This window comes from Ipomoea nil, unplaced genomic scaffold (assembly GCF_001879475.1).
Source record: "Ipomoea nil cultivar Tokyo-kokei standard unplaced genomic scaffold, Asagao_1.1 scaffold0684, whole genome shotgun sequence".
Classification (NCBI taxonomy): Eukaryota; Viridiplantae; Streptophyta; class Magnoliopsida; order Solanales; family Convolvulaceae; genus Ipomoea; species Ipomoea nil.
The window spans coordinates 1219873-1280820 of NW_017617112.1; the positions used below are offsets into that span (position 1 = coordinate 1219873).

General features: G+C 34.8%; 4 protein-coding genes across 6 annotated transcripts in view; 1 reads left to right on the forward strand and 3 right to left on the reverse strand.

The window, feature by feature from the left end:
• Window positions 1–5788, reverse strand: part of LOC109175207 (protein transport protein SEC23) — a 9277-nt gene extending 3489 nt beyond the window's left edge. Inside the window, exons 1-7 of the mRNA XM_019324466.1 lie at window positions 4783–5788; window positions 4506–4679; window positions 3679–3840; window positions 1731–1873; window positions 1116–1191; window positions 780–952; window positions 478–559 (exon numbers count right to left, since the gene is read on the reverse strand). Coding sequence (XP_019180011.1) covers window positions 478–559; window positions 780–952; window positions 1116–1191; window positions 1731–1873; window positions 3679–3840; window positions 4506–4679; window positions 4783–5523 — 1551 coding nt within the window. The 5' untranslated portion in view covers window positions 5524–5788. The remainder of the gene's footprint in view (window positions 1–477; window positions 560–779; window positions 953–1115; window positions 1192–1730; window positions 1874–3678; window positions 3841–4505; window positions 4680–4782) is intronic.
• Window positions 5789–14133: 8345 nt separating this feature from the next.
• Window positions 14134–15989, forward strand: LOC109175129. The gene is made up of 3 exons (XM_019324381.1): window positions 14134–14437; window positions 14497–14954; window positions 15084–15989. The coding sequence occupies exons 1-3, from the start codon at window positions 14134–14136 to the stop codon at window positions 15987–15989; spliced, it is 1668 nt and encodes a 555-aa protein (XP_019179926.1).
• A 23166-nt stretch (window positions 15990–39155) lies between these two features.
• On the reverse strand, window positions 39156–40067 carry LOC109175131 (putative protein FAR1-RELATED SEQUENCE 10). The gene is made up of 2 exons (XM_019324382.1): window positions 40046–40067; window positions 39156–39601 (listed from the first exon to the last, which is right to left on the reverse strand). Exons 1-2 carry the CDS (start codon window positions 40065–40067, stop codon window positions 39156–39158), a joined length of 468 nt encoding a protein of 155 aa, XP_019179927.1.
• An 8891-nt stretch (window positions 40068–48958) lies between these two features.
• LOC109175214 lies at window positions 48959–57829 on the reverse strand. Of its 3 annotated transcripts, none has more exons than XR_002053265.1 (13): window positions 57718–57829; window positions 56152–56414; window positions 55863–55947; window positions 55649–55760; window positions 55100–55249; window positions 54053–54184; window positions 52772–52898; window positions 52655–52693; window positions 52490–52560; window positions 50932–50991; window positions 50089–50153; window positions 49485–49575; window positions 48959–49272 (listed from the first exon to the last, which is right to left on the reverse strand). XR_002053265.1 is itself a non-coding variant. In XM_019324474.1 (13 exons), exons 2-13 carry the CDS (start codon window positions 56281–56283, stop codon window positions 49243–49245), a joined length of 1086 nt encoding a protein of 361 aa, XP_019180019.1. In that variant the 5' UTR covers window positions 56284–56414; window positions 57718–57829; the 3' UTR covers window positions 48959–49242. The 3 variants fall into 3 exon arrangements, 2 of the variants coding, with proteins under 2 accessions (XP_019180019.1, XP_019180018.1); XM_019324474.1 differs by having other exon boundaries at window positions 52490–52564; window positions 55875–55947; XM_019324473.1 differs by having other exon boundaries at window positions 52490–52564.
• Window positions 57830–60948: the final 3119 nt, after the last annotated feature.

Sequence of the window (60948 nt, forward strand, 5' to 3'; positions counted from 1 at the left end):
AGTCGAAGGAAATAGTGCATTTCTCAATATCTCATAAAGGCAATCACAAAAGTATGCATTATCTAAATTCATAAGGGTTCTACACATCTACTGCTTGGTTAAATGGCAGATATCCAAGAGAAAACAGCACTTTGGGAAGAGGGGGATAAAGGTTTCTGCTAGACTGCTACTAGTTAACTGGAAGATACCAAAAAAAAAAAAAAAAAAAAAAAAAAAAAAAAACCAGCATTGAGGAGATAGCAGAGTTCTACTATCTCCAAAGAAAGAAGAGCATTTTGGGGAGAGGGAGATGTCTCAGAATTTTCATTAATTCTTCAGCACTGAAATGAACATTTACCAGTAACTGTTGCCTCATAAAGCATCTAATAACAGACTGGCATATGGATAAAGAAAATGGTTGGAGAGGATTAGGGGAGGGGGATATGAATTTCTTTCATACACAGATGGAAAAAGTAAAGCTAAACTTCAACTCCACACCTCGGAGTTCACTGTAGTATCAACCCATCTTCTACTTATGGTTGTAACTCGTAGTTTTGTTTGGCCATCAGAGCTCTGATAACTGCATTTAATTCATGTCAAGATGCGTTAGTCACCTGCATTCTACAAAACCATTCAGCATATATTGGTAAAGCAGAAAACTGATACATAAACAGAAAGTAGAATATGTCAATCACAGAAAATTTAAACAACTGAAGTCCAAAACTATTTCAACAAAAAATAATTCTCATTAGGCATGCAGGAATTAAAAAGATGGATGAGATTACTAATCAAAATAGTACCTTGTAAGAAATTGTATGCACAATTGCGAATTTGTACCACCAGAAGGGTCTGGTTTTTCACTTGATGAGATATCAAAGAATATAGTGAAGCAAGTAGTTTTGTCGAGACCACAAATCTTCCAAGCTATTGTATTCCCCTCCCCAATCACCGTGTTGGCAATAGCAGGTCCTTTCTGTCAATATTCAGACATTAATATCAACCTGCTTAACGGCAATCATTTTCCTAATAGGTAATTACACTAAAGTTCACTTAAGTTTTGCCTTAGACGAAAAAACATTACTATCTAATTTCCAGTAGCTAGTGAAGGTAAGTTCATAAGCACTAGATAAGCTTACCTTTTCTAAAGTTGTGCATGGCCCAATGATCCCTTGGACTTTAATATCCTTTGAGCAGTTGATCTCAAGTCTACCACTGGATGAAATTGATGTGTTAGAACTTCAAATGGGTTATATATAACAGGAGTACATGAATATTGCTACCAATAAAAAATTGTCATTAGTCCACCGATGATAGCAAATATGTCAAACAAAATATACCCAAATGTGAACTTTAGTCATTTTCTTTAGGAAATACAACGAATTGCTTACCTAATTTTTAGTGTTCACTGTTCAGACTATTTTGCGCTAATTGTCTAATTCACATACTTGAACTGATATCCATGATCTTCCAAATAGATATGGTAAATTTGATTGCCATAACCAAGATGTCAACCGACTCCACATTTCTGTTTATATGAACTCTATACTTTAGTTTAATTCATGGCTTGCCTCTTATATTAAACCCAACATTTCAATCCCTAAATTTCTCAAGAATTTTTTACTAGTTAAGGAAACAAAGAAAAAAACACTTTTAAATCTTTTAACAATATAAACTAGTGCCAATCAAATTTCTGAAATCACTCTTGGTGTTGGAAAATAGAAAAGTTAATTAGATCATGTCAAGATACTCACTTAAATGAGAGACCAAGAGACTTTTCACCATTGTCAAATACACGCTTAAATGAATCCTTGAAAACAGGATGACCAAAACTTTCTGCTAGAACTACCAGTCCTCCAGTTTTTTCAATAGCTACTTTCATCTCAGCAACCCCAACCTATAACTTTAAACAGTGTTAGGCTGGCTGAAATTTTTGGGAGGAATAAAAAATGCATATGAATAGACATAAAGGTAACTTATTTATAAGCATATTGATATATCAGGTGACTTTTTGCATGCAAGTGTGTGTGTACATCAAACAAGGGAGAAAATATGATTCAGGAAAAATAAAATAATAGTGCTAGAATCTACTTAAGCATAGGACTCAAAGCAATTGTAATGAAATGTCAGCGGATTAATTTGTTACCTTCAGAATCGTATAATGAAAATGACATTACATTTATAAAGGGACTTATAGTCAAAACTCAAAACATCAGTTCCATATGTTAGAATTACACTAAAGTTTTTAACACAAATTACCTCGGACTTTAAATTCAACTGGAACTGGTTAACCAAAAACATTAAGGGGGAAAGTTCTGCATGACTTTTTCTATAAATAGATGAATAGATCAACAACCTAGTGGGGGGGGGGGGGGGGGGGGGGGGGTGGTCAGACTTAATAATTGACTAAGTGGTGACCAGTTGCCATGGGTCTACTAATATGGACCATGCTACAGCAATTTTATCACCCATGGTAACATTTCGGCATAAATATGCCAACAATGCAAAGATAGTGACCATGAAAGTTTTTTATTACAGTAGATGTTTGTACTTTGCTTGTCCCTGTACAGGAGCTAGGCAAGCAACTGTTATACTTTTATATGCCTAGAATGCATGGTTAGCATGAATTTCTAGTGTCACCAAAACCTCCACATCAGAACATGGCTTGCTAGGATGACAAAGGAAAGGTCAAAGTAAGCACGATGAGCATTTCCAACCTCCCAAAAACGAATATCACCTCTACTATCAAAAACCAAATAAAGAGAGTGGCAAAAACCATTAAGTGTGTGTGTATAATTTGATAAATAAAGGTAACACAAAAACCAATATTACTCTGTGCATAAAACCAGATCAGGTTCCATGTTGCAGGAGGATGCTACTTTAACATGGAGATATCCCGAGTGAAAACACAACATATAGAAGCCTGCAGCTTAAAGCCAGCTTGAATTTTTAATTTATTTTACTTTTTATTTTTATTTTTTATTTTTTTTTATTTTTGCATACATCGTGTGTTATATCCATCACACTACAAATAATTTTCTTTCCACCTTTCATGAATTCTGTGTTTGACCAATATCATGTCTAATTTAAGCAAAATGGAAAGGTCTTTTTAGGGATTGCTGATGGACTTACAACTTGTCTTGCCAAAAGATTTTAAAAATTAAAATTCATTTCTTATAATAAAATGACTCTAAATGCTACTCTGTATTAAAGATGCTTAATTCTGGGATAGGTGAGTCAAATAATGAAAGAATATAAAAATAAAAGGGCATGGCAATTAAAGGACATAAAAATAAAAACTGAACAACGAATGACCAAGGGAAAAGATTATATTATGACAAATCAATTAAAACTAGGTGTCAGAAGAGCAGTTCACTTGAATGCATTCACAGAATAGTATAAGCTAAAAGAAGGCAAGACTATATCTGTTGACTGTGTACTTGCAGTCTCATAAGCTACTCAAGATTTATGGAAAATAATGAGAATATAAATAATTAACCTAGTAAAAGGGCGCCAAAGGCCTTGTGGTCGAGCGGCATAGCTGTGGCCCCTCAAATGAGAGGTCTCAGGTTCAAACCCCAATGTGGGGCATTGACTCTTTGTGCTTCAGTAGGTTGAGAAAGTATGTATGAACAGATACTATATTGTAATTAAAAAAAAAAAAAAAAAAAAAAGCTAGTAAAAGGGCGGGTCAAGGAAAACCTGATCAAGTGCTGATGCAAAAATGTCCAACACGTGACCCTGACTGACCAGCTGCTTTGAAAGTTCCTGGTAGAAATGGACTGCCTTTTTGTAATACGGTGCTGCATCCTTATCTATATCCTTGTGAGACCGAACTGGATCTGATAAGTCTTTTGATACAATCTAGAAAAATAGAAATGAGGAAGTTACAGAGAATCATAAATAGACAAACTACAACAATAAGCAATTTTTAAAGAGTTTGTACAGATGGCGTTCTCGAGCAGCAAAGGAAGACAGAAGGTAGGTAATCAACTACGGAGTATAAATTTAATCATTGTAAGAAAACAAATGCTCGCAGTCAATGGTGAACAGGAGTCACTATCAATAATAAAGCCATGAAGGAGATGATCAGAAGCTAGAGATGTGTGATCCATACATCAATCGAGTGAGGAATAAAAATTAGAAAACCAATCCAGTTTGTAAGCGAAACTCAGTTTGGATTCATGAAATCACTCTTAAATCTTCTAACACCCATTAAATAGGTCAATTCAATTTATTAAAAATATAATAATAAAAATAAAAACCTGTTTGTTCAAGCACTAAATAATCAATCTTCTTTCACTTTAAATAAGCATTCTTAGCTTTGGCAGTAGCTTTAATACTGTTACCTTTTATAGAAAGTAAGGATTGGATCTATAAAATCTATTCAATCTCAGGCTTTACTTTCTCCTGCCCACTAGAATAAATATTATTGGTGGTATTAACCCCATAGTGATTAGGAGGAAAATGCAACACAGCCAAGTAAACAAACTGCTAAAACAAATTGAAAGAAAGAAAGAAAGGCTCACCGCTCCTGGCCCTTCTGTGCATGGACCTCCCACTAAGGCAACAATTCGAGCACCAGCACCAGCCAAACAAGCACTGAGCAAGCCCGAAGCCACGCTCAAAGCTGCGCCAGTACACCGTAGTGCCCGACTTCCTGGAGGCACTGGCCACATATCTGTAACCAACTCATCTAACAACTACAAAAACAATTAAAACCATTGCAAAAAATCAGAAAGAATAATACAGTCGTAGAATTACAGAGCATAAATATCCTGTATGGGAGAGGGTTTTTTAACATACCGAGTCCAGAGTGTATTCACATTCTGAGGCAGGCAGCAAGAATCTTGTTACGCCGGGAGAGGGGACCCCAATGGGCCCACCACCAGCAGTTCGCCTCCCGCCAGTGCTACCAAGCCCCATCTGCTCCAAAACCTGATCTTTAGACAGTTCCTTTGATCCCTGGAATAGGAAAACCTTAGACATATCCGAAAAGCCGAGCTCGTGGACGTGCACCTGAGTCCCGAACGATATAAACCCCACCATGGCATTATCGGGGAGCAATCCAATCGCGCGTTTCAAAGCGGATTTCGCGAAACCTAACTCCTCCTCCAGCATGCACGTATCAAGCACGAACAGGAAAACCGGGCGGGAGGCGACAGGCGAACTGCCGCTAGGGTTTTGAGGGAGGAGGTACTGAATGGTGCTGAATTGGGGGTAGAGCTCGGCGGGGGCGTTGGTCTCGGAAATGGAGGAGTAGTGGTGGGGGAAGGTGTTGCGCTGGAAGCAGAAGGGACAGATCCAAATGAGCGCCTGGAAGTCGACCCGGGCGTAAGGGTTGAGCACGGCGGCGCACGTCTTGCAGCTGAGCGGCGCGTACTGGAGCGTGAGGAGGTGCGGGTTGGGACGGATCAGGTGGATCGAAGCCGCGATTGGGATGACGCACTTGCTGGCCTCCACCTTGGTGCGCGGCCAGGCGTTCCACGTCATGCGGATTCCGTCGATCCCCTCCACGTCCGTCTGGGCAATCTCCGACGAAGCCATTTACGATGACCGACGACAAATGAATAAATAAATAAATTCCTTTCCTTCCTTTTTGTGGTTTCGTTTGAATGTTGAATGAAATTGAAGTGAATTGGGGCGACACTCCAATGGGAATCGCGCGGGTAGGCGTAGGAGTCAGACGCCGGAAGAATTGAAGGAGAAAAGGAGTCAAGACAGAGAAGGTGATTCCTGGGTCTGGGTAAGAGTACCGGAGATACACAGACCGACCATGAGAGTGCGGGGACGGGTTAACTCGCCCATCACATTTTCAGGTAATACAACTTCTTTTCATTAATGCCATATTAATTAATTAATTAATTAATTAATTACATGAGTTTTTTTTTTTCTTTTTTACTAGTGAAATTAAAAGTAACGTTTTGTTTTAAATTTTCTTAATAATTAAAAAAGGGAAAGAAAATGCTAAGTACCGCAACATCTACTTCTCACAAATCATCAGTATTGCAAAAATCGCGAATCGGCGCCTGACCGCGTCGATGCACGCCGAAATCGACCTCCTCCGCGGCCAGTTGTTTAGGCGGTCTAGGCAGTCGTATCTCGATTTTTTTTTTTCTTACGAGTTACGAATAACCCCCTAAAATTAAAAGAAATAAAAAAAAAATTGGGCGCCTAGCATCTTTTTCAACACTGCAAATCATAGATGTGACAGTTTTTAATATATTTATTTTTATTTTAAATATCAATCTATTAAAACTTACCACATCAAAAAGTTACAAGTTTGTGAGTGATAATGTAGCTACACCTAGCATTGTCCATAAAAGAAAAATATTACATGCAATCCCATTTCTTACTCTCAACTTTTACTTTCTCTCACAAATTCTTGATGTAGACACATTCCCTGGATCCACATGATGAAAATAACCAATCTTTGTTTGTCATGTCATGGAGTAGAAGTGAAGGATTAAAATTTGAGAGTACATGTAGTAGAACTCTCCATAAAAAATGTGATAATATTTTTATAAATATATGAAAGTACGTTGTGCATAACTACAAAATACATTCAATGATATATAAAAGTGCACACTCAAAGAGAAATGTGTTTCACATATCCGTAAGTACACTTTGTATATTGATCATTGCACTTTATAGTGTTGATTGATGCACTTCAAAATTTGAAATGCAGTCAAGAAAATGTTTTTCACATATCACTTAGGGCATTCTCAATAGTGTGAAGATTTTGAAGGGATTTTACATCTGTGATTAGGAAAGAGAAAATGAGAGGAGAGAAAAAAAAACTAAAATTTGAATATATATATATATATATATATATATATATATATATATATATATATATATATATATATATATATATATATTGACAAGATAATAGGGCTGGAACCCGACCCGGATCACAAGTGGACATCCGACCCGGCACCACATGAAAACCAACGGGCAGAACCTCAACGGACAGGATTCCAACAGATGCCTCATTTACTGCCATTGAAGCCAGCATTGAAGCCCCCATTGATGAGAGAGAATTAAAAGCTTAGGCTCCCCATTTATGTCCCATGTTGCTATCGTTAGGACCCTAGTATAAATGGGGCTCTCCTCAGCTAGCAAAGGACACACGGTATTTTCTATACTGAAACTAAGGCAATACAACTATTGTTACTCTCTCACATTAGCGTTATTATAATATTATTATTACCGTCATTGGTGCTTTCATTGAGAGCCTGAGTCCAATACTCAAGCAGGCTACGACACACACAACTCATTCCTCTTTCAACAGCAAGCTTGAAAGAATGGTGTCCCGCAGCTCCCATGGTTCCCGCAACGTGAACAATGGAAATGTCTCAGGTGACCTCCGAGAACAGCTCAACAACGGGAGGCCCGGGGACCTTCGAGACCAACTCAACAATGGAGGGGACCTCCGAGACCAACTCAACAATGGAGGGGTGAACCAAGTCTTGAACCTCCAGGCGACCATTCAGCAAGCAGTGACGGCGGCACTAAATCAGGTGGCAGTGGGACTCCAAGGCCAAGTAGTCCCGCCACGACCTCAGGAAATAGAGGTAGAATCCCCACGGAGGGCGGATGCCCAGGACGCAACCCGTGCAGCGAGGGACGCAGGGCGTCGCACCAGGACAGGGGGTCCAGGAGAGGGCATCCAAAGAAGCGGTCCGGCCAGACGGCAACCTAGACCCTCCCGCTCTGCCCTGGAACGGTTGGGACACGGGGCGCCTGCTCGGCAAAGGCCAGAATCACGTGCCGAGGGGTCCTCCGCTAGAGGCCCTCGCCGACACGAGGAAAGCGAAGCGGAAAGGTCGCCCACAGAAAGGATGGGCGAGTCTCGTGGGCCGGCCCCGCGCCGGCATGGTGGCGAGTCGGCCCTGCGTCGACACTCGGATGAGCGACGCTTCGATGAACCGGCCCAGCGTCGACACTCGGCGGAGCGACGCGTCGATGAGCCGGCTCCGCGTCGGCACTCAGCGGGCGAGCGACGCGTTGATGAGCGGGTTCCACACCGACACTTGGGTGGACGAAACGTCGAGGAACCAGCTCCGCATCGACACTCAGATGGACGGCACGTCGATGAACTAGCCCCACGCTAACACATGGAGGAGCGGCAGCCGGCCCCGCGCCGGCACCCTGACGAGTCGACCCTAGTCGAGAGGCTACAGAGAAGGATCGAGGAGTTAGCAAGAAGGGTGGAGGCACGGGAGCAGTCGCCGGAACCCGAGGTACGGATGGCAGCACCGTTCTCCTCAAGCATCATGGACGTATCTCTGCCGAGGGACTTCAGGTTACCCGCCATCAAGGCGTACACGGGAGCCACTGACCCACGTGTCCACATGACGAGGTACAAGGCTGCTATGGTAATGATCGGGGCAGGGGACGCCATCATGTGCCGAGCGTTCTTGTCCACCCTGGATGGAACGACCCAAGACTGGTTCAACACCATCCCGGACGGGTCGATCCAAAGCTTTGGGGAGTTGTCCAAAAGCTTCCTGACATACTTCTCTGGTAGCATACAGCGTAAGAAACCCTTCTCTCATCTCTGTGTAGTAAAGCAAGATAGAGGCGAGAGTCTCAAAGACTTTCTGATCAAATGGAAAAAGGAAGTCAATAATGTCTATGACTTCGACTCCAAGGCGGCGATCCCGATATTCATCCATGCCTTGAGATCGGGGTATTTTCACAAGCAGCTGAATGCCCACCACCCCCGTTCTTACGAAGATCTGATGAGGACGGCTAGCCGCTATGCCGAAGCGGAAGACGTCGACAGGAAGAAGAAAGATGAGGAGGACGGTAGGAAAAACGGGAAACCTGGGAAAGCTGGTCCGCCCAGCCAGGCACCACGTTCGAACCACCTGGCCGCAAGGAAAGGCCGGGACCACGAACGGCCTCACCTGGTTCCCTTGCGTAACCTAACTCCACTTACCCATCCCGTTAGTGTCTGTAACACCCCCATTTTCCATTAACCAAAATAACTTATAAAAATGAATTTATTTTATTAAAAACCATTTTTAGTTGCGGAAGCTAAACAAAACAAAAGGAAAAAGGGATGCTACCGCCACGTTTAGATAACAACCTATATCCAAACGCACAGGCTAAAAACAACACTACTAAAAACAACCCATAATTCGTTCTATTACAATGCATTAAATACAAGTGTCTAATAATTCACTTCTAGATTTTTCTAAAATAATATAAAACTTCAAAGTTCTAAAAGATGAATCGCTCTCATGCTCCAGATACTCGTGCCTCATTACCTGCAAAATAACTAAAGGGGGAACAAATTCAGCATACAACAGCTGGTAAGGCTTACTCCACCCTGTAAAACATTTTACACATAACACATAACACCTTGGAGCACATAATTCCACATTAACCCCTTAATCATATTATACTTTCAACATTCCCTCATACCACCTCTTCACATTTAATTACCAATTACCCATTTAACCACATAATAAATCTAATTTATAATTTCACATAGCATTTCAGAATGTACCATAACATAAATTAATTTAACATAAAATACCATAACTTCCACGTTTGACCACTTTTTCTCAATATTAGGATTTAATCCTTTATTTACCACCAAGTCAATGAGGAGGAGAAATACAAGGCAAGGACCATTACTTCGGCCCCAGTGACCAAACCCAACCAATCAGAGACCAACCCAGTTGGCTCGAGATCAATCCCTTAAGTATGCATACCCCCATTGAGAGACCAACCCCAATGGGTAGAACGAACTCGATTGTGAGAGACCAACCCCACAAGATCCATAACCAAAAGTGAGAGACCAACCTCACAATAAAAATCCAAGCACAAATCCTCCATGACCAAAGTTAATTAAATGTAAGTTTTATACCAAATAATTTGTTCTCTCCACCATAATCAAATATATATAAGTATATGTATAATATAACACACTTTCACACTTGTCCAAATATACACAATGTATCTGTATATATAGCTATATAAACATAATAAAAACCAAATAAACTTTATTCTTTAATCATTCCTTTATACACAGTATTCACGCACTACTATGTGTATATGTAAACATACTCAATACAACCAATATATTATTTACCTATACATTCCAGAACATATGATTCCATGTACTCAATATCAAGGCACATCAAACAATTTTCATATAGCACACAATATTCACGAAGATCATTAATCACATATCAATCATTCAAAAATAGCAAAATTGTTCTTTGAGGAAAATTATTTTCACATAAACACTTTGGAAAAAAATCAATTTTGATTTGGGGTAAAAGAATTTTGAGTAGACATAAATCTTACCTAAATTCTGAAATCAACACAAAAACCCTTGAATCAAATCCTATAGTCGCTCCTCTGTAAACTCTCCTTCAAATTGATAAGAAGATATGTGAATTGACTATGGTGATTGACGATGTTTTTTTTCCGCTGGTGAAGCCAATTGAGAAAAAAAAAAAAAAAAAAAGAGAAGAGAGTAGGCTGACGAAGAGGGGAAAGGTTTTTCAATCGTTATGTGTTGGACCCGTGTCCAGCGTGCATGCTGGACATGGGTAACAGTGCCGTTAAGCACTGTTATCTCTCTTTTTTTTTTCTTTTTTTTAAAAAAAAAAAAATTCACACCGCTTCGTTATAGGAGTATATGTTCATAATTTTATTACTATATGTTAATAACTGTACATTCATAACTCAATAACTGTACGTTCATAACTCTATAACTGTACATTCATAACTCCATAACTGTACATTCATAACTCCATAATTGTACATTCATAATTTTCGAAACTCTATGTTCACAATTTTAGAGCTCTATGTTCATAATTTTATCACTATATGTTCATAATTGTAAGTTCATAATGTCAGAGCTCTTTGTTCATAATTCGATCAATAACTGTACATTCATAATTCCATAACTGTAGATTCATAATCTCATAACTGTAGATTCATAACTCCATAACTGTAGATTCATAACTCTATAACTGTACATTCATAACTCCATAACTGTACATTCATAATCTTCGAAGCTCTATATTCACAATTTTAAAGCTCCATGGTCATAATTTTATCACTATATGTTCATAATTGTAAGTTCATAATGTTAGAGCTCTGTGTTCATAAATTCATAATTGCATAACTGTACATTCATAACGGCATAACTGTACATTCATAATCCAAAAAAAAATAACGCCGTTAACAGCAAAACACGCGCGAATTATTTTTTTTAAAACTAAATGATGTATTTTTTTTTTTTTGAAAAACGACGTCGTTTTGGGCCCGTGTCCACAATTCATTGTGGACACGGGTCCAGGGTATAATTTGCCAAGGTTTTTGGAGTCGGCTAAGAAGGAATTAGGTTTTCTTTTATTGTTTTTCTTTTTCCCCCGGACGTGTGCGTGTAGTGAATATATATACCTAACATAGTAATAACAATATGCATACTAACTTAAGTGGGCTTGTGCCCTTAGAGATATGTATATAATAATATTATAATTTAGGTTCATAGCAGTGTATATAATATATACGTAATGTATATATAGATTAGTTTATGAAGTTAGGAATTACTTATTATATATAGCTTAGAAATTAGAAATAAGGGAGGGCTATAAAATAATAATAGTAAACTATTCCCAAAAGATTTTTGGGTCAAACAAAAATAATATAATAATAACTTTGAAGGATAGTAATATCAATATAATATTATAAAAAATAATTAGGGTGTCACAGTGTCATCCTAAAACAGGCTGAGGAGATGGGAATAGTCGAGTTCCCACCAGAGTGTATGAAGGTCTCCCCAAAAGGAGACCAAGCAAAGTACTGCAGGTTCCATAGGCAACCCGGGCATGACACGGATGAATGTAACGTGCTGAAGAGGCAAATAGAAGAACTCATACAGCAGGGCTACTTCCGGCATTTTGTCAAGCGATCCAAGCAGCAACAACAGTCGCAACACGATCCATCAAAAAATCCACCAAAGAATGTCTGGAGGAAGGAGGATGGCGCCGAGCCGTCCACCTCGAACGCCAAGAAAAGAGAACATAACCAGATATCTGAGCAGGATGATAGCGAGAAGGAAACCGAGGTGGTGCCCAGACGACAAAAGAAGCACACCATACACTTTATCTATGGTGGACCTGCGGGGGGCGACACACTCACAGAAAGGAAGAAGTGGAGCAGACATCTGTACGTGGGAGAAGTGGTAAGTCTTCCCAAAGGAAAGAAGCAGAGGCGGGAGGCTATCACTTTCTCTGACGAGGACCTCCCCGAGGGTCCCTTACACCATCGTGACGCACTAGTGATTAAGATGGACATCAATGATATGATTGTACATCGTATTTTGGTCGACACGGGGAGCTCGGTCAATGTGATGTACTACGATGTCTTCACCAAGTGGGCTACTTAGAGGCCAGCTCAAAGAGGTACGAACTCCACTCTCTGGGTTTACTGGGGATTCGGTGGAAACAGAAGGGTCGGTGACTCTGCCCGTGGAGGTAGGCACGGGCCCCAACATTCGCAAGCTGGACATGGAGTTCATCGTGGTAAGACTCACTTGTGCGCACAACATCATACTAGGGAGGCCAGCACTGGAGGACCTCAAGGTCATAGTATCGGTGGAACACTTGTGTATGAAGTTCCCTACTCCGAATGGAATAGGAGTCGTCAGAGGGGACCGACGGGCAGCCCGCAGTTGCTACGTGAAGGCATGCAAGAAGATTGACAGTAAGGACCTACGGGTCCACACGATCGCGGATAAAATTTTCAAAAAAGAAGAGGCCTGGCCCCGCGCCAGAAACGGAAGATATAGTTCTGGATCCCTCCAGACCAGACCGAGTGGTGAAGATCGGCACAGGCTTAAGCCCAGCGCTAAGGGCCCAGATAGTGGATGTAATCCGCCGTTCCCACGCAGTGTTCGCATGGGGGCCAGAGGACATGCCGGGCATAGATCGAAGCATCATAACCCACAAGCTCACAGTCGACCCCAACGGAAAACCAGTGCATCAGCGAAAAAGGTATATGTCGGCAGAACGAAGAGAGTTCGTGAAAAAGGAGGTAACCGCTTCACTCCACGTGGGGCACATCAAGGAGATTTACTACCCACAATGGCTGAGCAACGTAGTCTTGGCTCCCAAAGGATCAACGTGGAGGATGTGCGTGGACTACACGGACCTCAATAGGGCATGCCCTATGGACCGTTTCCCACTACCCAATATAGATCAATTGGTGGACGAGACGACAGGATGTGAACTCATGAGCTTCATGGACGCCTTCCGTGGGTACCATCAGATATCCATGCATGAGGAGGACGCCGAAAAGACCGCCTTCACCACTCCCGAGGGGATATTCTACTACTTGGTCATGCCATTCGGAATGAAGAATGCCGGGGCCACATACACTCGCATGGTGGCAAAGCTGTTCAAGACGGTATTGGGACGAAACATGGAAGCATACGTGGACGACATGATTGTCAAAAGTCGCAAGGCCACCTCCCATGTCGAGGATCTCAGCGAGGTATTTTCCATTTTGAAGAAATTTAATTTGCGCTTGAACCCAAAAAAATGCACCTTCGCCGTTGATTGGGGCAAATTTTTGGGCTTCATGGTCACTAGGAACGGCATTGAGCCGAACCCAGAAAAGGTAAGGACTATCCTTGACATGGAACCTACGCGGTCCAGAAAGGAAGTCCAGAGACTCAACGGGCGTCTGGCGGCCTTAGGCCGTTTTCTATCTAAATCGGCTGAACGTTTCCTTCCCTTCTTCCAAATCTTGAAAAAGAACAAAGGGTTCGAGTGGACGCCAGACTGTCAAAAGGCGTTCGAGGAGTTGAAAAAATACTTGTTGTCCCCGCCCCTGCTTGCAAAGCCAGAAGCAGGTGAAGCTCTAATCTTGTACGTGGGCGTGTCGCAGAGTGCGATCAGCTCCGTGCTGGTCAAAGAAGAAGGAGGGACTCAGCGTCCCATCTACTACATGAGTAAAGCCTTACACGACGCGGAGCTCCGGTACAGTGTGTTGGAGAAAACAGTATTTGCCATAGTCACCTCATAAAAAAGGTTGGCCCACTACTTCCAAGCTCACCCCATCCACGTACTCTCACACCAGCCATTGGGGAGCTTCCTCCGGAATACTAACAGCTCTGCCGGGATGGCACGGTGGGCCATGCACCTCAGTCAGTTTGACATAGATTTCAAACCAAGGCCCGCCATCAAAGGCCAAGCTCTTGCAGACTTTATAGTGGAGTGCACAGCTCGGGAAGTGACGGACCAAGTAGAAACTGAAGATGGAGGGTGGTGGACCTTGTCCACAAACGGTTCTTCCAACAGCAAAGGTTGCGGCGGTGGCGTAGTGCTCGTCACTCCGGAGGGATTCCGCGCCTACTATGCCATCCGATTCCACTTCAAGTTATCTAACAATGAGGCGGAGTATGAGGCCCTCCTCATGGGCTGCGGTTGGCGGCGGGACTACGAGCTGAAAATGTCCGAATTCGATGCGATTCCAAACTTGTAGTCAGCCAGGTGTCTGGGGAGTACGAAGCGAGCGAAGGAAGCATGCAGAAATACAGAGACGCGGTGCTGAAAACCTTGTGCGAGTTTGAGGGGTATGAAATACATCAGGTACCAAGGGAACAGAACGCCGACGCCGACATGCTCTCAAAACTAAGTACCGGAGTCCCCAGCCACATTAGGAAGATCGCTCGGCTAGAAGACCTCGAGACTTCAAGTATCGACGTTTCGTGGGTCTTCCCTGTGCAGACTAGGGAGCCATGTTGGATTGATCATATCAAGCGATACAAGGCAGATGACACCTTACCACAAGACGAGGCAGACGCAAAGGAAACAAAGTTACGGGCAGCTAGCTACGTTGTCTCGGGCGATAAGCTATACAAACGCTCCTACAACGGCACGTTACTGAGGTGTCTATATCCAGATGAAGCCAAGTTGGTGATGAAAGACGTCCACGAGGGGGTATGCTCCGCGCACCAAGGAGCGTACACCATTGCACGGCGCATCATGTTACAGGGGTATTTTTGGCCCAAAATGCTGAGGGACTGCGCCGAGTATACAAAGCGATGTCCCAAGTGCCAATAATTCCAGGCACTACCAGGTCGACCTGCGACGAATTACACCCCGGTAAGCACCGCGATTCCTTTTTCAAGATGGGGAATTGACCTGGTAGGGGCCCTTCCCACGGGGACTGGAAGCAGGAAATACATCATTGTGGCCATCGACTATTTCACGAAGTGGGTGGAGGCCGAGCCCCTGGCAAGCATCACCGCAGCAAGGTGCAAAAGGTTCGTCGAGAAAAATATCCTTTATCGTTTCGGTATCCCTCTCCAGGTAATCACAGACAATGGTCGTCAGTTCGAGGCTCGAGAATTTTCAGAATTCTTAGCAGGATGGGGCGTTAAGCACAGCCGGGTGGCGGTATCTTATCCTCAGGCAAACGGGCAAGTGGAGAATGCGAATAGGACCATCCTCGACGGCCTCAAGAAAAAGCTAGAAGTAGCCGACGGAGCCTGGGTGGAGGAACTCGACGGGATCCTCTGGGCCTACCGCACGACACCAAGAAGGGCCACCGGAGAGACACTGTTTGCACTTGCCTATGGATTCGAAGCTCAGGCCCAGGTGGAAGTAATCATACCTAGTAGAAGGGTGGAGGAGTTCGAGTCAGAACAAAATGAACTCCACCAAAGGGTGGATCTGAACTTCTTGGACGAAGAGAGAGAAGCGGCATTCTGCAAGATGGAGAACTACAGTTGTCAGCTAAAGTCCTACCACGACGCAAAAGTCCGACCCCGATATTTCCAAGTCGGCGACCTTGTGTTGCGAAGAAGGGAAGCCAGCCAACCCCTTGAAGGGGGAAAATTCGCAAAGAAATGGGAGGGGCCTTACGCCGTGGAAGAAGTCGTTCGCCCAGGAACATACAAGTTAAAAACGACAGGGGGAAGGATGATCGATCGGGTATGGAACTCGGAACATTTGATCAAGTATTTTCCATAAATATCATGTAGTAGTAATCATTGGAACTAGTACTTGGTAATCGCGGTCCGTCCGCTAAAGTTCTCTAAAATAATATTTTATTTTCATGGTCCGTCCATGTTGTTTAGTAAAGCAAGTTCGTTATCATCTCGCACGAAGCTTTCTGAAACAATATCCTCGTGATCCGCCCATGTTGTTAAAAAAAAAAAAAAAGCACGCGCCTCGGCCAAAGGTTGGCCGAGGCACACGCCTCGACCAACGCAAAAAAAAAACATTTTTATTCCGAAGTAATTGGTTTATTCCAAATATTCCAAAACAAAAGCAAGTTGTTCGAACATAGAGAAGCAAATTGTTCAAACATAGGAAAGCACAGGAAAGCAAATTGTTCAAAGATATAGCTAGAAAGCAAGGGAAAAATCTCAAGTATGACTACGAACTACTCGTTGTCCGTAAGGTCCTCAATCACAATCTGATCAAGTGGAACATTGGGGACGTTGCTAGTGTCGATGCCGTGAAACTCATCCACCAAAGAATCTTCATGAGCGTCAGTAACATCATCAGTGGATTCATTCTGGACATCAGGATCAGGATTCTTCTCTATGACAGGCAAGCCGAGGGATACGGGATCAAAATTTGGAACCTTCTCCCTCAGCACTGGAAAAATCTCCTGTTGCTTCGTATACTGCCCAATGTTAAAAGCCACCTGTGCCTCGGCCTCGACCGCCTCTTGGCCAGCTTCAGTTTTGAGGAATTCCCGGATAGCCTCAGGAGTGCTCATATAATGCATTGCGTCCTCTTTGAACTCGGCTGAATGTTTGTAGGCCTCCACAGCCCGGCCAAGGGCGTCAGCATGGTCAGCACGTGTCCTCTCATGGTCCTCCCGCTCCTTCCCCAGGGCAAGTTTAAGCGCTCCGTGCTCTTTTCTTAGGGCCTCAAGCTCGCTCTCCAGCTTGCTCAGAGCCTCCTCCCGGGCCAACAGCGCTTGGTGCTCCTTCCTTAGCGCCCCAAGCTCGCCTTCCATTTTGCTCAGAGCCCCTTCTCGGATTGACAGCAGGCCCTTCAGGCTCTTGTTGTCCACATTCATAATTTTAACATCCTCAATGAGCGCGTCCGTCACCCGCCGTCGTTGGGCATGAATGATCTGTCCCTCTAACAGGGCCTGAAAGTAACAGACAGAGTAAGATACGCCAAGGCAGGGAAAGAACATAAGTATGAGAAAACTGACCTCAAAAATGTGTCGAAGATAACGCTCTTGCAGCATGTTGACATCCATGGCGACGAGGTGTTCCAAGTCCGCAGGAGGAGAAATACGAGCAGCATACTCAACCGCATCAAGAGTTTTATTTATTAACGATGCTCCCGGTGGCATGTCCGCTCCCAGCCGGATCAAGTTGGTCCGAACACGCGAGCCGGACTCAAGGGAAGTGTCTCCTTGCACCTCGGGGGGTTGAGGGGAAAAGGTAACAGATGTGGGTGTGCGAGTTGATGGAGGCTGCGTCACCCCCTCGGCGACCTTGGATGGAGAAGGCGTAGGTGTGCGAGTTGATGGCTGCGTCACCCCCGCGGCGACCTTGGATGGAGTAGGCGTGCGTGCCGGCGGGGGCGGCATCACCTCCTTGACCGCAGCTTGGCTCTTTTTACCTTTCTCTACCTTGCTTTTCTTGGCGGGGGGATCTTGCGATCGCGACAAGTATCGACCGGTTCTCGAAGACGAAGACATAGTACCTGCAACAAAAGAAGACAAGTTAGAGTTAGTGGTTGATGAATAAAGACTAAGTGATAACAGAAGAATACCCGTGGGTGCAATAGCAGCAGGTTGAGTCCTCACGAAGCCTAAGCCCGCGAGCTTCCACTCGGTAGTGTAATCAACGATCGATAAAAGACCATCCCCTAGTAAATCATCTACATCTCGGCGGAGGGAAGGACTCATGTCAAGGGTAGGAGGGCAACGTAAATGGGATCCCCACGTGACACGAAGGGAGACGGACAACCCACAAGGGTGACAAAGACGTATTTGGGTTTCCAATCCTTGTTAAAAGTAGGACGGTCCTCAAAGAGTTTGAAATACGGCCTGCTCGATACCATGACAAATCCCTTACCTTCCTGAGAAGCCCTACCAACTATGAAAAGAGCCTGGAAAAATCTAGCGTGGGTTCTATCCCTTTGTCCTTACATATAGAAAGAAAGCCCGCAATCACCTGGTGACCATTGGGAACAAGCTGGCCGGGGGCTATCTCGTAGTGGTTCATAAAATCTATCACAAACCTATGAAGGGGAAACCGCAACCCAACCTGTAGCGACAGAAGGTGGACCCCAAAATACTTATCGAGGGGTGGGTCAGAGATATTACCCTGAGGGTTAGGAGGAAGAGTCATAACGTCAAGACTAAGGAGACCTCTAATATCATCCCAATCCCGTGACCCTAGTTGAGGCCGTATGGACAGGACGAGGGACTTATTAAGAACGGAATATGAGGCGTTGTGATAAACATTATTTTTAGTGTTATTTTAAATAATCTTTTTATAGTTAATTTGTAATAATTGATTAATTTATATCTATTTTTATTTATTTTTGCTATAAGTAATTTTTATTAATATTGTTTATCTTTAGGATTATTTTTATTAAATTTGTCTATTATTTGAATTCTGTCAGTCTAATAATTCGAGAATTCCGATAGGAGTAGGGGGGACTGGTGAAAGGATAATAGGGCTGGAACCCGACCTGGATCACAAGTGGGCATCCGACCCGGCACCACATGAAAACCAACGGGCAGAACCTCAACGGACAGAATTCCAACAGATGCCTCATTTACTGCCATTGAAGCCAGCATTGAAGCCCTCATTGATGAGAGAGAATTAAAAGCTTAGGCTCCCCATTTATGTCCCATGTTGTTACCGTTAGGACCCTAGTATAAATGGGGCTCTCCTCAGCTAGCAAAGGACACACGGTATTTTCTATACTGAAACTAAGACAATACAACTATTGTTACTCTCTCACATAGCGTTATTATAATATTATTATTACCGGTAACATTATTACCATATATATATATATATATATATATATATATATATATATATATATATATATATATATACATATTATTTATTTATTTATTTATTTATTTACGCGCCCAGGCGGGCGCTTACAGTGCATGCGCTAGCCTGGGCGCGAGAATTGCACCTCACGTGCGTGAGACGCAACATTCTCTCCCACAATGGAACCCATTATTTTTGCAAAATCTTCACTCTTGCAGGACCCCCCCCCCCCCCCCCTCTCTTTCCTCCACCTCACCCATAATTTCTCAAAATCTGGTCCAAAATTCCCCTTCTGGGATGCTCTTAAGACACTTTTGTTTATTGACCATTACACTTTGTAGTGTTGGGGTGATCAACTATCACAATCTATACTAGTTTACCTCTTTGTAATCTTTTGTTGGCTAGGGACACAATGCGAGTAAGGATGTCAATCGAGCCAGCCCGTTAAGTTTCGGGCTAGTCCTGTAAGGTTGTCAGACTAATCAGTTCGGGCTAATCGATTTTATTTATTTATTTTGTCAGGTTGGCCCTAACTCTAAAGCTCAAGTTGTCGGACTTATCGGGCTGGATGAACCACTAAACTAAAATTGAAATGTGAGAATGAGTACCCACATTTAGAGTTGTCAAAAAACAGGCCCAATCGACTGGGTTGGATCTCTTTAGCTCGGTTTTATTACATGTAAGGGTGTATATTTCTCAGACCCGGCCCATTTAACCCGTAAAGGGGTACTCGAGTTATACAATACACGGGCCAACTTATATAACCTGCCACCCATACCTTCACCCTAAATTTATGTAAATATTTTGTTTAATTTAAACGTGATTTATATTAGAATTTAAAAGTATTGTGAATAGTAATAATTGAACTCTGATCTGAACTTGTTATTTAATATTGAGTTATTGACATAATACGATCAATTATTTTTTAAAATAAAAGGCTAATTCATTAATCATAAGCAGAAATGTTTACAATACAGATCGTTAGAATGACAATGCATTCTTTACAGTTAGACATAGAAACAAATTTCCTATAAATGTTATAGAATACTTGGATCGCAATCTGTTTTACAAATTTGAAGACGAAGTTGTTAGATGAACTCGGTGCTTCTTCACAGATCTGGTCAAACATAGCCAAGCCTGACTCTAGTGACACCATTTTATCATTCCACGTTTAGGAGAACTCGCCAAAGAAACGAGAGGAAAACCCAACAAAGAGACGAGAGGGAAACACTCGCCAAAGAGACGAGAGAAAACAAACTAGTCAAAGGAACAAAAGGATAACGTAGAACCAAAAGAAAAAAACATAAACGAAAAAAAGGGTAGAAAACCTGTTAGATCTGTAGAGGCTCTGAAGCTTTCTAATACGACCAATTATAGTAAAGGTATTTTTAGAACTTTATTGTATAACTATATATTTATTTAAATTATTCAAAAATATTATATAATTATATAATTATACAACACATTATATATATATATATATATATATATATATATATATATATATATATTTATTTATTTATTTATTTATGTATAACTTAGTCATATTATTTTTTATTACAAGTATTAATTAATACGATTAATTGTCACTTTATATAAACATTAATATAATGTTTATTTATTACATAAGCTATGTAAATTTATAAATTATACATTTTATAAATTTTATAACCTAATATTGTAATATTATAATTATAAAGTAAAAATATTACATATAAACTATATTAGTATTAAATAAATCTTAATTATATTTCAAATTAGCACATTTACATTAATAAATATAAACTTATACATTATTCAATCAACTTAAATCTGCATTTCTAAATTTCGGCCAATTAAAAATAATTACTATAATTAGTTAATTACACTATAATATAATAGTTATAGTAAGTTTTTAACTTTTCATTATTTATTTTCATAAAAAAATATATTTTATAATATACTAGTATTTTCACCCGTGCGATGCACGAAATGGATTTGTTGTAATATATTAAGAAGGGAAAATTGTAATTTATGCCCCTCACAAATATGTCAATTATCAATGTCACCCCTGAATTATCAGTGGTGTAAATATTGCCCCTCAATTTTCAAAACATGATATATATTGCCCCTCCCCTAATATGAGGAAGAAGAAAAAATGTTGTCAACAGAAGGAGAACAATCGAAGAAAGAAAAATTGAAGAAAAAAATGTGGTCTTCGAACAAGAAAGACGACGTATAACCACATTTACCTCACTAATAATTCAGGGGAGGGGCAATATATGTCACGTTTTGAAAATTGAGTGGCAACATTTACACCATTAATAATTCAGGGGTAACATTGATAATTGGCATATTTGTGAGGGGCATAAATTACAATTTTCCCTATTAAGAATATTTGAATTGATATATAATTATTTAAATTAGAACATCAAATATTATATAGTGCAATTAAAGATATGATTTGGATCGTTTATGTATTTTGATGTTATCATTGCTTGAATTTGTGCAAATAATTGCTCAAATTAATAGCTAATGTCTAGATGTACGCATGCGGTGCAAAAACTTTGAAGATTTTATTTATCATTGTTTAGTATTTTCATAAATTAGGCAAATATGCTCGTTCTCTAACAACTCAGTTATAGGAATGAATTGATATCCTAATTATATTCATATGTATGGAAGATATATAACAATTTTTCCATTAAAAAAAACATAATATCACCGATTATATTCACACATTATTGAAACTTCTTTGTAGACGAAATTGGTAGTGGCAACACAATCTTGTTCATCCTCGTCTAGATCTAACACCTTCAGTCCATCAGGACGGGCGGGTGAAAATATATAATGGTAGAATATCACACAATTAGTGATCCTTTTATATTTTCAGTCAATTAGTAATATCAGATTCATGTTTCAGCCAATTTTTTTTTCAGTCAATTAGTTAATTAGAATATCAAATGCAGTGATATTTTTACCTGATTTTTATTCCATTTTTAACTGATGATGTATATATTATTATTGAAATATTTCTGTTCCATTTTTAATTTACCTTTACTATTGTTTAAAATATGCAATTACTGTTCATGATGTAGAATATTATTATTGAAATATTTTCGTCCAATTTTTAGTTTCTGTTCCATTCTTAATTGAAATGCAATGATCTCATTTTTTTAGTCAATTATGGATCATTTTTTATTTGTAGTCAATTATTTATATTCATTTCCTTTTATATTTTTAGTCAATTAGTAATATTAAATTAATTTTCAGTCAATTATTCTTTTTATTTTCAGACAATTAGTCAATTAGAATATAGATGCAGTGATACTTTTACCTAACAAAATGAATTAAATACACAAAGACAATTTTCTGTTGTGGAGCCAAACATTGAAAAGAAAATTTTTCTACTTTCCAATTAGAAATCATTTTTCTACTTTCCAAACGAACTTTATACCTGTACAATTAATTTGTTAATTGTCATATTAATCTATACTTCTATCTACAATCTACAATCTACAATCTACAATCTACAATTCATACATACATACACAATTCTAATAAGAGCCAATAATGTTAGGCCCTTAACTGGAACAAAAAAATGTCGGTCCTATTGTTTCTTAAAACGAATGATTCATATTATTTTGATTTTAGTATTTTTTTAATGATTTTCCTTATTTACCCTCTATTATATTATTTTCTTCCCTTAAATAACCTAAATTCCGTTATTATTTTAGTAACGGAATATTCCGTTAACTATTTATTATTTTTAACTTACTCATTAATTTCTATAAAAAAAAGGTCTTAGGTCTGAACCTCATCGCAATTAGAGTTGGCATAATTGTTAAATATATACTACGAATATGTTAAAATGTATTAAAATATATATATATAATATAAAATTTAACATAAACTTTGGTCAAATAATTAGTTCAACTAAATACCTAACATTCAAAGTTAAGCATCAAAGATTATAAATCAATAACTTTAAAAATCATTTGATTTTTATGCATTTAAAAAAAAAAACAAATTTAGGTTAAGTTTTTTTTTTTCCGTTTAATTAATCTTCTTTTGATTATTTAGATCAGCACAAAACTTAATATTTCAATTATACTTTGGCATTATTGGTATGATTTAGGTCGTTATGGTATTAATATTTTTTGTATGTATTTTTATAATGGTATAATGGTACAATTGTACATTACTTTACAAATATTATACTATTATTTTTTTTATCGGACAAAATTTTTCTTACATCATTGTCAGACCTGCGCGACCTAACTACAAAGTTGTTGATCATAAATACAATTACACCTGGAATCTAAAACGGTAGGACCATTTTTCAAAAAATTTGACAATTTTGACATCTCACTAGCTCCAATTGAACAAGTTTACACATCAGAATTTTATCAATGCATTAAAACTTCTAAAGAAATTTGTAAGTTAATTTGTAACTATACATTTTGAATTCTTTATTATCATCCTCTATTGACAAGAATTGTAACAATTGTCATTCACAAACTCTCAAAACAATTTGTCTCAACAACGAATGTAAATTTAAAAAAAAAAAATCAATGATTTTATTATTGTCGATGAAAAGTATGTATGCCACTTTATTACTCTTATTAAATTAAATAAATTAGTAGCTACAACAAAAAATAATACATATGCATTTAATTAATTTAGAATTAGATGTCTATAATGCCTTTATTTTTAAAAAAAATTATTTATTATACAAATTTTAAAAGAAATATAATTTCATTACTTATATTATCTTTATTTTCTACAATTCAAAGATTCATTACCTTCAAATTTATTAATTTATTATATTCACTACATTGTCCATTGTCTTCTTTTTAAATTATCTTGTAATTAAATATCAAAGTTATAATACAAAATATGTTATAAATATTTATTTACCAAATATTTTATACAAATATAATAAATATTAATATTTTGTTTAATACTTTCACATGATAATCTACGACACACATCTCACAACGCATGAAACATGTAGGGAAAAAACTACCACTACCAAATATAATAGGTGCTTGTAAGATAAAGAGTTAATAATACAACTAAAATCCCATCATATACATAACAAGGTAAATTTAAAACTTCCTACACCATAATCTCATTGCAGGATAAATCCATCTATGCTACCACCAGTAACCCAATTGCACATGACACACTACCAATACAAAAAAAAAAAAAAAAAGGACATGTACTGAAGATGAAGACAATGACAATGCTACCCAAAAGAGAATTAAGAAGAATTATATTAGAAAAATTTAAACCAAAAGTAGTATTTATTTAGACTATCGTTTGTAGACTCAGTATTTAGACTAGCGTTATTACAAAGTTGCAAACATTTATTTTAGTGACAATATAATCAATGTCTCATATATTATCTTGCATTTATATATACTTTAAATTACCAATTTAAATAAACAAATTCAATATTTATTTACCTATGCATGAACATCTCAGATATTATATTGCATTGATATACTTTGAAATACTTATTTAAAAATAATCGTTGAGCATTATTTCATTCGCGCAAAGCGCGTAAAAGAACTAGTACTATATATAAAAACAAAATCCTCAACTTTAACTTTCCTGCCCAATTCCTAAAAAACTCGCTTTCTAATAAAATATATTATTTTCTACTTTCCCATTCGTACTATAATTATAGGTTAAAATTCCTATTCTAATATTATAAAATAGTGTAATACAATTCCTATATAATAATTTAATCTATACTATTATTTAAAAAAATCATAATAATAATAATAATATGATTAATACTAATAATAATTAATAAAAAAGTTAACAGTAAAAAATGAAAATAAAAAAATTATCACTCATTCACTGAAAATGGAAAAGAAAACGGAATTTACTAATTAATACAAATAATAATCCGTAAAAAAAATTTAGAAGTAAATAATAATAATAATAATAATAATAATAATAATAATAATAATAATAATAATAATAATAAAGGATTCCTAATTCACTGAAAATTGAATAGGAAACAAAATTCACTGATTAATACTAATAATAATCAGTAAAAAAGTTATTAGTAAAAAAATCATTAATCCATTGATTAATGGAAAAGGAAACGGAATTCACTAATCTATATCTATATCTATATTATATATAAAAACAAAATCCTGAACTTTAATTTCCCCCAATTCTTAAAAAATCTCGCTTTCTAATAAAATATATTGTTTTCTACTTTCCTATTCGTACTATAATTCTAGGTTAAAATTTCTATTCTAATATTATAAAATAGTGTAATACAATTCCTATGTATTAATCTAATCTATACTATTATTAAACATTAAATAATAATAATAATAATAATATGATTAATACTAATAATAATTAATAAAAAGTTAGCAGTAACAAATGAAAAAAAAAATTCTCCCTAATTCACTGAAAATGAAAAAGGAAACGGAATTTACTGATTAATACAAATAATAATCATGAAAAAAAAAAGGTAGAAGTAGAAAAAATAAAAAAAGGATCTCTAATTCACTCAAAATGGAATAGGAAACATAATTCACTAATTAATACTAATAATAATCAGTAAAAAGTTAGTAGTAAAAAATAAAAAAAATATCATTAATCCATTAATTAATGGAAAAGGAAACGGAATTCACAAATCTATATTTATATATAATTAAAAGTAAAATCCTCCTACCTAAATTTTTTTCCCAAAACTTATTAATTATGGTATGTATATATATGTAGTACACAGAATATTGCTGTATAATTAATTATGGTATATATATATACACTAGTATTTCACCCGTGCGATGCACGGACTAAAAATTAGAAATATTGTATTTATGTTAAGTAATTATTAATAATTCTTAGTCTTGTTATAATTGAAGTATAAATATTTTTTGAAAACCGAATGCATTGTAAGATGTAAAATTGGTATTACAGTTATGACATTGAAAATTCAAAAGTATTACAAATTATTGAAAATTTATTTGTAAACTATATTTTGTGTAGTGTTCAAACAAACGGTAGAGTCCCCACATGTTATAAATTTTGAGACCATTTGGAAACTCACTGCTTGTCGGAGTGTTTGCTTGAATTGACATGTCATCATTTTGAGAATTGATGTGATTACCGATATCCATATGCTCATGCAAATAAATTGATTGTCCTTGGATATTTTCATTTTCTAGGCCAAAAAATGCATAATGTGTAAGAAGTATAATATTGGGACCGATTCTAAAACAATTCCTAATTATGGATATAGAGTTCAAAAATAATATAACGTATGCCATATAACTTACTTATATTATTTTTTTCTTACTTAAAAAGATGTATAACAATTTTTTTTTCATACAAATAATGTAGAAATCAATCAAATGGTTGGTTAAAGTAATACTGTAATAGTATAGTATTAATTAAAAAAATTAAATACAAAAATACAAAATAAAATATATGTTTAGGATTTCCTTTTTTTTTTTTTTAAATTCTCAAAAATGACTTGAAATTAAATAAATTAATGTAGATCATAAATGATTTAATCCAAACCCTAGATCTTTCAAAATAGACTCTTCATCTTCTGCAGGTACAATAATCGCGTTCTCCCTCTGCAAATCGCGACGGCGCGACGCATCTACGTTGCTACGATTCTTTCTGATCTCTCCCTTTTTCTTCCGTTTTGTTGGGATTCCTTTTAATATTCTCCCTACATCTTCCATTCTATTGAGTTCTCCGGTGTTAGTTTAGAAGCAATGACTGAATAGAAATAAACAACTCCAAAAAATTCCGACCTACAAAAGCTAAGTTCATTTCTCCATTTCTTATGTTTTTATATTGAATCTGCAATTTAGATCATCATTTTGCAGAATCTGTGTTTATTCTTTTTGTTTTGGACATAGTACTATCTCAATTAGACTTTTTTTTTTCTTTATATCTTTTAAAAAATCAAGTACTCGTGAAATCAATTACCATAATTAGAAGCACTTTTGAAATATGTACGGTTTTATTTTACAAATTACTTTACAAACGCCACCAAATCTGTAATACAATTAAAAAAATATTCAGTGAGATAAAATTCTTACAGTTAACTTTTTTGTTTTCAACGAAAATAAGAAATACAACATTTTTCTAATTACCATATATCAGTTTCATAATTATTTGTTTAAATTTTTTTCATCTCTGCGCAAGTACTGTACATGCACAATCTTTTAATTTAACAACTGATTTAAATTTTTAAATGCTTTTTAAAAAAAATTCAGTAACTGATCTAGTAACTATTTCTCTCAAAAATGTGTATTAGAATGAAAAATTAAATTGTAGTAAATCATAAATATTTAAGTTTTTCCTTTTCAATCAAATTGTAAGTATAAAAAGTAGATTAATCTCATTTTTTTTAAACCAATAATCTATTTTTTTATTTCAGTAAACAATAAACTGATTTATAAAATAAAATGTTTGTTTAATATATAATTTTTTATGTAAATGCGTTTCTTTCCAACCTATTGAATTACCTGCTTCTTTTACATTAAAAGAATTACTTCAAACTGTTTTGATCCTATTGAGTTAAATTCCAAAATCACTCCATTCCATTCACTGTATCTATCTTAGTAAAATGTATGTACCCTAATAAAATTAAAAAAAAAAAAACATTTTATAGAAAATTTTCACAAATAATACAGCTTACAATTAAAAAGATCATGAATAAGATATGTTTACCTCATCATGAATAGACAGTCATTGCTCTAGTTAGATATCCTCCGCATTTGCTAGATGTTCATCTTTAAAATTTCTGTATTTCACATTTTCTCACTAAACTCATTCTTATAGGTTTTCTAGTTTCTACTGTGTAGATGCGATTTTGGCTTGCAAGTATGTATCAAGAATGCATTTTGGAAAGGTTTATGCTCTGCAATGCTCGTTAAGAATGCAAATCTTGTCATCCGAGTGGTCTTTATATAGGCTGCAATATGGAGGATTTCACCTTTTTTAAAAAAAAAAGAAAAGAAAATACAATCGTGATGATTTAGTATGCATGTCTCTTGAAAACTGAAGAGACCAAGTGCATTTATATATCATTTTATTAATTAATTTATTACTCCGTAGTTGGTAGTGCAAAGCTGCAGTATCAGCAATTCAATTCACCATCAATACATTGGAATACGAAAAGTCCTATAAAGAAATACAAATCCCAAAAGATCAGTTAAATGATCTAAACCAAAAAAAAATAAAAAAAATCACCTAATAATTGAAACTACATAGTTTTACATAGGCGGGAAAATGCAGCCATTTGATTGGTCATGGCTATATGGCTTTAATATATAGAAAGATATGAGCTTTATTTATTTATATGCATATTTTTTTTTTTTGAAAGTATTTATATGCATATATAGTTTTGTTGTTTGATAATTATATGAATTTGATATGAAAAAACTTGATATTTCATATGTGCAACTTATTAGTTAATTAATTAGTTAAAATAATAAACTTAAATAAAAGTTTAGCACACAATTTTTAAAATTATTATAATTATTATAATTTTCTAATAAACTACAAACAAAAATCTATATTTTCACTCACCAATATACTAATTTCACACGCGGTGGGTATTATCATATTATGAACTAACATGCATGTAAATTCATCCAATGTCTAAAAACTTCCTGACTTGCTAATCTAAAATAGATGGGTAATAATGCATATTATTTCTATAAAGTACGAAACAAAATGTACATTGTACAATTTATATAAAATATATGCAACTACTTGTATGTTGACAGGAACCAAATATGAAACGATTGCATTCTATTTACATGATTGTAAATCACCAAAACAAAAACAATTTAAATAGTGTACAACTGAAATATATTCATTGTACTAATAACTTAGAGTTGCTTTGAATCCATTAACTACTAAATGCAATTAATGGTATTCAAAAATTAAATTCTATTTAGACATTTTATTGTTTATTCTGGAGGAACCATTTCTTCACTAAACATACACCAACTCCAGAGCCATCACATTCATTCTTTGACAAATCTTTCTTCATCTTCATCGTATAATATTGATAATACACCTCTTTGAGCTAAGATTTTACCTTCCTTGACAGTATGCACCTCGGTCATCTTCCACCACATTTGTGAAGGATCATCATGGAGTCAATGAGGCAGCAAATCAAAAAATTGAACCACATTTGTAAAATAAAGGTAAAATTGGTTCTCATCTATGGTGCTCGGCTTCCATGATTGCACACTTTAAGGTTGACAAAGGAGATAGAGGCAGACACCCAAACAAATAATAATAAAACCTAAAACTAAAAACCAGCAACCCATTTTCAAAAAAAAAACAAAACAAAACAAAAAAACAAAAATAGCAACCCATCACAGAAAATATGAAATTATAAACTACATAAAACCAAGTTTTAGGATAAATATCATATAAATGGCCGTAGGGCTTCAAAACAGATGGAATAGCATTGTGATTTTCTATGAAACTACACATCAAAAGAAAAATTCTTATAGCAAACATTGTTAATATACATATAATATACATATAAACATGAATCTTAAAAAAAGTAGTGAAATAAAAATAGACTACCTTTCTTGAAGATGACTTTCCAGATTACCTAAAAAACAAAAAACAAAAAAACTCATCTAAATTATCTTTCTTGATGACGAGTCTATTGTAGATTCAAGATGATCATACCTGAACAAACCAATGCAGTTAGAGAAGAACTTCTATCATATTTATCCATGGCCATACGCTGCAGCCAAATCCCCAACTTAGAACCTATTTGTTTTCATCTTGGTAATGTTGAAAATGTATCTCCCTTGCTCTCATTTGTTATGCTTCAATTTAAAAAAAAAAATTACTTCCTTTAAACTTTTATGTATTTTCAATCTGCACAATCATTGAGTGTTCATCCTTGCCGTCTTGGACCACCACCCCTTGCCATCCGAAACAGCCTTTCTATCACCGCATCTTCTCACACCACTGCCAGAGGAGACTCTCACCCTCTCACCTCTCTCACTCTCAGTCTCTCACCCTCTTGCCTCGGACTCTCACTATACTCTCATCTTGACTGCCAGAAGTGAGACGCCCAGAGCAAAGCGGCCGGCGACCACCAACGTCTCCACCTGCTCCCTCGTTCTAGCATATAGCTCGTCTCTGTTATCTTTCTCTCCGCGTCGTCCTTCTAACGCTCGCCGCCGTCTCGGATTCTTTGGCTCCCTTCCGTGAGTTTGGCTACCGCCTTGCACCATTCATTCATATATATAAAGCTCTTCAAAATCTGAACACCCAAATGCCGCTATATATATTACTATCAAAACAATTGAAAAGACTCATTGAAAACTGAAAAGACTCCTTGAAAATAAAATCTGGTCATTATTTTTTCTTTGGAAATATAAACAACTTATTTATTAATAGACTGCTTTCTAGAATATTCTTTCCTTAGTAGAGGATATCTGACAAATCTCTATCTCTATTTATTTCTATTTAAAGAAAATGTGTTCACACTATTATATATATATATATATATATATATATATATATGTATGTATGTATGTATGTATGTATGTATGTATGTATGTATGCATCTATGCATGCATGCATGTATGTATGTATGTATGTATACATACATATATACATACACACACACACACACACACATATATATATATATATATATATATATATATATATATATATATATATATATATATATATATATATATATATATATATATATGCAGTACACGGAATATTGCGGTAAAATTATAAATTTTAATTATGGTAGACTAATTAAAATTACGGTCAAAATATACACTAATTATTTACGGTAATATTATTATGCTAATATTACACTCACAGGGTTCTTTTATTCTAATCTATTGCCTTTGAAATCTCTATTTTTTAATATTCTAATTTTTGGTTTTAAATTTACAGGGAAGTTATTTGTACGGACATCTGTCTGAAAGAGCGAATTTGATAATATATATCTATATATAATTAAAAGTAAAATCCTCCCAGTCAAATTACCCCCCCCCCCCCACCCCAAAAAAAAAAATTATTGGTCAAATTAATAATTTTAATTTCTCAAAGTAATATTAGTAATAAATTTTAATTATGGTACTTCAATTATGGTGTTTTTAATTATGGTACTTTAATTATGGTGTGGTGTGTATATATATATATATATATATATATATATATATATATATATATATATATATATATATATATATATATATATATATATATATATATATATATATATATATATGCACTACAAAAAATAAATTTTATTGGTCAAAGTAATATTAATAATAAATTTTAATTATTGTAGAGAATGTAATAATTAATTATGGTATGGATCGCATTCCATCCATTAATACATTTGTAATGGAAAGACGAGATTAAATGAGAAATATAGTGTAAATAAGACCATATTTTAATTTGAAAGGTTAAAAAGTAATTATATTAATGTGTTAATTTTGGTTAGAATTAGATTGAAATCTTTGACATAATAATAGACCACATAATTAATGAAAATAAATAGTAATCCATTCTTGTTAGTAGTTGTAGCATTCAAACCGTGAAAACAGTCTGGTGAAGCGCAGGAGCAGTCCAAAGGTTGCGGATGACGAGTAATAACACGGGTATGTGCTGGTGTTTTGATTTTTAGTTATATTTCATGTCGGTCTGTGCATTTTGGATATGCGGCGTGTGCATAAGAGCATTTAACGCATTTGTATTTGGATTTTGTTGATGTGTTGTTAGCTATTTATATGAAACACTAACACGAAGGAATCAGGGGTTCTTGTTTCTGATTTTAATTAAAAAGAAGAATGTTTAAGCAGTTGGGTAATGGGTATACTGTTGGTGTGTGAGTGTGTTTAAATTGGCGTGTGCAGTTTGTAGATTAAGGGGTTTTGGTATTTTATTGTCCTTAATGTTGTATTCAAAATTATTATTAGGGGTGTGCGTGGAATGATATTGTTTTTTCATTTTGAATGAATTAGATGGTATGAGTATTATTTGGTTGTTTTGCTATGCAACGTATTTTTTTTTTTTATACACGCTGGTGTGTGCGTTTACGAGGGAAAATGTGTGCAGCATGTTAGGATAAGGCAGGAGAAAGTTTTGTTTTGCCCCAACGGTTTTTCTTGTAGAAAATTATTATTAGATGTGTGCATAATGTATTATTTTTTTACGTTGGTTTTTTTTTTAAATGAAAAAGAAGGCAAGAGGGGTATTCCGTTAACTTTTGGTCGAACATATTTGAATAGTTAGGGTGGTGTGTTTGTACATGTATTTCAGCGTGTGCATGATACTAGGTTCGAGATTGGCATGGGAGGTGAAAATAGATGTTTTATATGTTGTTGTGTGTTTTATAACATTTGAAGTGTGTGCATTACCGTGGTATGGTGAGTGCAAACTGTAGGGTAAAAAGGTTTGCAACTTCCGTTAATTCATTTTGGTACACAGATTTATTAATAGGGGTGTGCGTGGAATGAAATTGTTAGTTAGTTTTGAATGAAATAGACGGAAAGGGTATTATTCGGATGTGTTGATATGGGCGGTTTTTTTTTTTTTTTTTTTTTAATTGGGGCACTGGTGGGTGCGTGTACGTGTTAAGGTGTGTGCAGCGTGTGGAACAGTGTGCGTGTGCGTGTAACCGTGTTTGATTTGTGTGTGAAGTCAAAAAATAATGTATACTATTTTAAAAGGATGTAGCAGAATGTTTGTGTTTATTTTATGGAATGTATACTATTTTAAAAGGATGTAACGGAATGTTTGTGTTTATTTTATGGAATGAAGTATTCTATTATTTATTACATTTTATGGAATATTTGTATTGGTGTGTGCGGTGCAGGCCCCGTTGAAAAGAACAATGATGGGAGGGATTGTGTTATGGATTTCTCCCAGAGTAACACGATGTATTGGATACCTGAATGTGATCCATGTCTCAAACCATTTGAAGGACAAGTATTTGAGACATTAGACGCTGGAATTGAGTTTTATATAAAGTACGCTGCAAATGCTGGATTTGATGTGCGGCGCAGTTCTGATAAAAAGAACAAATACGGTACTATATTGAAAAAACAGCTGGTGTGCTCCCGCGAAGGTTTTAAGGAAACAACGGGTACAAAGACATCTAATATTGAAGGAACAAAACCACAAAAGCGGCGACGTACGACTAACAGAGTTGGGTGTCAGGCTAAGATCGTATTCAAGATGGGGAGTGCAGGGAGATATGAAGTAAAGGCTTTCGAAGACAAACACACACACAGTTTGTGCGATGACAGTGAAAAACCTTTCATGAAAGTGAATAGGAAAGATGAAACAAAACTTATAAATGCATTTTATAGATGTTTAGCCATGGCTCAAGGGAGGGGCGAGAAACTACGACAACTGACTGATATGATAGAAGAGTTTGAAGGAGAAATGTGCAAGGAAGAAGAAGAAGGGAGCCCAGTAATTGGGAAACGTGCAGTTATGAAATCATATTGTGGTGTGCCAGCACCAGAGACAATCGTAGTGCACCAACCTACAATGGCCAAAACAAGGGATCTGGCAAGTGAATGAAATCAGCGAAGGAGGTGGCGATGATGGAGCAAGTTAAGAAAAAGCGGACGTGCAAAACCTGTGGATTGGCGACTGGGCATAATAGTGGAAGCTGCCCACAAAAGCAGTGATGTTTTTATTTTGTTAATATTGCACGTACCGAAAACAAAATCTAGCAAAATAATGGTGTGTGTTTTACTTCATGTTGGATGTGTGCATTGTCTAAACGATGGTTTGCGTTACAATATTTATTAAAAAATATGAAAAGCTCTCAGCCAAATGTATGCGTTATGGTGGGATTGTTTTTGATTGCTTAATAGAGTAGTGATGAAGATCAGTGCATTGGGGAGTAGTGCCGCGTGCATATTTGTTGGGAATTCCAGCTAAAAGGGGGTGATGCGTTTTAATGTTATGGAATGTGATTAATATATGACATGTTCTTTATGTGTTGGATTGAAAACATGTAATAGAGTATAGCATGAGCATGGTAAGGAAGAACAACTTAAGTGTGTTTGGCATCGGTATTATTGAGTGCAAGAGACTGTGTAAATAAATAAATAAATAAATAAATAAATAAATAAATAAATAAATAAATAAATATATATATATATATATATATATATATATATATATATATATATATATATATATATATATATATATATATATATAATCATATGAGAACCCATCTTTAGGTAGGAACATAAGAACTAATCTAAGCCGTTTATTTTAATTAATCTACGGTGTGTGTTTTATTATTGTTAAAATTAAGTTTTACGGTGGATTTGGGTTATATTTGGGCGGGTAGGGGTAGTATGGTCAGGTCCATTGCGTGTTGAGGAGTTTTTTATTTTTATCGCTGAGATTTCGCTATCGCACTATTGCTGGAGTTCTCCGAGAAGGTCGAAGCTCTCCAGAGTCCTTCACAGCGTCGTCTTCATCGATTGGAGTGTCGTCTGAGATGGCCGGCGCCGATGCTCGGAATCCTAAGCGCCCATGGCCGGCGGCGAGGTCGGCCGCTGCTCCAGGTCGGTTTTTGCACTTTTTTTTTTTTTTAATTTCGGATTCCTGTGCCTTTGTATGTATTCTTTTGATATATGAGTTGTGTCTTTGTTTGCATTTTTTTTCTTCACATGTCAGTGTGTAGCTTGACAGTGTGGCTTCTTTGTCATTTGATTTTGGTGTTGTTGGTTTGCCGGTGGGGATGTTCTTTTTTTTTTTTTTTTTTTTTTTTTTTTTTTTTTTTTTTTGGGTGGTGGCTGTGGGGCGTTGCAGTGTTGGGTTTTGCAGTGGAGGGTGGGTCTTGGTGGGGGTTTTGCTTATACTGGTGGGTTTTGGTGGGGCTGTGACGCCGCCCTTTGTCTTTCAGGGGGAGTTTGGTTTTGGGAGGGGTGGGGGGAATACTGGTGGGGTGAGGTGCGGTGGCACCTGGTTTTTTTTTTTTTTTTTTTTTTTTTTTTTTTTTTTTTTTTTTTTTTTTTGGTGTTTGTGTGCATCACTCCCGGATTCAGCAATAGCATTATAAATTCCATCAGTAACTATATTGAGGATGCATACCATTCATCTAGTCCATTCAATCACTATCCCATTTAGATGAACAAACACCATTCATGATTCATTGCATGTTGTTGTGAAAAGAGAATGATGAAGAAAACAACTGTTAACTAAAACCATCAAATATAGATTGGTATATGCACTCCAGTAATAAGCATTTAAAGCTTTTATTTCACAAACTCTACCTAAAGTTTGGAACACAACATGAAAATGACAGGGGTAGGGGGTACAATAGAAACTACCAGTTCCAAAGCTAAAGAAAACAGAAGAAAAATGCAAGCAAGCAAACATAATATTTAATACAGTAGCATAAAGCTCCAATAAGCCTAGCTATTATGATATAATAGGGGAATGATGATTGTTTACTACTTTGCCTATTCAATTTTACTTGCAATCCTGTTCAAAACAACATATTAAATTTGTTAATGTTCCTAAGTTTTCCTATTTAATTGTTTTTTTTAATTTCATGAGTCCTAGTGATTCATTTGATTAGTTCTTGAATTTTAATTTAATTATCTTGCACTTGAGAGTTGATTCTTATCTTTGATCTACATTTTTAGCATTTTAAACTGTTAATTTAATTATTTTATCCTACTTTGGCATTTGATTCTAGTACTTTAAATTATCAAGTCAACTATTTTTATGTTAAGTTTAGTCAATTTTTTCTTGCATTTTTATTGTTTTTTGGATTAGTTTTTGCTTTTTCTTTATTGCGTATTGTTATGTACTATTTTCTTTTATTGTTTAGTTGTTATTTGTGGGGACCTCAATGTGTGATTTTGGTTGTCTTTGGTGGGGTATACGGTGTGTGTGGTAGGGTGTGTGTGTGTATTGGTTGTGTGCTGGTAGGTTGTGTTTATGTGTTTTTTTGGTGTGTGTATTTTAGTACTACTGTGGGTGCCCTTGTGGTGTATTGGAGTTTGGCTGCTGCCTATGTGTGTAGTTGTGGTCTCTGTCGTGTGGATTTGGAGTAATATTGGATGGAATTTGGTCTATTAGAATATTTGTACTTGGTGTGTGTAGTGGTGGGTGTAATGGTAATGGATTTTGTCAATATGCCAGTGTGTTCTTACTTTGTTCTTACTTTGGGCTGTTTCTAGTTGTTATGGTTGGAAGCTAATTATTTTTTTCATGTGCAGTTCATTTTCCCCATTCTTCAGAGTGAGCACTGTTATGTTATTAGTGTTGACACGGTCCGGAAACGGATTGACATAATCGACAATTCGTCGGCTAGTGTGACTAATGGGAGAAAGTACGGGGCTACACCTGATGTGCTGGTATGTTATTGAATTCCCACTACGTTAAGTTTTGGTTATGTTCTTCTGCTATTCGTTGCTGGCGATATTGTGTTATACTGTCTCCGACTGCTGTGTATACGCACACGTTTGCCGATTGGGCACACAACAGGAGAGTAAGGTGCACACGGTGTGCGCCTTAGATGTGTTTCTGTGGGGTTTACATTGTTTGGCACACACAGATACTCTAATATGCTCACGCTGCTGTTTAATGGGTTTCATTTCCCATCATTTGTGTCCTTAGTCATGCTGTTTGTTGTGGCTTTGTAACGCTGTTGTGTGCTTTGACAGAAAGATTTTTTGTCTGTGTTCCTCGATGACATGGTTGACGAACGGTTTGGGTTTGTTGTACGAAGACTTATCCCAAGGAGAATGCAGATGCGTTGGCGGGATATGCATAACAAAGTGGATTGTGGAGTCTTTGCTATGCGGCACATGGAGTGTTTCTTGGGGTAGCCCGTTAATCCATGGGATTGTGGTCTGCGTAAGGGTGATAGTAGGGGCCTTGATTTATTGAGGGCAAGTTATATGCGTCAAATTCTGACGGCTGCGTTAAACATACACCATTCCAAAAAACATTCGCAATGCAGTTGAATATCGTGGAGCTAGTTCATTAGCTATTAAGCTTTCTTTGTTTGGTTTTAGATTTGTATTTAGATTATGGTATTAAGGAGCTTTTTTTTATTATTATTCTTTTGGGACATTTTTACCGAATAAAAGGGTGTTAGAATTCGCAATGTTTGGTAGTTAAGATGTTGTATGTTTAAACAGGTGCTCAGTCTCCAATACCTATGTGCTCAGTCTGTGCTCGTGCACCCACGCTGCTCACTATGTCCTCACATAGGCACTCCCTGTTATTGTTGGCACTTCGCGCGCAGCGCAGGTGCACACAGGATCACTGGGAGTGGCACACTCAGTTTGGTACATGTGCATACCGTCCAGTACAATCTCGTTTTTTCCAAAGCAACTTCTAAAACAGTTCGGGTTTAATCACTTCATGCCGTCACGTGTATGAGTATATTTAACCAATTTGGTACACGCTTATTCGAATACAATTTGAGTAATAGAGATTGAGGATAAAAATAAAGTGTAAAAGTTATGTATGGCACACTGCTGGTCTCAGGACACACTGTTCTTGTTGGCACTTCGATCGTAGCGCAGGTGCACACATGATCTCTGTATGTGGCACACTCTGTTTGTTACATGTGCACACTGTCCACTACAATCCCGTTTTTTCCAAAGCAACTTCTAAGACAGTTTGGTTTTATTCAATTCATGCCGACACATGTATGATTATATTTAACCAATTCGGTACACGTTTATTCGTACACAATTTGCGTAATAGAGATTGAGGATAAAAATGAAGTGTAAAAGTTCTGTATGGCACAGTGCTGGTCTCGGGTGCTCTTTTGTTTTCTGGCTTTCAATCGATAGTTTACTCCAGGTTCTATCTCAATCCTGATTATAGGGTTCGTGTATGAATAATCCTCTAGCAACATTATTACTCAGGGATAAGGTCATTGGGGTGTAGGGCGCGGGGGTAGAAAGCTGCGGGAGTGTGGTGGCACACTTTGTTTTGTACAGGTACACCTTGGCTTTGTTCGCACTTTCATCGTAGCGTAGGTGCACATACGGCCTTGTTTTATGATTTTTGGGTCGAATCAACAAGCGAGGCACACCCTGTTTGTTACAGGTGCACACAGCCCAGTACAATCTCTTTTTTTCAAAATAAACTTCTAGGACCTATTAGATCTAATGATTTCAGGCTGACACGTATGCGTCTATATTAAATCTATTTTACAAGCATTATTCGTTCACACATTGACTAATGAAGAACGAGCGGGAAAATGTACTGTCAAAGCTCTGGATGGCACACAATACTGGTCACAGGTGCTCTTTTATTTTATTGTTTTCAATCGATACATTACTCTAGTTTTTATCTCAATCCTTATTTTTGCATTTGCGTATGAATAATCTACTTCCAGCCTCATTTCTAAGTGTGGTATGTACAGGTGCATTCTGGCCTATTTGGCACATTCACTCGTGCACAGGTACACCTACGGTCATCATGGCTACTGGTGTTAGTGGTTGAAAACTAGAACCAACAATGCCACAGCCTTGTGATGAGGATGTGTGCACTTACGGTTGGATAGTGGGTGCACAACCATAGATACTCACGCCTGTCTGTGCACTTCAGCCTCGTCGGGTGTGCCTTTTTGGCTGAAATGGTCTGAGTTCATTAGGTGTGGCACCCTCTGTTTAATACAGGTGCACACTGACCACTACAAACACTTTTTCTCAAAATTAACTTCCAAGGCAGTTGGGTTTTATTAAATCCATGTTGGCACGTATATGATATATGTGAAAACACTATGGTAAACAATTATTCCAATACAAATAGACTAATAAAGAATTTTAAATAATCTAAAGTGCAGAAACTCTGAATGACACACACTGTTAGCCTGAGATGCTCCGTAGCAACGCATAAGGTGTTTCTGTTCGGCCCGTTTGTCGTACCCTGTTTGATGGTCTTCGGTCGTAGCTCGCAGTTCCACTATCGTGGTGTCCGTATTTGTTGCAGGTCCAACACTTCCTTACATCCATTGCAGCTTGTTTTGATGCAATCTCCTTTAATGATTTCAATTGCTTCCCTGACCCTTTGTTCTTTGCAATGGGGGGGGGGGGGGGGGGGGGGGTGAACCACGATGTTCGGTGTCGTGGTTGACTCATAGAAACTACGAATGGTATCACTCTTCCTTGCGTAACAAGTGGGTATGGCGCTCCTCAATTGCGTGTACCTCATAACCGCCCAGTATTCTCTTGAATATTATTCGAGTGTTGCACCCCACTCTATTTGTGACACGTCGCCTTTTCGTTTGGGCATTGTGTTCGGCCGATTCCACACCTACCCCGTCCCCTTCACTGGTAGAGAGTTTGAACCCAGCACGTGAACACAACACATACTTCCACATTATTTGCCCTTGCCGGTCATTTTTCTGGGAAGCGCGCCGCACATCGAACCCAGTAGTACTGGCGTAAGTTGTGTAGAACTCAATTCCTCCTTCCAACGTAGGGAACACTTGTCCCACGCATGGCTTCTTGGCTTGTTCACACTCTGGAGTCCAGTACTTCGTTGATCCAGGAGAAATATTCATCAAACAGCCGATTGACCCCATTGGTGTGTCGTTTTCACCTGTTTAGGATTGCAATTTCATTAGTCCAGTAAGTAGGTAAGTACTGCGGAGGTAAGTACTACGGCATCCAGTTTATAGCCAATGTGCACATTTAGCACAACACATGTGCACACTCGCCCATTATAGCCAATGTGCACTACCCCGCCCCACATGTGCACGTACACCCTTTATTGCCAATGTGCACTACCTCGTCAATTTGGGGGCACATAGCTATAACGTCCTAGATATGTGTGTGCACATTTGCATCATAGGGTGTGCCTTGGTGGATGGCGAACCCAGTTTGGGGGGGCCTGAACCGTACAAGTTCCCCTGCGTTTCCCATAGTTCTATGGGACTCAATTTCATGTCGCAGTGCATGCTTAAACACTCCATCACCATTCCCATCAAATTTGAATTGCAAACACACAACATGCTTACGAATTCATAGGGTATATTTCACTTACGTTCATCGTATGCTCTTGCCATCGTTCTAGCCGGAGAGTAAAACTTCGTCCACCGCTTTGGATGCTTTTGGATGCGCACACATTCGGTTGCTGATCGGAGGCGCTTGTCGGACAGTCTTCTGCACCGGAGTTGTCGTTCGCGGATGTGGAGAGGAATTAGAATTCTTCATAATCTAGTCTCCTATATTCTTGGACTGAATTTATTTATAATATTAGTTATTATTCCAGGGGTGTTGAAAATTACCCTAGTATCCCTAGTAATTAGTTTCATTAATGGGCTACTTATTAATGATGAATTACTCTAAACCATTGAATATATGAGATTCTAAGGTTAGGATTAGTTCTTATGTTCTTACCTAACAATGGTTCCTACTTGAATCCCTCCCTATATATATATATATATATATATATATATATATATATATATATATATATATATATATATATATATGCAGTACATGAATATTGCGGTAAAATTATAAATTTTAATTATGGTAGATTAATTAAAATTACGGTCAAAATATACACTAATTATTTACGGTAATATTATTATGCTAATATTACACTCACACGGCCATTATATATTTACACCAATAATAACATTAAGGTGCGTGCGAATGTATGAAGTGCCAAATGGAAGGGAAGCGACAGTATCAAATTAAATGCAAGGAATATGTATTTCACGACAAGGATGTAAACGTGTCGATTTTTCATAATGTATTATTAATTTTGTTAGTGTGTTTGATGATAATGTTTTTTGCATATCTATTTTCCATAATCGTGCTTTTATTCTAATCTACTGCCTTGAAATCTCTATTTTTTAAGATTCTAATTTTTTGTTTTAAATTTACAGGGAAGTTATTTGTACGGACATCTGTCCAAAAGAGCCAATTTGAAAATATTCATAATGCGTTTGCAGCTATTAAGGAAAGCAACAGTATCAAATGCAATGAATGTGTATTTCACAACAAGCAGGTAAGCTGTTGATTTTTCATACTGTATTATTATTTTTGTTAGTATGTTTGATGATAATGTTTTTTGCATATCTATTTTTCATAATCGTTCTTTTATTCGAATCTACTGCCTTGAAATCTCTATTTTGTTAAGATTCTAAGTTTTGATTTTAAATTTACAGGGAAGTTATTTGTACGGACATCTGTCGGAAAGAGCCAATTTGATAATATTCATAATGCGTTTGGAGTTATGAAGGGAAGCAACAGTATCAAATGCAAGCTAAGGAATGTGTAATTCAGGATAAGGAGGTAAGCCTTCGATTTTTCATACTGTATTATTATTTTTGTTATTGTGTTTGATGATAATATTTTTTGCATATCTATTTTTCATAATCGTTCTTTTATTCTAATCTACTGCCTTGAAATCTCTATTTTTTTAAGATTCTAATTTTTGGTTTTAAATTTAAAAGAAAGTTATTTGTACGGTCATTTGTCGGAAAGAGCCATTTTGATAATCTTCATAATGTGTTTGCAGTTATGAAGATTATTAACGACTGTGTTTTAATTGATACTCACTGTCCTCAGCTTGTGGATGCACCAGAAAATGAACAACAAGATATTTATTATCTCAACCGGAAGTTGATCATGTACTATTGATAACAATTATTTGGCTTAAGATAATTGACAGTAGTTAGAATAATAAAACCAACAATTTTATTTTTACTGTTATTGTTATTGTAATAGGAGTTTGTGTCTGACGACGAAGTGGTAAGCGCAATTTGTCACTAAGATTCTGCCAAAGAATTCACTGAAATAGGGAGTGGCGTTGTGAAAGAAGTCTGTTAGATGAATTTTCATCCATACAAAACTCTAAGAAGACAAAGGATGCTATTATCGAAACCAAAAAAAAAAAAATTCCTAATTCCTGTGTTTGATTGTAAACAATTTGAATACTTAAAATATAAAATTCAATACATGAAATACTAAAAATTTAACAGATCTATTACAGTTACTGAAAATATAAAAATTATAGCTATAAAATGTATTAAATTAATAAAAATGTAAAATGAAGTTCACAATTCAATGTTTAGCCGAAATGGAAATAAATAATTGACCGAGAATAAAAATGGTATAGAATTTAGGCCAATTAAAATAGAAAATGACTATTAATAATTGATTGATAATGAAAAATGCTTCCAAACTGACTCAGTACATGGAAAGAATATGAATATTAATCTTGGTTATATATTTTATAAAATGTAGAGTTACTGAAAATATTAAAAAAAATGTGTATATATATGTTACAGGAAATATAGTTAGGTAAAGATATATATTTAAAAATGAAAAATGGAATAGAATCATTTAGTATCCACAATTTATAAAGAAAATTGTGTAATTAAAGAGGGAAAAAGTTTTGTAATACGAGATGGAAATATAAGGTTCCGAAATGGAAAGAATATTAATCGAGATGTAAATTAATAATTTTTACGCCAAATATTATTTTATACTAAGAATATAAGGATTGTGTAATTATAAGGTTTAGCCAAGATGGAACGAATATTAATCTCGGTTATATATTTTATAAAATGTAAAGCTACTGGAAATATATATATAGAAAAATGTTATTAATAATTAACTAATTAATTAATATTTATTAAAATAAATAATTGACTGAGAATAAAAATAGCACGGAATTTAGGCCAATTGAAATAGGAAATGACTATTGATAATTGATTGGTAATGAAAAATGTTTCCAAACTGACTAAGTACATGGAAAGAATATTAATCTCAATTATATATTTTATAAAATGTAGAGTTACAGGAAATATATATAAAAAAAAAAAACTGTATATATATGTTACTGGAAATATAGTTATGTAAAGATATATATTTAAAAATGAAAAATGGAATAGAATCGTTTAGTATCCACAATTTATAAGGGAAATTTTGTAATTAAAGATGGAAAAGGTTTTGCAATATGAGATGAAAATATAAGGTTTAGCCGAAATGGAAAGAATATTAATCAAGATGGAAATTAATAATTTTTACACCAAATGTTATTTTATACTAAGAATATAAGAATTTAATTATTAAGTTTAGACGAGATCGAAAGAATATTAATCTCAGTTATATATTTTATAAAATGTAAAGTTACTGAAAATAAAAAAAAAAAAAACTGTATATATATGTTACTGTAAATACAAATACGACATAGTTTTGGGGATGACTACTTTTTAGACAATGAGATTTAGGGGTGTGCAAACTTCAGTGAAAGTTCGGTTAACCGATCAAACCAAAACATTTCTGTTAACTGTTCTGTAACTGAAAAACTTCAGTTCAATTAATGGTTAAAGAATTTGTAAAATATCGGTTAACGATTAATTCAGTTCGAAACTATCGGTTAACCCAATTAACAAAACGATTAACCAAAATTTAAATGATATATATATATATATATATATATATAGAGAGAGAGAGAGAGAGAGAGAGATGTAAATGAGGACTGTGCGGACAAGTGTAGCCGTGTGTTATTAGTCTCTGTGTTTGCGCGCGCGTGTATGGATGTTTGAATTTTATAATTTTCGCTTTTACGTTTGTAATGTTGTTATGGTATTGTGTTTGCATATTTTGTTATGGACTTATTATTATAAGTATTATTTTAATTGAATTTATTATTATATGTATTATTTTAAAAATTTAAAACTTTAGTTTAAAAATCTTCTGTTAATCCGTTAATTGAACGGTAATACAAACTTCGGTTCAGTTAACGGTTAAAACTTTAAAACTTAAGTTCAAACGTTTTGGTTAACCGATTATACCCCTACCGAGGGCTAGATAGAAATGAAAATGCTTTGCAGAATAAGAGACGAGCGAAATTGATTTTTCAGATTGATTGATAGAGGGGATCGGTGGTTTTAAAGGTGGAATTGGACCAAATGAATCAAAATGGGTTAAGGTTTGTTTTTTTTGTTTTTTTTTTTTTTTTGTTTGATAATTTTTGAAAGTATTGGCCCGAGTTATGCCATTTTGAATACAATATTTAATTACAAATTGTAAAATAAAATTACTTAAGTAATAAATATTCAATTAATATATAAAATTTAATTATTTTTTTTTACAAAATCAAGTCTTCGTTATTTATTTACATCCGAGTCATTCCTTAACAATCATTTTAACTCTGTCAATTTATTTTTTTAAAAAAAACAAGTTGTATGATAATCAGAATAATACACAAGCATCGTTGCTTCGATCGAATATGTTTTTTGATAATGCTCAGCCGTTGTTAGAATCAATTGTTGGTTCACCAGCATTTAGTCCAATTAACCACAGAGTGAGTGGTAATCAAATTTGTTATATCAATAGCCTACCTAACTATTTTATTGAAGCATTTTTAAATTTTCTCCCTTGCTGTAAATATTACAGTGGCCAGTAGTGAAGCATTGTGCGGTGAATTTATGATTTGCTCTCCAAGAATATCTATTAACATGCCTACAAATGGTAATATAACTCACATATAAATTATTTATAATAGCCTTTACATTTTATTATATACAAATTTTGATTGATTTGTTGCTTTAATTTAAATTATTGATTTATTTCAATTAATGTGTTTATTATGTATTTATTTGTTTTTATTGTTTCCCAAAAATATTGCAGTTGTTAGCAAACCAAAGTAATATATAAAATTTAATTTATGTTACGAGATGCATTCATAGTTGTGTCTTTAAAGTACAAGTCATTCTATGATAATCATTTAAACATTGACATTTTTCTTTACAACCAAAGTAATATATAAAATTTAATTTATATTACGACTATCAACTCTATTACAATGTAGTATCTGTTCTATACTTTCTCAAACTACTGTAGCCCAAATTAAAGAGTCAATACCCCACCACGGGGGTTCGATCATGTGACCTTCCAGGGGAGTCACAAATGTGTCATCTAAGCACAAGGTGCTTATCATTGATATTTTTCTTTCTTTCTTTTTGTTTTTTTTTTTTTTGAAAATGAGTCGGTATTGCAATACACTGTTGGTTCTTCAACATTTTATCCAGTTAATCCAAGATTGAATGGTGAGCAAATTTTGTTTTCCAATACCTTATTATACACACCTATTTTCTTCAGTATAAAATGCAATTATAAATTACATGAATATTATTATAAATTATAAAACTATTACTATATAAATCTAATAACTATTATGCTTATTAAGCTAATAATTACATGAATATTAGTATAATTACAATTAAACATGGTATAAAAGTATAATTTCACAATATTAGTATACTTACCTAATAATTATTATGGTAATTAAGAAATTAATTACATAGATATTAGTATAATTGATTAATAATTATTATGTTAATTAAGCTAATAATTACACGGATATTAATATAATTATAATTAAACATGAGTTGTTGGATTTTTATAATAATTACAATTAATTCATTCAGATATGGTGAATGAGGAAAAACTAAATGTGATATGGTGAAAATGAATATACTTAAGGTATAAAAGTATAATTGTACATATATTGTATAATTGACTAATAATAATTTGCTTAATAATTATTATAGTAATTAAGCTAAACTTTGGTTGTTGAATTTATTTTTATAATAATAATTACAATTAAATTATTTCTCATTTTTTCAATTTTTATTTTAGTAATAATATAATATAATTACATAAATCATATTACATATTGATCTTTTTAAGATAATTGCAGACAAACGAGTCATATATTATTCAATTAATTGAGTGATACTATTGCACTAATCTTATAATCAAACAAATGTACGCGATCACTTAACGGCCATTTAACAACAATCCTAACGGCGGACCACTAGTGGTTATTTTTTAAAACCCGGAGGACGTCTCGTGGTCGTTTTAAACTCTCGGGGACCACACCTAGTAATACCCTAATACTCGGAGGACCATTGGAGGTATTAACTCGGCGTTATACTTAGCTTCGTGCTAACGAGTTTGTTTTCTACGTGTTGTTTGTTGTTAACCCCTTTCAGGTGTTACATTTTGAATACTATCAACTCTATTACAATGTAGTATCTGTTCTATACTTTCTCAAACTATTGCAGCCTAAATAAAAGAGTCAATACCCCACCACCGGGGTTCGATCCCATGACCTTCCTTCAAGGGGAGTCACAAATGTGTCATCTAAGCACAAGGTGCTTGTCATTGATATTTTTCTTTCTTTCTTTTTGTTTTTTTTTTTTGAAAGTGAGTCGGTATTGCAATACACTGTTGGTTCTTCAACATTTTATCCAGTTAATCCAAGATTGAATGGTGAGCAAATTTTGTTTTCCAATACCTTATTATACACACCTATTTTCTTCAGTATAAAATGCAATTATAAATTACATGAATATTATTATAAATTATAAAACTATTACTATATAAAATCTAATAACTATTATGCTTATTAAGCTAATAATTACATAATTAGTATAATTACAATTAAACATGGTATAAAAGTATAATTTCACAATAATTTCACAATATTTCAAAAATTCGCCAAAATACCAAAAATATTATTTAATAACTCAGCAATTTGTTCGAAACAGCTAAAAACTTAAACAACACATATATATCTTGGATTAATATTTCACAAACACCCCTAATAAATAATTTTTTTAAAAAAATTAAAATAAGAAGCCATTAAACTAAGACTTCTTAAATAAGAGCATTTTGACTTCTCAATACTTGCCCACATTGATGGGGAATCAATTACGTTTGTAAGAGGAGCATTGCTCCTTTTATATAGAGGACCTCAAGAGCTCCTATTTCCAAACATTTTCGATGTGCGATCAAATGATCTCACATCATTTACAAAGGGGAGTCATTTGTCGTCTTCTTCTTATTTTTTAATTTTAATTTTATTTTGTATGTAGTTTTGTTTGGATTATTATTATTATTATTATTATTATTTTATTATTACATTATTACATAGCATTTTTGTTATTACAATATTTACTTTTAATTATATATAGATATAGATTGTTCTATTGTATTACGAATATGAATTTTAATGTAGAATTATAGTACGAATAGGAAGGTAGGGAACAATATATTATATTAGGAATTGTATTACACTATTTTATAATATTATAATAGGAATTTTAACCTAGAATTATAGTACGAATAGGAAAGTAGAAAACAATATATTTTATTAGGAACCAAGATTTTTTAGGAATTGAGCGGAAAGTTAAAGTTAAGAATTTTGTTTTTATAGATAGTATAGATTTATTAAAATTTTATTTCAAGATTTAATTTAAAAAAATACTAACGATGAGCTTACATATAAACTTCAGGAAGTTAAATGGCTTGGACTAACGGGCTAGTCCGTTCGGACTACTAGAATTATTAGTTTCGAACTTATCGTGATTTTTCATGAGGCTATAATATTTCAAGTCTAATCCTAAAATTTTTCAGTTTTATCATGATAATCATCAGGTTCAGGCTAAGATTGACATCCTTAAATGCGAAGTTTATCCAATGCACATTCATGGGTAATGGTTGCGGGTTTCTCTCGTCACCGAAAAAAAAAATTGAGTGATGAAGAATTAGTTAATGACTATTGCAAAATGGTTGGTCATAGGAATTCTAATTCACCATTAAGAGATTTATAAGACTAGTACATTGTTTGACTTATAACATGGTGATTCGCATGCCATTCATATGTGATACAAATAGTAGACATACGAATGCTTGATAGATAACAAGTTCGTTGAATAATGACTAATTACAACGTATTGCATGTTGTTTACCTATGACTATGAGTCATAATTTGTTGGTTGTTATAAGTATGTAACAATCCTTTGACTTGAGACAACATGGTACATAAGGTGAATTAGTGTTTGTCAGTATTCTTTTTTGTATGTTTTTACAAGCATACATGATGGTCTAATTTAGTTTTGTGTAACGATATGTGTGTGTTCAATAAAAGATTTATCACCTTGAGGTAACAATGATGTTCTGGGTTATTTAGTAACTAGTTTTTCACGCGCATTGTATGAATGTATAATGTCAATGTGTATTTTTAAATAAGTATTTCAAAGTATATCAATGCAAAATTATATAGAAAATAGTCATGCATAGGTAATTGAATGTTGAAATTTGTTTATTTATGCAAAATTAGTGGTTTCATTTTAGAAGAAAGGGAGCTCTAAAGATCTACATATCGAAACTCTGCCGGAATCTCGCCAAGATATTATCTAGAACACGTCCGTCATATATCTGCGCTGAGGAACACGTCATTTGAGTACCGGAATCCCTTCTTTGAAGATCAAGCTGCATATAAGCTCTTCATCGAAGAACAAGCTACTTAACTCCAGAGGCCCTTCAGCAAGGAACTAGGACGATTCGACATACTTCTAGTAGAGAATTAGATGACTTCTCATATCCAATGAAGTATGTAACTGATATATTTTGAATTTAATATATACAATTCAAGTTTTCGAGTTTAAATAGCCTATATGGTGCATTAAGCAAAATGAGACTTGATCTCAAGTTGTGATGCGGTGGGAGTCTTCTAGTGAGTCGCGAAAGTGTTCCTTCAAATTGTGGAACTCTTATGGTGTGTTTGGTTAATGGGTTTACACACTAGGAATAAGAATAAAAATCATAATCAGTGTTTGATTGATAATTTTTTAAAACACAACTATGAGATTTAATTACCCCTTCAATTAAAAATCTCATTCCCTAATTAAAAAAGGATATCATTCCATCTTATGGTAATCTAATTTTTAAGTTTGGAGTAGTACTTTTAGATTTTTTTTTTTTTTTTTATTCTTTTTTTTGTTCATATTAATGTTTTGGATGTCATTATATTAAGATGAATTATCTTGATTTTTTGTTTTTGTATTCTTAAAACATTTATTCCCATTATAGGATTAATTACCTAAAGTCGAGAAATGGTACATTTTATAACCTTTTTTAAGCATAGCAGCGGCTGTGTACAGTGTACATAAAAAAGAGAAGTAAAGGCAATTGCTTTTGTGGTGCATATTTACAAGAACCTCATATCCTAGAGTAAGAGTTCAATGACACTATGACAGTAAAAAACAAACCCTCAACTTAGCATTGAAACCCTAAAAATTTGGACAGATTTGGCGAATACTTCCTTCCAACCAAACCCAAAAACACAGTTCCAGATATAATATTCCATTTCCACACTACATGAAGCTACGCATTAGAAACTCAAATCATCTCTTACTTGAAATGAGATCATAACTTGTATGAACGGGTGATCCGGATCTGAATCAAATGATAGCAAACTAAGTCAGATCTTCATTTGCATATATTCTGAAATATGGGATTTGTTCAAACATATGCTGTTCACATACTTTGTATAGTAAGTCCATAGAACTATCAACGAGGATCACACAATTATTCTAGTGAAAAAATAAGTACAATACAGAACTAAAATATCACGATCAGGTTGTTTATTGAAGCGTGAAAAGAATTACCTGTGCAAAGGCATAAATAGCTCGCACAATTCTAGCGTAATCTGTTCCAAGCATTTGAATAAAAACATCTGCTAGAAATGTTCCCCACAACCTATGTAAGATGCGAATATAAACACCATAATGTTAGAAAACAGTAATACCCACAAGACACAAGTAGCCATGTAATATTCCAATTGTTATATCATGAACCAGGGTGCACAATGCATTGTGCGCCATAAAAACCCTCTGTTTCGCATGTACATAATTGTATAGTAGAATACACATAAATTCCTAACATAATACACATAATCTTAACATAATATATAATACACATAAACTCTTAACGTAATACACATAAACTCTTAGGGCGCACAATGCATTGTGCACCCTGGTGCATAGTATAATTTGCCGTAATATTCTGAATGTCAATTATAATATAGTTTATAGGCAATTGAACTTCTATAGGTTATTATTTGATATCACATTTCTAATGACACTATTATACAATCTCATGGTAGGTCACAATGAGTGCACATGAGAGTAAGATCTGATGGGTAAAACACAAACTAACTGACAATAGCAGAAAACTTAAGACAGTAAAATTTCCAAAAAGAAGAGATATTACAATGGACCAAAAAATGTTGCCAAGCTCCTCAGGCCCAAGTACCTAGTAGCAGCACCTTTAACACCCTGTCAAAAATCAATAACAGATAAATAAAACAACAGCACAAAAATACTGCCTCCGTCCCATTTTATGTGTCGGGTTCGGTTAACGTCTTAACGAGGCTTGACTGAAGTTATTTACAATTTAATTTTTCATAATATTTTTAGAATTAGTATGTAAAATTTATATATTTAGGAACTACATTAAAAGTACTATTAAACACAGAAAATCAAATTTAAAAATTTTAATAAAATGCTAATAGAAATAAGCAAAAAAGAAAGAGTTGGTTTTGCCAATGAATAGTAACTAGGACAAATAAAATGGGATAGAGGGAGTATTTTAAAACTATTAGCTGTCATCAAATTTACAGATACTCTGTAATACATTATAAGGTAAAATTGCACTTTACTAAATAAGGTTTGTAGTTGAAGGTAAGGTGGAAGTGGACGGCTGAGAAAGGGACAGAGATTCTAATACAGTTTTCCTTTTTCAATAATGTATTCTTTTAATTATATTTTCTCTTTTCTTTTCCATTTTGGAAAGGTAGACAGTACTCAAACACCTAATCATTATGTACACGGATTTTCCAGCCACTGGTTTGGGGGGTTGGGGGGTAGGGGTGATAATAATTACCGAAAAACCGATAAAATCTTTACAAAATCGTGAAGATACGATTGAGCATGTTTATTAGCTAGAATAGTTGATTACTTGACTCAATAGTGGACCAAATTATTGTGCAGCACTGCCACTTCTATAGTACTATATCAAAGCATAATAGCAATTTTCTTCTGAAGATAAAAACACCTGTTTTGCAACAAGGTAGGCTAGCCTGGCCTCCAGGTTAACAGCTGCCAATTCTCCACCCTGAAAATAAAGTATGGCAGGAGCAATACGTAGTTAAAGAAACAATCTCAAAGAAATTACAACTCTTTGGGTTAGTTTAGAAACTAGCAAATTCAGCAGAAGTCTGTCTTCCGCTCAAAATAAACTATGTACTAAATTGGAAAATGGAAAACTATTTTCCAACTTAAGAATAGAAATTAAAAAACATAGAAAAGATTTTTTTTCCAAATGTATAAGCATTTACAAGTTTTCATTTATGGCCACTACTAAAATGATCTACTAATCTCATCTAGTAGCTCCCCACACAAATATGAACCTACCTCACCGGCTCACTGCCACCCCAACCTACCTACTATGAAACTACAAACTTTAACTGCCACTACTACTATTGCAATCACTGCTTATGGCTTACCTCAATTTATCACTATGTATTATCTACCTGGCTCTTTTCTTAACCCTACCTACCCCCATATTCACTAATCACTATATATGGTACAACCATTGCCTTTATGGGCATGACAGGGGAGTGGGAACTACAGATAGTGGGTGAAGGGGAAGGAAACATGCATCAGTTTGGGACTAAAAGTTGAGAACATGCTTGAGAAGTAATCAATATTGTTAAGTAATTAATTATATCTCTGTTATCATATTATTATAACCACTTACTTCCATCCATACTACATACCTATTAACCCGCTTTCACCTTCCTGCCTACCTACTTAACCCCAAAACCATTACCACTACTATCAGCACTTATTTCCTGCAACTACTATTGTTAAGAGTCCCACATTGAAAAAATAAGAGAGAACATATGGGTTTATAAGGTCATGGGTTAGACTAGCTAATTGATTAGCCCAGTTGAGTGACTTTGGCCCAATCTTAGATTATAACATGATGTCGTTGTCTACCAGTGGTAATTGATTGGATTCAGTCTTTTAGTGTGGTTTGACCCATGTGCATTATAGCCCGGTTGAGTGACGTACCTCGCACACCCACTAGCCCCACCTACATACCCTCACCACCACCTCCACTACTCAACAAAAAATTCATTTGACCACTCATAGAAGTACTTTTATAAAAGAATCAATCAAATTCAAATAATTTTATATTTTATAAACTAAGTAATTGAACTAAACATGCTTTTTTCTAGTTTTCCAACAAAACTTGAAAAGTTACAGGGGATGAAATTTAAAATAATAATAAATAAATAAATAACATTGTCACTAAAAAGACCCTAAAATTTTCTGAGATATAATCAACTAAAAATTATTTTTTGCATATGAGCAACATCTGGTTATCAAATCATAGCAAAACAAAACTGAATCAGAAGTGGTCACAGACAACACTATCTAATTAAATGCACAATAGCATATACACCCAACAAAGAGAACAATACTACTAAACCAAGAGCACTGTAAGTTGCATCAAAGTTCAAAATTGAATACTTGGGAATGTATAGAAAACTGAACCAAAGATATGTAATACCAGATAATATCATCACTAGACCAATTTTATGTACCTTCTTGAGGAGTTCCTTTTGCACCCCATATTTGGCAACTTCCACCATACATTTTCCAAATAATCTCTTAGTTAACTACCATAACAAGGCAAATCCCAGAGGGTCAGACGAAAGAGAGCAGAAAAATGGAAAGAAGTACAACATTCACATGGAATCATTTTTTACCAATTTGTAGATTCCCCCTAATGTTAGCATCCCACCGCCCTAAATCATAAAAAGTACATTACATAAAACCAGACATGGGCATGAGAAAATCAAATGGCAAATGAAAAGAAAATAAACCCTTAGTATCATTGTGCCAAGCTGCCCTTGCCCTCCTTTTAAAGCAGCATCAGCCTGAATCTTCCATTGACTAAGCCCAAATTCTAGACTCTCATTCTCATCGGGGTCATTCGCCCTATCCATTGAACTGTGGCAGGTTCCAAATAATTCAACATTGAAAAGTCACAAATTTATCCAAAAACCAAAAAGATGTCACAGTAACAGAAGGCCTGGCAGGTGGAGAATAACAACCACCCACCAGTTAGGCGGAAGCAAAGATGAAGAATAAATGTATATAAGACTGAAAGATTACAATATATTAGTATGATTCTATGTTTCTAATGAAGAAACATAGTACATGTATATATATATATATATATATATATATATATATAGGGTCAGGTTCCTGTGAGGTCAGGTCTTCCCGTGCGGTCAGTGCGGCATACACCATTAGGTATGCATAAATGCACCACACAGTGTTCGTAAATACACTATGTGTGGTGTATTTTTTTTTTTTTTGTGTGGTGCATTTTTTGGCATTTCATTCTGGTGTATTTTCGAACACTGTATGGTGCATTTATGCATACCTAATGGTGTATGCCGCACTGACCGCACGGGAAGACCTGACCTCACAAGAACCAAAATCTATATATATATATATATATATATAGAATTAAGTTCCAGTGCATTTAAGTGTTTCGCATGCGGTTGTGCGGTTTTAACGTGCGTCAGTTTTGTACTTCAAGTGCGAAAGTCTTGTGCTTAATGTGCGTGAGGTTTGTGCTTAATGTGTGTGGGTTTGTGTTTAATGTGAGTTGTTGTTGAAACTTAAGTGAAGTGAGTTTTGTGCTTACGGTGCACGAGTTTTGTGCTTAACATGCGTGAGTTTTGTGCTTAACGTGCGTGGGTTTGTGTTCTGAAGGTGTTTTGTTTGTGTGCTTAATGTGCGTGTGTTGTGTACTTAAAGTGCGTCAATTAATGCTTAATGTGCGTCCAACCGCAAGGGAAGCCCCCTCCCGCACCTGAACCCTTCCCTATATATATATATATATATATATATATATATATATATATATATATATATATATATATATATATATATATATATATATATATACACACACACACACACATACATATAACTGTTAATTTAAAATTTAAACACCTATTCATAAACAGACACCTATTTATAAACATACAACCTATAGACAGACATAATCCTTTGGTTTTCAACAGAAACAAACAATAGCCTCACTTTATCCATTGTTAAAGTTTCTCCAAGAGAGACAGTTGAAGGATTACCTCGAATATTCCTGTAATAGATGAAGAAAAATCTCTGCTTCCAAGTCTTCAGCAGACAATTTGGTTGAACAACGTATATTTAATTTTTTCCTTACATTAAGCAATACATCCCTATATGATGGTCTTCGACCCCTAATAAAGAATGATGATTATATCAAACAAAGTTCATAACATAATTCACTCACTAGTGGTGGATCACTATTTACATCAAGCTAGATAAAATTGTCAGGCGGCTTCACCTTTTTTTTTTTTTTTTTTTTTTTTACATTTAACCAGGTATAAATCTTTCATTCTGTGGTACAAATAATTTGGATTCTTTGTAATCCAAAGCAGTCAAAACATATTAGGATGGGTTACGCATTTTGCTGGGGTTAACTCTAATGGGCCATTGTGTTGGTGGCTTGGTGCATCTACATGTACTTGGGATGCACTGCCTTGGTGCTTTTAATATAATTACTTATATATCAAAAAAACTTCTAATTTGTTTCAAACAATAGTTCTTTGATGAAGGCTGAATCAACCACTTGATTTAGTTAGGATTAATAATTCACAGCTAAGCTCTATTGTATTGATATAAATCTGGAATTAAAAAAATAATAATAAATAAATAAATAAATAAATAAATAAATAAAGGAAAATAAAGATAAAAGATAAGCATAGAAGTGTGTAGAAAAACAGAGAGAGAGAGAGAGAGAGAGAGAGAGAGAGAGAGAGAGAGAGTTTTTTATTTGTTATAGAATCTGCTAAATTTGAGACTACTTTAAACTACATTTGTAATGACTCTTTGATCTCAAGAAGTATGCTTAAACAATGGGCTAATGAGAATTTATATTTAAAATAATAAAAGCTCTAACAAATCTTGTTTCTCCTCAATTTTGTATAACCGCTTCATAACTTTTACGGATATATACACTTCTTAACAAGGGTTGCGCTCCCTAGATGCCTCTAATGAAATTATTTAATAATTATGAAATTGATAAAATAATGACCAACTGTAAATGCATCATGGAACTATCTCACGACATCAAGACTAAGAAAAAGGCAAACCTCAAAGTAGATCGAGCATCAGCAGCAAGGTATAGAAATCTCGACTCAAGCATGGACATAAATTCTTCCCTCTTCTCCAAGTCTTCCTCAATCATAGCAAAATCAACATCTGCTCTCTTTGTTATTGACTTCAACAATGGACTCAAGTAACTGAACCATAACATAATAGCAAAACTTTTAAAATTATTTAGGTGACTGTCTAATAATTAATTTTTAAAAATTACAAAATAAATGAATTTTGTATAATTAGAGATATTAGCTATCAAAATTTCCACACAAAACAACTGTAGTCCTATAAGCAATGCAATATTTGATGCATGAATGTTGAACTAAATCCATCTGTAGTGCTACTAATATTTTTAGTTATATCAATACTTGCAACAACTGAAATATGAGCCAATTAATTATTTGTTAAAAATTAATAAGGTATAAGCAAGAAAGGTATCTTATACTAGTACACATGTCACAAGATGGTTATAATTTATCATTGATAAGCTATGTGAATGTAGGCATAAACCAACAGTATAAGATGAGAAGTTGAAAAAGAACCTTGGGCCAAATAGAATCCTTTCAAGTTCATACAACTCAGAATCTGTTGCAAGTTCAAGAACAGCTCGAATTTCTGGATCTAATGTATCCCCGATGCTAATGGTGCTAGCCCCTACAAAAGCATCAAAGGAATTGCTTTACAATCTAAGTAGCCTATAACATGTAATAATCCAAAACTAAAATCTCAATGGAACTGTTTCTACATAACATACACCTTGGTGTTTACCCTTAACTGCATAAAATCGGTAACTTGACATTGGTCTTACAACAATGCGCTTGTGCTGATTTAGCTCCAAAAGCTGTAAAATGCATTTGTACCCAAAATAATAATAATAATAATAATAATAATAATAATAATAATAATAATAATAATAAATTATGTCCTATTACACTGAATTTTGATTGTTTGAATCAAATTACATTGCAGAATATAGGTAGATATGCAATTCAAGAAAGGAAAGGCTGTATTAAATTTGTAGAGATAGGTAATAGAAGCTGCTTACTGGGAGAGAGTAGAGTTGAGTTGGATGGGATAGGAACTGGAACTGCCGTTGGTAATAGAATGTTGATGCCATTGTGATAGTGGTCATGGTTGCCATCATGCCCATGGATACAGTAGGCCAGTAGAGTAACATATGTGTGCAAGTGTGCAGTGGCAGCTTCACAGCTTCCTTCAACTCTGCTGTGTAAACCTACACCCACACTATCTATCTCCTCTATGGTCAATAAACCAGCTACTCTACTAGGGACACCACTCTCTATAGTCCTAAAAATAAAATCAATCTAAAATTTTAAAATTTTGAGGTGTAAATCAAGAGTGTGAAGAATGAAACAGGTAGGTCATATTCTTAAAAAATGGAGAAATTTTAGGATGCTAAATTCATGAGTTGTAAATAGCAGCCAACATTCATACACAAGTTGTGATGGTAAAATTGGACTCACAATCCACTCTAATGTCCATAAGTCTGAAACTGAATGTCTCAGACTACAAAAAACTTCACTAACTAAATTCAATGACAGACACTGGAATTTTATTCAATGGAGTTGAAAAGTAATGAACATCTCTAAAAATCCAAACAGTTCAAATACAAAATGGTTCAAAAAAAAAACATTAAAATTAAAATAATATTAAATTGGGAATGACAAGTAAACTAACTTATATCATCAATTAATTCTGCAATGTCACAATATGCTACTTGCTAAGTTGGAAAGTAAAAGTGGGAAAATGTAATCTAGAATTACTAATAAAGATAGAATAGAGTTTATAGAAAACAAAAGAAGCAGAAGCAAGAGATGCATAGGAAATAAGATTGAGAGCTACAATTCTTCCCCGCTGTGACAGTCATGAACGGTCACAAGTTTAGTCTTACAAAGAAGAATCAACATAAAATCTAGTCAAATCAAGAGATTGTTTCTCAAATTGGAACAAATCAATGGTAAAACAGCTCCAAGAAATCTCAAGTAAAAGTAGAAGCAAGTATTCAGAAAAGAACAAAAACTTGTTGAATCTTCCACCATTGATGCTTATAGTTTATCATACACAGTTAATCCACAGAAGATGAGAATAAGACTATTTAACATATGGCCCCTATAGATGTCATTACTAAAGCTTAATTAAAACTAAAAAACACACCATTTACATGCATATTGAGTATGCATCACTTTGCTAGACAGAATTGGCATAAGAAGTCTAGCGACTCCAAAGAAACACATTCAAAAATCAGGAAAAAACAGCAAAATTCAGGGGAAAAAAATAAATGCACATCAATACACATTGGAATTGTGTAAACACGTCTGTACTCCATCAAGCTATACTAAATTGTTCTCATAAAGAAGCAGTATTGATCTGAAAATGCAAAGGGTAAGAATGGGTGGTTGTTCTGGGGAAGTAACAAGTAGTAGCAGAAAATGATTCGACACTTCTAGTTACTTGATAGTCTCCATTAATACAAGCGTGTTGTAAATATTGTTATTTAGGGGAAAATATGATGGGCACAAATAAATAAATAAATAAATAATAGAAGAATCAAATTGCGGCTGTGAATTCAATTGAAGATGATAAGCCTAACCTGGAGGCAGCATGAGCTTAAGCATGGTGGTCAAGCACTCATAGCATTTTAGTGTTAAGCTGGAAATTGGAATGCAAAATGCAATCATTTCAGCCTTTCAGGGAAGTCGGGGCAATGTTGTGATACGGATTACGGGCTGTGCCCATGGAACCCAGCCCAATAACTTACAAAGTTTCAAAAATTATTAATTGGAAAAATGGTCTAAACTCTAAAGTAGGATGTCAATGCGGGCCGGCCCAATAACTTACCAGTTATTAAATTTCATTTTATATACACTGTAGTCTTATTACAACATCACTAAATTACTACGGTTTCATTGGACAATATACACTCAAATAAATGAAACTGTTATTCAGTTTCATATTTTCATTTTATATACACTGTAGTTTCATTACAACACAACTAAGGCATCATTTTGATATAACTACAGTTTCATTTGACAACATACACTCAATATGAGAGACATGTTATTGAGTTTCTTTTTATACATACTGTAGTTTCACTTTAGCACAACTAAAGTATCATTTGAATTCAACTACAGTTTCATTTGACAATAATACAATATGCACTCAATATATGAGACATGTTATTCAATTTTATTTTATACATATAGTTTCATTTTATAATATAAACACAATATGTGAGACAAGTTATTTAGTTTCATTTTCGATACATTATAACTTATTTTTGTTCTGAACACACTAAAAATACAAAATTTGTTAAATATAACGATCGTCGTTTCTTTATTTAAAGAAATGATGTCATTTCGGATCATGGTCCATCGTATAACAATTGTTCTTTGATGGGATGGATCTTGTATAGTTAGGCCCACTATGTTTAATTGGATAGATCGTGGTCAATAGAGCAGCCATGGACCAGGTAAAAAACAGTGTTGCTTTAAGTTTTCACGTTAACAGTGATGGACTACAAATTCTATTATGATCCATATAGCAACGTAACCAATCATTATTGCATGGACCAGGTTCACATAATTGTGTAGATCATAAATAAAAAGTACATTTTTAATATACTAATAGTATATTATTTATGTACGTAAGGTACATTTTTGAAAGTATATTTTTAATATACTAAGGGTATTTTATATAATATACCTTCAATACAAAAATAATGTACTTTTAATATATTAAAAATGTACCTGATATTTATGATCCATACAATTGTGTGGATCATGGTCCACAATAATTTGCCCAACGCAACCTCTCTCATTATTTAGTTTTATTTTATACACATTGTAGTTTCATTATAACATTACTAAAAGAGTTTTTTGCACTTTTGGTCCCACGACTATGGTGTCACTAACAACTTTGATCCACGACTTTTGAAACTTGTAAAATTGGTCCACGACTATGACTTTCTTAGCAAATTTGGTCCTTTCAGTACATTTTTGGTTCAATTTTTACCGAAAAATTTTACTCTCCATTTTAACATGAGTAATGAGTAATATTGTCTTTTCCATCTCACATTTTCTGTTAATATGGGCAAATTCATCATCCTCCCCATTTTAATTTCCGTTAGACAAAGGTTGTCACTAACAACATTATTTATTTATGTCATTAGTTTGTGAGATGGAAAAGACAATATTACCCATGTTAAAATGGGGAGTAAATTTTTTTTGATAAAAATTGAACGAAAAATGCACCGGAATGACCAAATTTGCTAAGAAAGTCATAGTCGTGGACCAGTTCTACAAGTTTAAAAGTCATGAATCAAAATTGTTAGTGACACCATAGTCGTGGGACCAAAAGTGCAAAAAACTTCTACTAAAATATTATTCTAATTCAATACAGTTTCATTTGACAATATACACTCAATATGTGAGATTTGCTATTCGGTTTCATTCTATACACAATGTGTATCATTCTTATTAAACTACAATTTCATTTTACAATATACATTCAGTATGTGAGATCTACTATTTAGTTTCATTTTATATACATTATAGTTTCATTATAGTACTACTAAAGTATGATTCTAATTCAACTACAGTTTCATTTGACAATATACGCATAGTATGTTAGAATTGTTATTCAGTTTCATTTTATACACAATAATGGAGTTTCATTACGGCACTACTAAAGTATCATTTCTATTAAACTACAGTTTCATTCGACAATATACATTCAATATGTGAGACATGTTATTCAGTTTCATTTTATACACATGTAGTTTCATTATATTACAACACCACTAAAGTATCATTCTAATTCAACTACAATTTCATTTGACAATACAAACTCAATATGTGAGACTTGCTATTTAATTTCATTTCATACACATTGTAGTTTCATTACGATATCGTAAAAAAAATAAACATATCATAGAACATAACGAACTAACGGCTGTCATTTCTTTTCATTAAAAGAAAATGCGCACATTTTGAACCATGATTCGGCCACTATATAATGATATATAGTTCCATCTTATACTTCTTTTTATAAGACATAAGATTTATATATGACAAATTATACTGTGGACCATAAATAAATATTTATTTTTAATATACTAAAGATACATTATTTATTTATTAAAGGTTCATTATTTGGTCATATACAAAATAATGAAAATTTAATATTCAAATAATATATCTTTAAAAAATGAATATTTGCAGGGCGTTTGATTGGAAGGAATTTAAATTTCCTTCCCACCTAATTTCAAAGGTTATAAAATTCCTTAGTTTGGTTGGAAGGAATTGCAGTTCCATGAATTTGCAATTCCCCAATTTTCATGGAATTAAAATCCCATGTCCCCCTGAGATTTTAATTCCTGAGATTTTAGGAAGAAAAAAGCTAGTGATGAGATAAAATTACTTCTCCCTTTTTTAATATAAAATTAATACCACAACAACAATGGACATTTTGGACTTTATACTACCTATTCCCTTTCAATTCTCAAGTATACCAAAAACATTGGAATTGAAATTCTCAGTAATTTTATTCATGTAAACCAAACACTAGAATTTAAATTACACTTTATTCTCAGTAATTCGTCTCCCATGAAATTGCAATTCCTTTCCCACGTAATTCCCCCCTCCAACCAAACACCATGTTAAGTGTATTAAAAATGTACCTTATGTCAGTAATCCACCTTATAAGGTGGACCGTAGTCATGGTATAATGATTGATATATTATTGAACAATGCTAGATGTCTCTACACAAATCACTAGTTTTTGTCACTACCTGATGTGTCAATTTGTAATAAGTTGGGATTTA

Coding starts and splice junctions, on each gene's coding strand:
- LOC109175131 (XM_019324382.1), bottom strand. CDS start 40,067: ATGGCAAGAGCATACGATGAAC. Junction 39,602..40,045: donor GGCAAGAGCATACGATGAAC/GTAAGTGAAATA, acceptor AATCCTAAACAG/GTGAAAACGACACACCAATG.
- LOC109175129 (XM_019324381.1), top strand. CDS start 14,134: ATGGCACGGTGGGCCATGCACCTCAGTCAGTTTGACATAGATTTCAAA. Junction 14,438..14,496: donor GGCCCTCCTCATGGGCTGCG/GTTGGCGGCGGG, acceptor CCAAACTTGTAG/TCAGCCAGGTGTCTGGGGAG. Junction 14,955..15,083: donor TGAAAGACGTCCACGAGGGG/GTATGCTCCGCG, acceptor CAATAATTCCAG/GCACTACCAGGTCGACCTGC.
- LOC109175214 (XM_019324473.1), bottom strand. CDS start 56,283: ATGTTACTCTACTGGCCTACTGTATCCATGGGCATGATGGCAACCATG. Junction 52,694..52,771: donor TTGGCACAATGATACTAAGG/GTTTATTTTCTT, acceptor TTTATGATTTAG/GGCGGTGGGATGCTAACATT. Junction 49,273..49,484: donor CTATTTATGCCTTTGCACAG/GTAATTCTTTTC, acceptor CATTTGATTCAG/ATCCGGATCACCCGTTCATA.